Genomic DNA, 55,912 nt, shown 5'->3' on the forward strand with positions numbered 1-55,912 from the left:
CCGGTACTGTTCATTTTAACGAAAAAACACATTTTTACACTAAAAAGTCAATCATGATACTATTCACTTTATTGGTGTATGAGTATGAAGTTGACGTGGGACCATATTCTAAGAACAGTAAAGTTGCCAAAAGGACAAAATATGAATGAATGATTCCGTAATTTACGTTGCTGATCGACAAAGTTGTAGAGCTTTGGCTTTTTTCTTGCCTCCTCTCTCGCTAAAAACAGTGGAAAAACTACATCCAGAGCCAATCTGATTAATGCAAAGCAAGTCGAGCCAGTTTGTCAGAACAGTATGTTCGTTTATTTTATTCAAACATAGATGTCCCTTCCAACAAATTAAGTTAATTTAGGATAAAATACAAAGTACAAGCCAGTTGATCAGAACAGTATGTTCGTCTATTTTATTCAGGCACAAATCTTCCTTCCAACAAAATAAATTAGTTTAGAATATCACTTCGTAAAAGTTGGATGAAAAACGTTTGTAGGAGGCATCGATTAGCATGGAACGTGGTAGAACGTCAAGGAGAACTAGTCATCCAAGACAAGATCAAGTACTATGCTTTTCCAAATGTACCTAGCGGGCATGCAAAGCAACCTTGAAAAATATTCAAGCCAATTCCCCAAGCCATTCCTTACTTTATACAAACTTACTTGGCCACCAAGCTTAGAACCCCCCTCATGAATCACGATCATATATAAGTTGGTGGTGATGAACATTTATCATCAATTAGCAGCACTCATACAAATAATTAAGTTTAATCAGTTGAGAAGGTATGTCTAGAAAGCCAGGATTAGTATATTCGTCGGATTCTGATGACGATGGAGTAATCCATGGTGCAAAGCTCTTCGGACGTGAAAGGCCAATATATCATGTTCTAGGAGGTGGAAAAGGTATATGTAACGATGTATATCATCTTCATCCATGTGATCTGCTAATTAATAATCATGTTCTTGAATTAAATTTGATAGAGTAGTAATTAATCACATTTATTTTGCAGTGGCGGATGTGTTGTTGTGGAGGAATATATATGTATCAGCTGTCCTTTTAATTGCCATGACGGGAATCTGGTTTCTTTTCGAAGTTGTCGAGTACAATTTCGTGACGCTTCTCTGTCACATCTCGATTACCACATTGTTGGTAATCTTCATATGGCGCATGGCTGCAGAAATATTCAAATTGTAACATTCTCGATCTCATTTTTGCTAATTGATTAACTCTTATGATATCAGCTTAACAATTTAAATTAGTTTTATTTAGATTGAATAATTAACATATTTATCTATGCAGTCCGCCGCCTATGGTACCTCAAATGATATTACATGAAAACACATTCAAACAAGTAGCTTCCACTGCCCATAAAGGATTCAACCACTTCTTATCAAGAGTTCTTGATAGTGCATGCGGAAGAGACTTCCCATTCTTCTTCTTGGTAGATTGGAATTTTTTGAATAATTAAAAACCAAGTACCTGTTTTGGTTAATGACTAAACTTGGTACTAATTAACAGATTTAACAACTCATTCTCTTTACATTTTCAGACAATCATTTGTCTCTATATTTTGTCTGTGATCGGAAACTATTTCAGCTTTCTGAATCTTCTTTACTTGGGTAAGAAGTTTTGTCACCTTATTCTATTATATATATATATATATATATATATATGTATGTATATGTATATATACGTATATGTATATGGGCGGATCCGTGATTTATTCAATTAGGTTAACTAATTGGCACTTTGTTTGCTTGCAAATGAAGGGTTCATCTGCTTGGAAACGCTACCATTCCTCTACGAGCGATTTGAGGAAGATGTTGATCGTTTAGCTGGAAAAATCAGCCGAGAGATAAAGAGATCGTACAGAAAGTTTGATTCTCAGTTTCTCAACAAAATTCCTAGAGGTCCAGTGAAAGACAAGAAAATCAGATGAAACTATAATCCCATGGACTATTCATACCATGGAACACATGTATCACTCACTGTGTGCAGATTTGTATAAATAAAACACATTATATATGTGCATATATAAAACTGTATAATACACATATGTATATATATCAATATCACAGCATTGGTTCTATTTGATTAGTTGATCACTTTAGGCTTTGTGAAATGGCTCCCATTTTCTTGGCTGGCCCCGAACATGTTCCCGATCGAGTAAATGTCTATCAAATTCCATCCGTAAAAGGTCAAATTTACCATGAGCGGTCCCATTCTGTACATTATTGACACATGCATGCATGATATGCAGCAGAAGCAAAGCCCACCTGGATACACATAGTGTTGTTTAGAGGTTAAAAATCAACTCATTGCCTTGTTAATGGATATTCATTAAGATCCATTTAGTTGATTTTACTTTATATCATCATCACCACTACCAATCTCACGTCTATATTATGATGATATCAAATTAAATGGATCTTAACGAATATCGTTTAACAATCCAATGGATTAGTTTTCCATCCCTAGTGCTGCTTCCTCAAGCTCTCAAATATCTGCTCCACTAATAATTATAATATTACATGACTGCTGACTAGATATGGTTCACTCAGATGGATCTCAGGATAAAGGCAGATTAATTATTACAGTTTAAATCTCTAATGGGTCACCATTAACCTAGATAGATTTGGACTAGTTGTAGCCTTCTCCAGTCACAATCTCAGAAAGGATATATTCATCTTCTCTTAAATTATTGTACATATTGGAAAATGATGGCCATTTGGTGATGATAATTTTCACGGAAGTGCTGAGCGCATGCAGTCTAATAAAGTAGAAGTTATACAATGCATCAGTGTATGGATAAATTAGTATTACATTAGATAGTGGGACTTGTGTGCTTCAATTAAAACATTCCAATCTAGCTAGCAGTTCGTAAAAAACAAAGCATCACTCATCAGTTTACTGTAGAAGGCCTAGTGTAGAAAACTCGCCGTTGTACTAATGTATGGAGTGCATAGTACTACAGTGGATAGTTGGTTTCGATTCAAACATTCTAATTTAGTCGCCATCGCACACTACTAGTGTAGGAGATGCATTCATAATGATTGAATTTATGTTCAATTTAACCGTTCATAGAAAACACAAAACCAATTTGGCTGTCACTGTCTCTAGTGACAATTCAACTTCAATACGGAAAAGGCCAGAGTGGGATGTGAATGCAATCCCAAATCATAATTTTTAGTGTCAAACTCTGAGCTCTGTTGTTTTTGCCTGCCAATTCTACTACCTTAAACACCCCAATTAGGAAAATCACGTACCAAAGTCCAATAGTAAACACACACACACAGACACACAGATCCCACTAAGAACAAATAATAATTCTACTTGGAATGTCGACTTTAGAACAATATATTATTATTAATTCAAGAAGCCTATCTATAAAGAGAGGGATGTTTTTGCTAGGGATGTTTTTGCTAGGGCTTTTCATTCAGCAACCTGTAACACACACACACAATTATAGTTTAAAAGATTAGATGGTGAGAGTATCGAGAGAAAGAAGTATTAGTGATGGTGGTGGTGCTAACTGGTTAGTGTTATGGGCAGCTTTGTTCAGCCTGTGTGTTGTCTCCGCCGTAGTTTTTTCGTGTGCGGGTGGTGTGGCCAAAGAGAAAACCACAGCAACCGATACAGAGTATGACGGCGGTGAATGGGCCTGCTGCGGCGCAGCATGTGGTGCATGAAATATTTATCTCCTTACAATACGTAATCATTAAAATGTGAGAGGTATGCAACTTCGATAATTAATTTAGAGAAACAATATTAGATTTAATTTCCGTTCAAATATTGTATCAGTTGACATTGTAAACCTATCCAACAATTATAAAAGTGGAGCACCTTCATCTGATAACTTTGTTTCAGTGGTCATCATTTTCGTTGCTATTTGCCTCGGTCTTTCCTTATGATCTGGAATGCTGTAGAATACATTAATTATATATGCTTTGTAAAGGGAGAAAAATTATTTTGATGGTTGGGGAATATTGACGTCGCGAAAGATTGCAACTACAAGGCATATCTATAAGAGAAACGTTGGTTTAGTTTGAAGGGTGTTCAATTGAAAAGACTTCAAGTTTTGGTGGGGTTGTTGCGAGCCTGTTAGAGATTGCTTCTTGAAACGTTACAAACACTTTTTAACATTCAAAAGTGTTTTTAACTTCAATTTTTAGGTCATGGAAGTGATTTTTAGTTAAGTATGTTGATGCACAAAACCGGAGGTCTTGGAACAACGTAAATCCGACCGTGAATCTGCAAGTACAGTAAATAACACAAGATCTATCGTGGTTCACCCAAAGATTTGCGCTACATCTACACTGATTATGTATTTCTTTGTTTGTGAGGGAGAGAGATGGAGAGAGCCTCTGTAATGAGGGTGAGGCTTTGAGAGGGGTGAGAAGGCTTAAGAAATGACCTCCCCCTAATTGTGAGGGTGAGGAGTCCTTTTATAGAATAAGGGCTCCTCACTTATTACATATTTGCCCATTCCTTTATTACATAATTACATTTAAGTCCTCCGAGTATTTGTACGAGATCTAAATACGGAGGCCCTAAGTATAGTATAAACAGTAGTAATTCAAGTCTTCAGTTAAGAGAGTCTTTTGGCTGGAGACTTGAAATTCAGTCCATGTGTGGGCCGAAGTAACTAGATGTCGTCTAGAGCTGAATACTCGATATGAGGCGGCGCTTAATGTGAAATGAGGCTCAACTAGATGTAGCACATGTTGCGAGGATGCTCGGCTTGTGGCTTATGTTGCCTTAGTTGGCTTAGCTTGTAGCGTTGGAGGTGAGGGAGTCCCTTTTATAGAATAAGGGCTCCCTTCTCAATACATAAATGATGGGCTAGAGTCGATGCTCTTGGCGAGTCGGTTGCTCAGTAGGAGGCGATGCTCTCTAATGATGGTGAGGGAGTCCCTTTTATAGAATAAGGGCTCGCTCCTCAATACATGAATAATGGGCTAGAGTTGATGCTTTCTAATGATGGTGAGGGAATCCCTTTTATAAAATAAGGGTTCACTCCTCAATACATGAAGAATGGGTGCTCTCTAATGAAAGTGAGGGAGTCCCTTTTATAGAATAAGGGATCGTTCCTCAGTACATAAATGATGGGCTAGAGTCTCCCAAGTATTTTTCATGAGGCCCAGTTAAGGCCCAATATATGGTACATAATGTAGTCCCCCAAGTCTTCGGTCAATAGAGTATGTTGGCTGGAGATTTCAAATTGAATCCATGTATGGGCCGAAGTGACGGTTGTTCGGAGGCGGTATTTGTATATCCTGCACTGAAGCTTTGCAGCTGAAGCTCTGTAAATGAAGCTTTTGAAGCTAGAGCTTTTGTAAATGAAGCTTTTGAAGCTGTAACTCTGTAAATGAAGCTTTTGAAGCTAGAGCTTTTGTAAATGAAGCTTTTATAAATGAAGCTTTTGAAGCTAGAGCTCTGTAAATGAAGCTTTTGAAGCTGATTGATATAAGTGATGCTCATGAATGTTTATGTTGATTGACATGAGTGATGCTCATGGATGTTGACATGAGTGATGCTCATGAATGTTGACATGAGTGATGCTTATGAATGTTTATGCATGATTGATATGAGTAATGCTCATGAATGTTTATGTATGATTGATATGAGTAATGCTCATGTATGATTAATATGAGTAATGCTTATGAATGTTTATGTATGATTGACATGAGTAATGCTTATGTATAATTTGAAGTACTGGGCGTACTTTTGATCACCTGGTTGGTGATAATAATGGCAGGCTGCCGAATAATTTTGGAGTACTGGACGTACTTTTGATCACTTGGTTGGTGGTAATAGCGGCAGGTTGCCGAATAATTTTGGAGTACTGGGCGTACTTTTGATCACTTGGTTGGTGGTAATAGCGGCAGACTGCCGAATAATTTTGGAGTACTGGGCATACTTTTGATCACTTGGTTGGTGGTAATAGCGACAGGCTGCTGAATAATTTTTGTAGCACTGGACGTACTTTTGTTCACCTGGTTGGTGATAATAGAGGCGGGATGTCGAATAATTTTTTGTAGTACTGGGCATACTTTTGGTCATCTGGTTTGTGCTATTTTAGGCTTATGGGCATTCGCCTTCCACACAACATTCCAACCCATTTACTTTGGGCTTTGCCCTTTTTGTTTTTTTTTTGGTATTATTACCCTCTGATGGGGTTTATACAGATGTCTTCGAGAGATAAGAAAAATAAATTACATCATACATCTGTCAAAAAAGTAAATCACATCATTCTGGTGGGGTGTTTATTCCTTACTTTTGCTTTCTCTTTTGCCTTTTCTTTTCACTTTAACATCATGATGTCGTCTGTGAAGAGTGGGAACATGCACTCCTTCATGATGAGAGTCTTTATCTTTTTCAAAAGTTAATGCCTTTCTGAATGGCTCCTGCTTCGACCTGACCGCTCTTTATCCTTTTCCCGGTCCTTATCACCCTCGCGGTCACATTCTCTCCTGTCTCTATCACATTCTGAATGGCTCTTGATGCTTTTCTCTGTCTCTTAACTTTGCTGCAATCGAGTGTACAGTTGAGATCAGGAACCGAAGAACTGGCCTAAGATGGTAGCAACCGAGGCCGTGCTTGGCGCCATACTTGAGTTCCCCAACGTAGCAGCTGCCATTAGAGCAAGTCTGCACTCCGACGCCGTGGCTCTGCCTATTGTACCATTCCCCTGAAACTTGCACAACCAATAAGCTGGATGATAGATCCAAAGATGAGGAAAGTGCAGTTGAAGGCCAATCCAACGGCTTTCCAGTAAGGACCTAGCAAACCATCCAACACTTCGAACCATTGGATGACATGGTAGCAGCTGCCACCGAATACATCTTATGTTCCCCAACGTAGCAGTTGCCACCAGATACATCTTGTATTATTTACTTTACTTGCAGATTCACGGTCGGATTTACGTTGTTCTAAGACCTCCAGTTTTGTGCATCAACATTTGGCGCCGTCTGTGGGAATCGACACGAAAAGCTATGTCAGTTCTCTCTCAATTTTTCACCTCCGCCATGAATATGCAAAACCCAAGAGCCCAAAACCTCACTTTTGGATTTTTTCCAGAAAACCTTCCATCTCTCTCTCTGGGTTTTATTTATTGGTGTTGTACTTGGTGCATTTCTAAAAAAGTGGCAAGCAGCAGCTCTCTGATTCCCATCAAATTTGCCTTCCTCCAAGGCCAGTCTCTCTCTTTTTCCTGCTTCCACGACACCACCAACCCTTCACCCATTTAATCAATCAAACCCTAAACATTTTCAAGAAATCCAAGAATTAAAAAAAAAAAACACAGTTCCTTCCTTCCTGCGTGAAAAAGCCGACGCAGAGGAAAATCGTCTTCGGTTGCTGGAAATGCTCCTCTTTTTCTGCTTTCTTTTCATTCATTCAAAGACCAAAACAAGATAAATCACTATCTTTCTCCATCTCCCATCTCTTTCTATCTCTACTTTCTCTCTCTAGAGTGTGAGGAGTTAAAGAAGGTAACCGATTCTGCAGAGAGTCTCGCATTTTATTAAATCCCTAACAAACTCTCTTCCTCTTCACACATTTCCATCTCCTAAAAGAAAATCAAATTTTTTTTTTTTTGTTTGAGTTGAGATCATTTAATCTGTCAGCAATTGCAGCACAGAAGCAATCAGAAGAAGCCATAACCTTCAACCAGACTGTTGACAGGGAGGAAGAAGAAGAACACGCAGCAGATGATAACTCTGGTTTTAACCTCAGAAGCTTCCTCTGGCATGGCAGATCCATCTACGACGCTTGGTTCAGCTGCGCATCAAACCAGGTTGCTCAGGTTCTGCTGACTCTGCCCTACTCTTTCTCCCAATTGGGAATGCTCTCGGGAATCATATTCCAGGTCTTCTACGGAATCATGGGGAGATAGACCGCTTATCTGATCAGCATTCTCTACATCGAATATCGAAGCCGAAAAGAAAAGGAAAATGTCAGCTTTAAGAACCATGTCATCCAGTGGTTTGAAGTGTTGGATGGTTTGCTGGGTTCTTATTGGAAAGTCGTTGGATTGGCCTTTAACTGCACTTTCCTTCTCTTTGGATCTATCATCCAGCTTATTGGTTGTGCAAGTTTCAGGGGAGTGATGCAATGGGCAGAGCCACGGCGTCGGAGTGCAGACTTGCTCCGATGGCAGCTACTACATTGGGGAACTCAAGTATGGCACCAAGCACGGCCTCGGTTGCTACCATCTCAGGTCAGTTCTTCGGTTCTTGATCTCAACTGTGCACTCGACTGTACACTAGATTGCAGCAAAGTTAAGAGACAAAGAAAAGCATCAAGAGCCATTCAGAATGTGATAGAGACAGGAGAGAACGTGACCGCAAGGGTGACAGGGACCGGGAGAAGGATAAAGAGCGGTCACGTCGAAGCAAGAGCCATTTAGAAAGGCATTAACTTCTGAAAAAGATAAAGACTCTCATCATGAAGGAGTGCATGTTCCCACTCTTCACAGACGACACCATGATGTTAAAGTGAAAAGAAAAGGCAAAAGAGAAAGCAAAAGTAGAAAGCAAAAGTTAGGAATAAACACCCCACCAGAATGATGTGATTTACTTTTTTGACAGATGTATGATGTAATTTATTTTTTTTATCTCTCGGAGATATCTGTATAAACCTCATCAGAGGGTAATAATACCAAAAAAAAAAACGGCAAAGCCCAAAGTAAATGGGCTGGAATGTTGTGTGGAAGGCGAATGCCCATAAGCCCAAAATAGCACAAACCAGATGACCAAAAGTACACCCAGTACTACAAAAAATTATTCGGCACCCCGCCTCTATTATCAGCAACCAGGTGATCAAAAGTACGTCCAGTGCTACAAAAATTATTCGGTAGCCTGTCGCTATTACCACCAACCAGGTGATCAAAAGTACGCCCAGTACTCCAAAATTATTCGGCAACCTGCCGCTATTACCACCAACCAAGTGATCAAAAGTACGTCCGGTACTCTAAAATTATTCGGCAGCCTACCGCTATTATCACCAACTAGGTGATCAAAATTACGCCCAGTACTTCAAATTATACATGAGCATTACTCATGTCAATCATACATAAAAATTCATGAGCATTACTCATATCAATCATACATAAACATTCATGAGCATTACTCTTATCAATCATACATAAACATTCATGAGCATCACTCATGTCAACATTCATGAGCATCACTCATATCAACATCCATGAGCATCACTCATGTCAATCAACATAAACATTCATGAGCATCACTCATGTCAATCAGCTTCAAAAGCTTCATTTATAGAGCTCTAGCTTCAAAAGCTTCATTTACCAAAGCTTTAGCTTCAAAAGCTTCATTTACAAAAGCTCTAGCTTCAAAAGCTTCATTTATAGAGCTACAACTTCAAAAGCTTTATTTACAAAAGCTCTAGCTTAAAAAGCTCCATTTACAGAGCTCCAGCTGCAAAGCTTCACTTGCAAAGCTTCACCTACAAAGCTTCAGTGCAGGGTATACAAATACCGTCTCCGAACAACCGCCACTTCGACCCATACATGGATTCAATTTGAAGTCTCCAGCCAACATACTCTATTGACCGAAGACTTGGGGGACTACATTATGTACCATATATTGGGCCTCAACTGGGCCTCATGAAAAATACTTAGGGGACTCTAGCCCATCATTTATGTACTGAGGAGCGATCCCTTATTCTATAAAAGGGACTCCCTCACTTTCATTAGAGAGCACCCATTCTTCATGTATTGAGAAGCGAGCCCTTATTTTATAAAAAGGACTTCCTCACCATCATTAGAGAACATCAACTTTAGCCCATTATTCATGTATTAAGGAGAGAGCCCTTATTCTATAAAAGGGACTCCCTCACCATCATTAGAGAGCATCGCCTCCTACTGAGCAACCGCTTCGCCACGAGCATCGACTCTAGCTCATCATTTATGTATTGAGGAGCAAGCCCTTATTCTATAAAAGGGATTCCCTCACCTCCAACGCCACAAGCCGAGCCAACTAAGGCAACATCAGCCACAAGCTGAGCAGCCTTTTAACATGTGCTACATCTAGTTGAGCCTCATTTCACATTGAGCGCCGCCTCATATCGAGTATTCAGCTCTAGATGATATCTAGTTACTTCGGCCCACACATGGACTGAATTTCAAGTCTCCAGCCAAAAGACTATCTTGACTGAAGACTTGGGGGACTACTGTTTATACCATACTTAGGGGTGGTTTGGGAGTGAGGTGCTTAAAAAAAAAACATCCATGAAAAAAAGCTGTGAGGGTTTTAGGTGTTTGGTAAACTGAAAAAAAAAAGGCTTATTTTGGAAGTTGCTGTGAGAATAAGCTGAAATCAAAGGGAAAAGTTGAAGCTGCTATTTGTAGCTTTGGAAAACTGGCTTTTTTTCAAAGCACACAGAGCTACAGTGCTCCTTTAATGAAAAGACCCACTATCAGACTGTTTTTTTTTTTCAAAAGCACTTTTACAAAAAAGTTTACCAAACACTCTGCTGATTTTTTTCACAGCCGCTTATTCTCACAGCAGCTTTTTTTCAAAGCACAGCAATACCAAACCAGCCCTTAGGGTCTCCGTATTTAGATCTCGTACAAATACTCGGGGTACTTAAATGTAATTATGTAATAAAGGAATGGGCAAATATGTAATAAGTGAGAAGCCATTATTCTATAAAAGGACTCATCACCCTCACAATTAGGGGGAGGTCATTTCTTAAGCCTTCTCACCCCTCTCAGAGCCTCACCCTCATTACAGAGGCTCTCTTCATCTCTCTCCCTCACAAACAGAGAAATACATAATCAGTGTGGACGTAGCCCAAATCTTGGGGTGAACCACGATACATCTTATGTTATTTACTTTACTTGCAGATTCACGGTCGGATTTACGTTGTTCCAAGACCTCCGGTTTTGTGCATCAACAAAGTATGTCAGATGTTAAAAAGTATTTGAATTTTAAGAATGAAAATGATAAACATACACTGTTTTTAACTTCTCACACAACGCTTGTTCCTACCGCATGTTGTTTCTACTTGATTTGTTTAATTTAATGATTAGAAATAAAGAGAAGTGCATGAGAAGCTAAAAGAAACTGCTTACAATCCCAAATGAATGCGAATGAATCATTGAAAATTTAAATCGCCTAAATTATTTAAACGCCCAAACTCATCAGGAATGTCAAGATGGCCGAGTTGGTCTAAGGCGCCAGTTTCAGGTACTGGTCCGAAAGGGCATGGGTTCGAATCCCATTCTTGACAAAATAAAAATTTTCCATTTTTTTTTCTTTTTCGACTTTTTTTTCCTTTTTTTTTTCTTTTTCAACATTTTTTTCCAATTTTTTATGTTTGACATCAAGATGAAAATCAGAAGACCAAAAATATAATATAACTTTAAATTACTGATACAATAAGACCTAAGGCAAACAACTGCATTTAAATGTTTTAATATAAAGCTAAACAAATTTTAAAACTTTAATCAACGTTTTGTATGCTACAGTGCCGACTTTTTGAGTTGCCACGAGTTTTAGAGCATGTAGTTCCACTATGTGCCTTACCGGGCAGACTATCCAAATCAATGTCCGAAAACGAAGAGTAAGATGCGTACACTCTCTTCCCAGCTGATCCACAAGCGCAGCGCCTTACGTGCTGCGCCGCGTGCGATCCAACCTTGCACGGTACCTTGATGCAACACCAGACAACGGTTAAAGGGCAACAAATGCACAGTAAACAGGCATTGCAGAGAAACTGCGTGGCTTTTTCGCTCCATTTCGCCTTTCGTCCATGAGAAGAAGTGTAACTAGAAACAGATTGAGAATCCGAAGGCCTTGCAGTGTTCATCTTGCGTCGTTTGACATCGAAGGATTCGTTTAACGTAGCTTTCTTTTTGCTCTGTTACTCCTTATGTAAGGTTCTATCAAGTTGCTGTTCAGTGTCTTCTTTTTCTTCCTTTTTCCTCCTTTCTGTTTTACTTTCTGTGCAAGCTTTTCACTTTTTATCATCTCAGCAGAGCACTTGAAATATACTCCGGACGCCTTACGGGGTGCTTGATTCGTCAAGGACCAACTGCCTTGGAATATCGAAAGGCAAAGCAAAAGGGGGAACTGCGCGCCGTTGCAGGACGGGGAGGGAAGGGTGGAAAAAGAAAGACAGAAACCTTCTCAACCCTATGATGGATCAGGTTCCCTTAAACTTTTTCGAGTTTTAACGATGGATATTGTTGTTCATAAAGTAGCAGAATCTTATCTCAAACCTATCGTTATGCATCGATGCAGAAACCGTTCGCTCTGAAAGAATCCGATTCCAAATCGAGGATAATCTGTTGTCCTGGTGGAAGCAAAGCATATTTCAAGTAATAACAGACTGAGCAATATTAATGTTGTTGATGCACAAAACCGGATGGTCTTGGTACAACGTAAATCCGACCGTGAATCTGCATGAAATGTAAATGACACAAGAGTTATCGTGGTTCACCCCAAGGTTTGGGCTACGTCCACACTGATTATGTATTTATTTGAGGGAATAGAGAGGAAGAGGGTGAAAGCTTCTGAGAGCTTCTGAGGATGAGAGAGGGGATCTCAGGCCTAGGAATTGGCCTCCGAGAGTGAGAGTGAAGCCTCTCTCAATTGTTAGGGTGAGGAGTCCTTTTATAGAATAAGGGCTCCTCACTTATTACATATTTGCCCCTTCCTTTATCACATAATTACATTTAAGTCCCCCGAGTATTTGTACGAGATCTAAATACGAGGCCCTAAATATGGTATAAACAGTAGTCCCCCAAGTCTTCAGTCAAGAGAGTCTTTTGGCTGGAGACTTGAAATTCAGTCCATGTGTGGGCCGAAGTAACTAGATGTCGTCTAGAACTAATGCTTGATATGAGGCGGTGCCCAATCTGAAATGATGCTCAACTAGAAGTAGCACATGTTGCGAGGCCGCTTTGCTTGTAGCTTGTGTTGCCTTGGTTGGCTCGGCTTGTGGCGTTTGAAGGTGAGGGAGTCCCTTTTATAGAATAAGGGCTCGTTCCTCAATACATAAATGATGGGCTAGAGTTGATGCTCGCGGCGAGGCGGTTGCTCAGCTGGCGGCGTTTCTCTCTAATGAAGGTGAGGGAGTCCCTTTTATAAAATAAGGGTTCACTCCTCAGTACATGAATAATGGGTGCTCTCTAATGAAAGTGAGGGATTCCCTTTTATAGAATAAGGGCTCACTCCTCAATACATAAGTGATGGGCTAGAGTCTCCCAAGTATTTTTTATGAGGCCCAGTTGAGGCCCAATATATGGTACATAATGTAGTCCCCCAAGTCTTCGGTCAATAGAGTCTGTTGGCTGGAGACTTCAAATTGAATCCATGTATGGGCCGAAGTGGCGGTTGTTCGGATGTGGTATTTGTATACCCTGCACTGAAGCTTTGTAAGTGAAGCTTTGCAAGTGAAGCTTTGAAGCTAGAGCTCTGTAAATGAAGTTTTCGAAGCTGGAGCTTTTATAAATGAAGCTTTTGAAGCTAGAGCTCTGTAAATGAAGTCTTTGAAGCTAGAGCTCTGTAAATGAAGTCTTTGAAGCTAGAGCTCTTGTAAATGAAGCTTTTGAAGCTAGAGCTCTTGTGAATGAAGCTTTTGAAGCTAGAGCTCTTGTGAATGAAGCTTTTGAAGCTAGAGCTCTGTAAATGAAGTCTTTGAAGCTAGAGCTCTTGTAAATGAAGTCTTTGAAGCGGATTTGACATGAGTGATGCTCATGCATGTTTATGTTGATTGACATGAGTGATGCTTATGGATGTTTATATGAGTGATGCTTATGGATGTTTATGTTGATTGACATGGATGTTGACATGAGTGATGCTCATGAATGTTGATATGAGTGATGCTCATGAATGTTTATGTATGATTGGATGAGTGATGCTCATGAATGTTTATGTATGATTGACATGAGTAATGCTCATGTATGACTTGAAGTACTGGGCGTACTTTTGATCACCTGATTGGTGGTAATAGCGGCAGGTTGTCGAATAATTGTGGAGTATTGGGCGTACTTTTGATGACCTGGTTGGAGATAATAGTGGCAGGTTGCCGAATAATTGTTGAGTATGGGTCGTACTGTTGATCGCCTGGTTGGAGCTATTTTGAGCTTATGGGCCTTCGCTCTCCACACAACATTCCAGCCCATTTATTTTGGGCTTTGCCTCTTTTTTTTTTTTTTTTTTTTTTTTTTTTTTTTTTTTTTTTACCCTCTGATGGGGTTTATACAGATGTCTTCGAAAGATAAGAAAAATAAATTACATCACTTTAATGTAAGGAAACCTTTATCTTCCTTCTAGGTCTTTCCGTAGCTTTCTCAGAAAATAGGAACATGCATGATGAAAGTGTGAGCATCTTCTTTGGCTTTAGTAAGATCTCATTTTTTCTTTTTCTTTTGCGTTGTCCCCATGTGCTCTCGAGGAGAGCCTCCATTTTTTTTTTTTTTTCTACTTTTGCTTTCTTAGTGACATGATGGCTGGATTGCTTCATTGGTGTGCAATTGGCGCATGCCATCTCCACAAACTTCTTCAGACCCTTTCCTCCTTTTCCTTTTTCTTTTCTACTTTTGTTCCCACTGCATCTCTGTCCGTCTCTTGGCGAAAACTGTCTCTGTCTCTTGGCGAAACTGAAGGGTTAACTCCACTTGCTTTTCTTGGACATCTTGGTCGTGCCCATCCACTATCACGCCTCTTTTTTCTTTTTCTGCTGTTTGAAACACAAGCTGGTGTACTCCAGCTGTAAAAATCCCATCAAAGTACTTTTCTTTTCTGCTCTTCTGCTTTTGTTCCCCACTCTTCCATATTTTTTATTTATTTTTTTTTTTTTGAAAATCCCTGTAGAGCTTAATGGCCGGTGGGATTTCCTCGCTGTGGACGAACAGCCAGACGTTCATCCCCGTCATGCACAGCTTCAGCACCTCCCATGGTGTCCCCTCGCTTGCAACGGATTTCGGCTATGAGGTGGCAGTTCTCGAGGTTTTCCTTGATGGTCTCGACGGTCCTGCTTCGACGCGGTGGTGGAGCTGGGGAAGTCGAAGTTCGGCTGGGACTCTTGTCCTGCCTCTGCCTGGTCTGGTGGTGGATTTTACTATTTTCTCTAAATAATCGTACTCGTCAAAATCCATCAGACCTTTCTTCTAACCAAACAATAACCTCACGGGTAAACCTCAGTTCTGGCGATATCTCCAGTGGAGCTTGGATTGGAGGGCTTTGGTTTCCTTAACAACGAACTGAAGCAAAGAACCAAAAAATAATGGAAACATTTTTCTCGTCGTACTGCAGCTGAGCCGCCGCGGACCCGTAGGCTCGACGCTCCAGATTCTCTTCGCCACATATCCCAAAAGCTTCAATCTGGGGCTGCCACTCTCGGTAACCAGGATGCAGGGACTGGCAGTATGAATGATTTAGGGGGAGCCATGTGAGACTTCGGCGATGCTCTCTGAATGTTTGATCCCTTCAACTCAGACGGTGTTTTGGCGTCGTAGATGTCCTCGTAAACGACGAATGCGGTGGTAACCCTTAAGCATCTGCAACAGATCAGGAAAGGGTTAGATCTTGCTCTCGGTGTGGTTGTACTCGAAACTGGAGACGTTCTTGGTCTCTGCTTCTTTGTCGCACCGATCCCGGTCTCTTTCTTCGTCTTCCTCTGATTTCAAGCTCAGGCCGTGGACTTCCGTGTCGCTAGTTGGTTCCGGTGAAGGAGCTCCGGCGGCGCTGGTAAAAAAATGGCAGCAATTACCTCATCGAGGAGGAAGAAGGCGGTAATGATCACAACGAGGATTCACCTCAATGTTTCTAGACGCTCCTTCCCGATAACTTCCAGATCCGGTCTCAGTATTTTGGATCGGGGATTGCATGGCGTTGAACCTGTAGTAATTGCCCTGCGAAGAGGACGAGTAGGCATGAGACGCCGGCGTAGAGATACCACGACCCCGTCCCGAACGGGATGTCGTCCAACGTCGTCATCAGGTCTATGGCGCCATTCAACGACATCATTTTTACCGTCGTATTCAGCTGTTAGATTAGGATACGTGATTATGCGTGATAGACGGCAGAGATTGAAGCAGCAGAGAAGCTCATTGTGAAATAAACAACGATGAGTTGAGGTTTTCTTGAGTTGTGTTGAGTGGTGTTTGGAGGTTTGAAACGGATTTTGCAGATTTGCAGATTCTGCAGATTCACGATGGAAGTGAAAAAATGAAAGAGAACCGACATAGTTTTTTGTGTCGATTCCCACAGACGGCGCCAAATGTTGATGCACAAAACCGGATGGTCTTGGTACAACGTAAATCCGACCGTGAATCTGCATGAAATGTAAATGACACAAGAGTTATCGTGGTTCACCCCAAGGTTTGGGCTACGTCCACACTGATTATGTATTTATTTGAGGGAATAGAGAGGAAGATGGTGAAAGCTTCTGAGAGCTTCTGAGGATGAGAGAGGGGATCTCAGGCCTAGGAATTGGCCTCCGAGAGTGAGAGTGAGGCCTCTCTCAATTGTTAGGGTGAGGAGTCCTTTTATAGAATAAGGGCTCCTCACTTATTACATATTTGCCCCTTCCTTTATCACATAATTACATTTAAGTCCCCCGAGTATTTGTACGAGATCTAAATACGAGGCCCTAAATATGGTATAAACAAATGTAACACTAACCATCTCATTAGCTAAAAAAGCAACTCGTTGGTAGTACATTAAGCTAGCAGCGAAAAAACTCACCGAACCAAAAAGACCTTTAAAAGTATTGCACATAAACTTCAAAACAACACTGACCTTAACAAGTTATACATCCATGTGAACATTTCAAGGACTTGAAGGCAAAGCAATTGGCTTCCAACATTAGTAACTAGCAAAATGTACCGATCCGTGCACCAAATATCCATTTGGGAGTATAGACTCTATAGCAAAATAATAATCTTAGAGCGGGGGTCAACCAATCAAAACACTGAACGTCAAGAAAATGTCATCCCAGACCAAGAAACTTATATGAGCTGCTGGAAATCAAGATCTCAAGCAGGTACTGCGCTCTTTCCTTGCAATTTCATGGTCTTGTTCTGCAGCCTCTCCATGAATGCAGGATTTGCTCTTAATCTCTTCTTGACATACGAAAGTCGAGCATCCTCAGCCAGTTTGTTTGCTTTCCCAGCTTCCTCAATGAGGGAAAGAAGTGTCCTGAGGCAGTCCTTTCTATTTTCTTCTCGGTGTTCAAATCTTCACAAGAAATCACGGAAACACTGATTCAGCTTAACTAATAAAATACACAATCAACAATACCATGTTGGAACTTGGAAGTGTTAGGATACACGCACTGCAGTCTGAACAACAATCAACCACTAAGAACTCCATTTAATAATGCAAATGATAATAGAGAAAGAGGGCATGCAGTTGCCAGTTGACTTACCTCTCACTAGTAATTGTAAGCTCATCTTTCCCTGGATGGTACCGCTTTCCAACCAAGTCTCTGAGCCGACGGAATTGATGCTTTGAAAGCCCGAGTTCTTTCACTGTAACAGACAGTTTCACTTTTCTATTCTTGGGATGCCAGGAATCACCACCAGGAGCAAAGACTACCCGTGTCTGCCACCTAAGGATTGGCCCTTCGCCTGGTGGGTCAGCTAGATCCTTCTTGTCATACACATCAGCCTCATCAAATTGTGGGGGGCCGTTGGCTTCCATCTTCTGCAAATAGTCCATGACAATCTCATCCTCAAACTCCTTGAACAACTCATAAGCTTCTTCAGGTTGAAGCTCCCCTCTTTCACACTTATCCCCTAAGTCATTGAACTTCTCTTCTACCTTCCTTTTCATGTCATCTGGAGAAGACAAATTATATTACACGTTATTCAAAGGGAATTGTTATTGGCACTCCAAAAATCTCATTCTACAGTCCAAACTTTCGATATTTGGAAAGAAAAATACACTTGTGAGGAGTGTAGAATGAGATTTTTGGAGTGCCAATAACACTTCCCTATTCAAAACTAAGCAAAAAATTGCAAGTTTGAATCAAAAGATGCAGCTTTGGTGACATTTGAACAGTTTCGTACAATATTCATCTCTGTGATAAGCAAAGAAAATGCTTGACAGCTAACAATTGAATGCACGGAAAATTACCCTTTGACCAAGGTCTAGCCGTGTTATGAATAATGATACTAAGAAAACAACTATTGCAATCATGTCGAAACAGATCAAACAAATGAAATTTTTTTAACACTCTGTGGGCAGATGCCGAAATGTCATAAAGCTTAACACACAAACATCCAGCAACAATAAGTGTATACCTGGTAGGAGCTTATCCCAGCTAAGCATATCCTCGAGAATCTCCTCACACTCCTTCGTATTTTTCATGATCCCGTGCTTAATTGCATCCTCAACAATATCATCCCACTTCTTGGGATCCATGTTGAAGTACTCATCGTTTGACATCCTCTTCATGACTATATCCTTTGCGTTATACAAGTCATCAATCTCTTCATCCGTGTCATGCAATTCCTCAAAATCCGATTCAAACTCTTGGTCCTTAACATCATCCAACGGCTGCATTTGCAATTCATCCATCAGCTCATCATCCGTTTCCTCATGCTTCCCAGCCAATCTCCTCTGCAGAATCGCTTCGAGTATGGCCGGAAGCGCCTCCTCGTCACCCTTAAAATATTTATCTATCCGCTCCTTCAGCTCTATAAAACCAAAAACGACAATTACAACGCAAATTTCAAACCCAATCGTTCTTATCTCTATAAATTTACAAGGCAAAAGAATAATAGTTACAAATATCACTTAAATTCAATAAATTTGTCCCTCCTTGGCACTAAACCAGAAACCCAATTAGCCAAAACATCCAAATAATCCAATCTCCATCAAATTATTTCACACTTTCTTCCTATAGAAAGGAAAAAATTACAAGACCCAAAACCCAAAAAATCCAAAAGATCAAAACTTTAATCTTTGGTAATAAAAAACTTGAAAAAAATAAGAGTTGGGTCACCTTTGTTATTGACGTCCTTAACTTCGACGGAAGCATCTTTCTTTTTGGTTGGGATCAAGCTCGAATCAGCAGCCGGATTGGGGCTTTCGGCGGAGGAGTCGCCCTCCGAGGAGAAGAACCGGCTGAGCAGGGACTGAGTCGAACGGGCGAGTGGGACGTGTGAGGGGGTAGGATTTGGGTTGAATGTTTGAGGAGAGAGAAGGCGATTGCGAGTGTAGAGAGAGAGATTGCTCAGCAGAGTTCGTCTCATGGTTCCTTCCTTCTCTCTCTAGGGTTTATCAAAAGTGGGGTTTTGGGTATCCATTAAAATGCTTTGCTTTCCTTCTTTCATTTTCCTTTCTCCCCAAACTGGAAAACGTAATTTGAAAAATAAAATAATTTTCATCTTACTACCTTAAATTTCTCAAAAATGGCACTTTGGTTATACTTATTTTTCGTTTCACTTTCATACCTAAAATTATAGTAGTCCACCACTTTCATACTTCCGTTAGCATTGCCGTCAAGTGCTCCGTTAACCGGTGACGTAGCAAGATCCATGGATTTAAAGGTCAGTGAACCAAGTCTGCATCAATATAGCTAGCTATCTTCAATTTTACAAGTTAGTTCGTTTTGCAGTCTGTTTTTCGCTGCCTCTGTCGATTGTTTGTATGTCTGTCTGTTTTGCTGCTCGATGATAGAGTTGGTCTGCTCTACCGGATTTCATGCTTCCTTTCGTGCATTTCGAGCCATTTGCGATCAACTCAAGTTTCTGTTCTCTATCTGTCGAAACCGGTGCATCAGATCAATCAGTTAGCTAAACAGCAGACTGCATAAAAGTGAGTTTCGTTCCTTCTTTTCTTTTCTGTAAACACAATGATTTCGCCAATTTGCAAGTACACATTTAACTTAACCTAAGATCATCGACAACCAGAGACATCCGAGTCCGAAAACTAAAACAATTTGAAGAAACTAAACCATGGAGGTCTTGCTTCTTTTGTACAACATTTTTCTAAAGAAAACTAATGAAAATAACTTAAAAATTTTGAGTTTTAGTGTAAAAATGTATTTTTTCGTTAAAGTGAACAATATCGGGAGTTTTTCGTTAAAGTTGCATGCTGCACAATGCAATGTACTTAATCCATGTTCCTTCATCACATTGTCTTTAATCGTCATCAAATTTCCAAATCACTGCCTGACAATTCATCGGAATCAGCTTCAACATCATCGTCGACATCACTCAGCGGCTCCTGCCCGTGCCCGAGAATCTCTTCCATCAATTTCTCATCGGTCTCTTCGTCCTTCCCTGCCAACTTCCTCTTCAGAATTGCTTCAAAGATTGATGGCAATGCCTCCTGATTCCCACTATAGTAGGAATCAATTCGCATTTTCAGCTCTGAAACCACATCATCAAAACCAAAGATTGAAATATTAAATTTAACCTCCAAAAAAGTAAGCATCTTTCCTCCTACTAATCTTGCAAGATCGAATTTTTATTGGAAAAAAAAAAAAACACGAGACACAAAATTTATTTAAAATTTCGGATCAAATAAAAGTACTAACCCCCCCCCCCCCAAAAAAAACCCAGAAACTCAACAAATTCCAACTTTTTTTCCAAGCCATGAATACTGCAAACTGCAAGTGATTAAAACATAAAAATAAAAATAGCATCTTTAAATCAATCAAATTGCGATTGTAATTTCCAAAATTTTCACACGAAATAGCAAATAATTAAAAGCTAAAAATTTCCCAGAAAACCCAAAATTTATATTTCTCAGAAAATCTTAATTACCTTCATTACTGACACCATCATCCCCTGCATCATTGGAAGCCTCTTTCCTGGGTGAGGGTGACTCGGTGGAGTAGAAGCTGAGTCTGGGCCGAGTCGAAGCAGCGAGCGGAGGGCCGAGTTGGGCTTTAGGGATCGGATTGTAGCAGGGAGGAGAGAGAAGACGAGTGCGAGCGTAGAAACAGACATTTCTAAGCAGGGATCTTTTCATCGTTAGGGTTTTTTTCTCTGCTCTGAGTAGGGTTTAAACGGGAAAATACTGATAAAATGGAAGAGTTATCTGGACCTATCGGCGGATTTGAATCATCAGGCCCACATGAATTACGGGCTTTGAGTGGAAAAGTTGACATAATATTGGGCTTGTTTTTTTTTTTTTTTTAAACCTACCTTTTTAGGAATTTTTTTTGAAATGTCATATAAACTTGTACACCCTTTAATTTGTCATAGAAACTAAAATTCTAAGCAATTTATCATACCAACTTTCTGAAATCATCAATTTGTCATCTCATCCTAACTCCGTTAAGTTTTTCAAACCAAAATAATTCATGTGCGAGGCACATGACTTGTGTTCAGGGTTGTTTCTATCATTTTAAGGACTTTTTACAAATTCTTTATTTTTCTTTAGTAAAACCCTTAAATTTTGTGTTTGATGGTATTCATGCGGATCATTGTGTTCGAGTAATGTATGTGCATTTACAACTCCATTTCTGGCACCATACAAGTTCTCAACCAGTTTCTCGTATAAAGGAGCCCATATAAAATTTTATTTTGTGGCATTCCAACTAAACTCACCCACTTGTGTATCTTAGCATATTTTGAGCAACCATACGAGAATGCAATGCAAAATCATTTGATTGCTACCATATCAAAAATATTGTTCCATTGCTTGATTATGATCAAAATAAAAAACACCAAATACTGAGGAAACAATGCTTAAAGTTCACAACATTGTCTTCATCCGAAAAAATTTGACATTAACAAAATGTCTAAATGACAGAAACCCTAGAATTGAGGCTTTAGAAACCCTATAATTGTTTTGATCAAATGCAACTTAATAGAAGGAAGTGGGGTGTTAAAATGACAGAAATAATCTTGAACACAAGTCATGTGCCACACACATGACTTATTTTGGATGAAAAACTTAACGGCGTTATAGTAAGATGACAAATTGATGGTTTCAGAAAGTTGATATGACAAATTGCTTAAAATTTTAATTTATATGACAAATTGAAAACTGTGTACAAGTTCATATGATATTTCAAAAAAATCCCTTTTATAATGGAAATGATTCTCGAACATTTTTTCTTTCGCATGTTTCAATGTAAGGTAGTGTTATCCACACATTCATTTTTACTTCTCGCACGCTTGTCTCAAATTTTAGCCCTTGGATCGAATGAATTCGAGAAGATCAATGGCAAAAAAATTAACAAGAGTGTGTGGGAAGTAAAAATAGGTGTATGAATAACACTTTCCTTCTATGTATTTTTGCTCATGGATTCTATTTAAGTAATTAATTCAAAGATTAAATAAATAAAGGTGTACATAAGAAGAATAAAGTGTACAAAAAAAGAGCACGAAAATTATTTCCATTGTCGAGCCTGGAATGATGGTTTATAATTAAGTAAGACATTAAAGTAATTGATTGTATGATGTAAATATAGCCTAAACCTAAGTGGGTAAAGGATTTCTAATTTGGTTGACATTGCTTGATGTGCGAGATCACTTAAGCACATCCTATATTACTTGGATTAGTAGCGCACACTATCGGGGTGGGTAGCTATAATCATGATAAAGACTAGAAATTACTTTCTTTTGCTAAAATTGGATCACTTAAGCACATCCTAAACTACTCAAATTGGTTGTGCACACCATCAGGGTAAGGAGCTATAATCATGATAAGGACTAGAAATTACTTTCTTTCGGTAAAATTGGGCATGGATTTATCATCACTTAGCAAGAAAAAGAAAGGGAATCAACTATATGTTTTGATACATATTCACAACTATGTAGTTTAATGATACTTTACTTTCATGGTTAAAAGAAATCCAAGTTCAACATATCGCCCATTAATTAAAAGTTCTCAAATCTGTTTCGTTATGAAAAAAAAAATTAAAATAGTTAGAAATGACATCATGTTTTTTTTTAAATATCTTCATATTATGATATTTTTATTTAACGGATGAGTGATGTGACATTTTGAAAATTCTTTCTAATTAGAAACAAAAATAGAGATTTTAATATATAATCTTAAAAACTTTAGTTTTGTAGTTTTATACTCTTAATTTCAAATGTAATTTTGTCCTTCATGTTTGTTTTATTCTTGTAGTCAATTAAAAAAATTAAAATAGTTAGAAATGACATCATGTTCTTTTTTAAATATCTTCATATTATGATATTTTTATTTAACGGATGAGTGATGTGACATTTTGAAAATTCTTTCTAATTAGAAACAAAAATAGAGATTTTAATATATAATCTTAAAAACTTTAGTTTTGTAGTTTTATACTCTTAATTTCAAATGTAATTTTGTCCTTCATGTTTGTTTTATTCTTGTAGTCAATTATTTCTGTTGTAAGTGATTTAGATGGTTAGCACATTGTTTTCTATTATTAAAACCCCTTATTACATAAGAAATCAAATTTTTAACATGTGAATTGTAACCAGAAAGATGCTAAAATATCTCTACCAAAATTTTCCAACTTCTAAAAATGTTTTGTCGAAACTTGACCACCTGTTAGTCTTTTCTTTGTGAAAGGTTGAAAAATAAGCATGGCTACAGGCAGATCACATATGACACACCTCGACCTAAATCAGGGCGTGCTGGCCGTCACGTGGGAGTGACGTAATCATGTGCACAGTGCGGAAGTAATAAAGATATAAGGGAAATGCGAATGAATAAAAACCAAATTACTAGCAGTACTAGATAATATAGAGTGCGAGCGAGATTAAGTGTGAAATACACAACCAGAGCATAAATATCCTAGATGCAGTCAAGCAAGACAAGTACTAAATGTACAACACCCAAGGGTGATCCTAATTTTATGATTTTATGTCAGAATCCCCACCGAAATCCTCGTGATCCACCTAAGCACTTCTACCTAAAACCTAAAGGGGCGCAAAATAGAAAATATGAGCGGGCAAAAACAAAGTTTTTCAAAATCATTTCATTTCTCAAAAGTTCTAACCCCTTACCGTAAAACCTGTATAATTTTCCCAGAAAAAATATAATATATGCTATATCAGAATTCATGCTTAAGATGAAAATCCATTAGGGGTGGGTTCGGTTTAAATCGGTTCGGTTTTTTGCCAAAACCGAAACCAAACTGAAATTTCGGTTCGGTTCGGTTCGGTTCGGTTCAAATTTTTTTCGGTTTTTTTCGGTTCAGTTTTTTTTCGGTTCGGTTTCGGTTTTTTGTTTTTATTTTTTTTCAAAAAATGAAAAACATTGAAATTTTAAATTTTAACATATCCAACACAATCATAACATAAACATTCTAACTATAATCAAAGACAATGAAAATAAACATTTAAAGTTGAACTAAAATCATCAATAAAGTCTTTCAAAGTCCAAACTAACAACCTCACAACACAAAAAACGTACAAATGACTTAGAAAAGTTAAATTGTATGATGTTGTTCAAAGATCAGTGTTGTTTGCTTGTAACTGCATGTTGACAACTTGATTAGTAAAGGTAATGCGTGGGTGGATTTATTTAGTGTGTGTTGGATTCTTTTCCATCACAAATTACCCAAGTAATCTACCCGAAATAAATGTTTATAGATTATGTTACATGTTATATGAGAGTAGATTTGGAAAAGAAAGCTGGCACAGAAGTAGACAGTGCTATGGAGATGGATGTAGGTACTTCGGGAAGAGGTTTGGTTCTGGAACCTTATATGGGGGAGAAATAATAGGTTAGGGTTTAGAGTTTTTATAGGCCTTTTTTTAATATTTTGAGCTTAAAGTTTGGCAACACATTGGGTTAGCACATTTTAACTTACAAATTGGGTTTAGAAAATAATACCCAAAACAAATAATTAAATAAAAAAATTAATTTAATTAATTCGGTTCGGTTCGGTTTGGTTCGGTTTCTAGATCACTAAAACCGAACCGAACCAAAAGAATTCGGTTCGGTTCGGTTTTTTCAATTCGGTTCGGTTTTTTCGTTCGGTTTGGTTTTCGGTTTTTTTCGGTTTTCGGTTTTTTGAACCCACCCCTAAAATCCATAGAAGTATATCATGCCAAAGTAATCTAGTTAAATATATCAGTGCCATATATCATAACAGCCAGATCTACCTAACATGACCTGCACGGCTGAGTATATAGCTCATAACCAATCTCAATCATATCAAGTCAAATCCTGCACACGTGTCGGAACCACCTAAAGTGGTATGTACAACAGGACTAGGTGTAAAATAAATATGCTCTAGTGCTACGATCATGTGAAGACTGTGCGAATAATCACGGGTCACCTACGAGTCAGAACCACCTAAAGTGGTCTGTACGTCAAGTCTGTGCACCTAATTTGGATCCAAGGTGAGCATATGGTGAGGGAGGTGAACGTCACATGAAGGACTGTGCCATAACTCTGGGCGGGAGCTCTAACACTGGGATGCAGGTTTATGAGCTCTCAATACATCACAACATATCTCACATAATTGAAGCAATCTTATATCTTTAATTTATGAACTTACCTAGCACTTACATGTGCGTCCGCAGCACCAATCATAAGTATATGCAACTACTAATGCATAAATAAATAGACAGATACTTTGCATGGCATTTCAAAAACGCATAATCATTCAAATTCATTTTATGGGAAAAATCTCAAGTATATAAGTATATACGGAAAACCAAAAGCCCAATCACTGATATGTCGAAGGGTCGTAGCCCCCGAGCCTCGATTGATGGCGCTCGTCCTCCTGATAGGTCTCACTTATATGCGAAATAACTGAATAAACGTTATTTAAAGCACATACACAAAACTAGGAAATAACCTCTCAAACAATGCTCAAATGGGGTATTTGAATATACTACCATGACCTACTCAACCTTAGAAGCATCCCCAAATTTTAGAAAAAAATTTCATGACCCCACGCGCCTTCACGTGCCGGTTAAGGCGTGGCCAGACTCGCAGCTCACGTGCAGGCATGTGCCTGGCACACCCAATGGATTCCCTAACGGCGTTAAGGAATATTCCATTAAAAACTAGAATATGCCGTTAAAGTTACCTGACGGTGTCAGAATATTCCCTTAACTTTGACGGAATATTCTTTTCCTTCTTCCTTGGTTTGCCGGAGTCCGGCGCCGATCACCGCTGCGATCACCGGAAACTAGGAAATTTTAAAACTTCAATATCTTCTTCATTTCTTCACCAAAATTCATGAAATTTGAACCAAATTGAAGCTTAAGATGAGAAGAACATATTCATACCACTTTCAAGCCCTAAAATCCACGAAATCTCGCCGGAGAACCCTCGATAATCAGGCCAAAATTTGAAACTCATGAACTAGGACTTCCCGACGTCCAAAACATTTAAACTTTCTTCCCCGAGCTTCGTGAAGATGTTTTAAGGCTTCCTATAACCTTAAAACTCCATCAAAACTTCAAAATCACGAGTGCATGAATAGAACACAAAATCGAGGTTCTTGGGTTCTTGGGTTTTCGAGTTTTCGAGGGTTTCACGTCCAACCAAAGGTATAGAACAACTCCTAAGCATACTAGGAGTTCAAAGATGTCAACTACACCCTCGATCCATGATTGGAAGTGAAGGTTGAAGGTTGTCCGTACGTTGTACAGAAAATGGATAAAATCCGAGAGAATGAGAGAGAGAGAATGGTCAACAGGTTGCTTGGGTGTGTGTGAGTGGTCCTAATTTGGGTTACCAACTAAAACAACAAAAGCTTAAGTTCTAGTTGGGTCCAAAAATTTAGGAACTTAACATATTGGACACCTCTAAAAGCATGTCACACACAACAAACCGCAACGTCCATGGGCAAAATAGACATTTCATACTGACGATAAAATAATTCGGGACGGGCTATGACAACATAAGCTTATTTGTGCTTTTCCTTAAAAGTCGATTTCTGCTTTGACAATTAACTTTTCTTTGCGTCTACTATTGTCGTGTGCTTTACACTTATTCATATAAATATTAAGGGTAAATTACATAAAACTACCTCAACTATTGGGTCAGTCAAAGTTTCATACCCCTTCTTTAAAAAATTTCAATATCATACCTTATCTTCAAATTTGTTGCAATGCCATACCTTCCGTCAGTTGTCTGTCAATTCCTCTATTAAATGCTGACGTGGCTTAAGACGGAGCCCACTTTCTATTAAAAATTTAATTAAATATTTTTATAAAAAGAAGGTGGGACCTACCCACATTCTTCCTATCTCACCCGTCCCCCCTACCTTCTTTATATCTCATTCCCCATTCATCAGTCGTTGGACGGCACCAATCCCATCAGACCTCAAACAAAAAATCAAACCTAATCCAAAATCAAATTTCATCATCCCACCCCCAGAACCCCCAAAAATCAAATCCAAAACCAAAATTTCATCACCTCAAAACCCATTAAGAATCAATTCGCATCCCACCTTCCCGAGTCATTGTCATTCTGGGTTGTCAATAGAACAAATTGCATTCTGGGTCGTCACCGCCGACACCGTCTGCATCCCTTTCGTACGACTTGATCCTGAACTGTCTGCATCTTCTCCATCACCTTCCTGGCGTATGCGTTTTTCCCTACGTGGGCCTCGAACCATGACCTGGTCGCATCTGCATTGGCCTCTCGCTTTTCCATTTTTTTCTCTGGGTGTGGAGATTTGAAGAGAACGGAGAAGACCGGAAGAGACGGGGGAAAGATCGAGAGAGAAAGGAGGAGAGGTGTGGGGAGGTTAGTGGAGGTAGAGGAGGAGGAAGAGGAGGAAGAGGATGAGGGGGATGGGGAATGGGAGGAGTGCCATGGAAGGGAGGAGGAGATGGAGGAAGAGAGGGTGCGCGGCGGTGGGGTTTTGAAGTTAAGGGAGGAAGGGTTGGGGGGGGGGGACATAGGTGGGATAGGAAAAAGGTGGGTGGGTCCCACCTTCTTTTTATAAAAATATTTAAATAATTGTATTTTAAAATTTTTAATTATTTAATTAAATTTTTAATAGAAATGGGGCATTGTCTCAAGCCACGTCAGCATTTAACAAAGGAATTGATAGACAATTGATTGAAAGTATGACATTGCAACAAATTCGAATATAAGGTATGACATTGAAATTTTTTAAAGATGGGGTATGAAACTGTGACTAACCAAATAGTTAAGGTAGTTTTATGTAATTTACTCAAATATTAACCTGCTGCTGAGAAGAGCACACCATTTCCCCCTAATATAATAAAAGATACCCTCTTTTTACAGCATAAAACAAAGCTTATTTTGAAGGGTCCAATCCGAATGCATTAACCATGAGACTAATTGTAAATCTAGACATTAAAAAAAAATCAACGAAAAGTCCTAAAAAACTTTAGTTTTAATGAAAATTGACAAATAAATGTGTAAGTACATAGTATTAGGAAAGGTAAAAATGTGGGTTTTCGTTAAAAGTAAACAGTACCGGAAGTATTTCGTTAAAACTTCCTTTAAAATGCTTAATTATGCTTAATGGGCATGGTTTACATTTTGTTCAACCATACATGATTGACTCTCGAAACTACCAAGTACTTGCTAGTTGTTAAAGAATATTGTTGAAGCACCACATATACCCGGAAGAATCCTTTCGAAGCACATAAGTCAACCTAACTTCCTTATTATGCTGCATGTTAATTTAACAAACCAGAACAATGGTACATCTGTTTCTTTGCATTTGAGTTAAAATCTTATTTTGTAAATTAGAGTGTTTTCTTTTAAAAACTAAAGCATATTAATGTATAATCATGACTAAATATTTGATGATGAAAAAATTTAGCTACTCTCACACCAGCACTAGAGTATATCCACAACCTCAAGTTGGAAAGACTTACGCATGACACCTAACTGTCAACTCCCACTAGTATGGATTGACGTAGAACTTTACATATCGTACACCAACTAAAATGCTGGCAGCAAAGATCAAACTTGAATTCAAGATTAACTACAAGCATGATGTTACCAACTTAACGGCGTTAGGGTAAGATGACAAAATGATATGACAAATTGCTTAAAATTTTAGTTTATATGACAAATTGATGATTTTGGAAAGTTGAAATGACAAATTTACAATTTTTGGACATTTTTTCTTTCGCATGTTTCATTGTAGGGTAGTGTTATTCACACATTCATTTTTACTTCTCACACGCCTGTCTCAATATTTGGCCCTCAGATCGAATGAAATCGAGAAGATCAATGGCAAAAAAATTAATAAGAGTGTGTGGGAAGTGAAAATAAGTGTATCAATAGCACTATCCTTCTATGTATTTTTGCTCATGGATTCCATTTAAGTAATTAATTCAAAGATTAAATAAATAAAGGTGTACATAAGAAGAACAAAGTGTATGAAAAAAGAGCACAAAAATTATTTCCATTGTCGAGCCTGGTATGAAGGTTAGTAATTGAGTAAGACATTAAAGTAATTGATTGTATAATGTAAATAGAGCCTAAACCTAAGTGGGTAAAAGATTTCTAATTTGGTCGACATTGCTTGATGTGCGAGATCACTTAAGCACATCCTATATTACTCGGATTAGCAGAGCACGCTATAAGGGTGGGTAGCTATAATCATGCTAAAGACTAGAAATTACTTTCTTTTGGTAAAATTGGATCACTTAAGCACATCCTAAACTACTTAGATTAGTAGTGCACGCCATCAGGGCGGGTAGCTATAATCATGATATTACTTTCTTTGGGTAAAATTGGGCATGGATTTATAGTCACTTTGCAAGAAAAAGAAAAGGAGTTGTATCAACTATATGTTTTGATACATATTCACAACCATGCAGTTTAACGATACTTTATTTTCAAGGTTAAAAGAAATCCGACTTCAAATCATATTGCTCATTAATTAAAAGTTCTCAAATCTACTCCGTTATGGAAAAAAATAATAATAATTAAAAAAAATAGTTAGAAATGACATCATGTTCTTTTTTAAATTATCTTCATATTTTTATATTTTTATTTAACAGATGAGTGATGTGATATTTTGAAAATTCTTTCGAATTAGAAACAAAAATAGAGATTTTAATATATAATCTTAAAAACTTTAGCTTGTAGTTTTATACTCTTACTTTCAAATGTAATTTTGTCCTTCATGTTTGTTTTATTCTTGTAGTCAATTATTCTATTGTCAGTGATTTAGATAGTTAGCACATTATTTTTTATTATTTAAACCCCTTATTACATAAGAAATCAAATTTTTAACATGTGAATTGTAACCAGAAAAATGCTAAAATATCTCTATAAATTTTTCCAACTTCTAAAAATGTTTTGTCGAGACTTGACCACCCGTTAGTCTTTTTTTTTTTCTTTCTTCAAAATAAATGTTTCGTGCACCTGAGTGCCAAAAATGCTATTTTAAAAACTATTTTTGAAAACAACGAAAGGTTGAAAAATAAGCATGGCCAGAGACAGATCAGAGAAGCCGATTTGTGCTTTTCCTTAAAAGCCGATTTCTGCTTTGACAATTGACTTTTCTTTGCGTCTACTCTTGTCCTGTGCTTTACACTTACTCATATAAATATTAACCTGCTGCTGAGAGGAGCACACCATTTTTTCCTAATATAATAAAAGATACCCTCTTTTTACACCATAAAACATAGCTTATTCCGAATGGTCCAATCCTAATGTACTAACCATGAGACTAATGTAAATCTAGACATTAAAAAAATGCTTAATTATGCTTAATGGGCATGGTTTACATTTCGTTCAACCATACATGATCGACTCTCGAAACTACTAAATACTTGCTAGTTGTTAAAAGAATATTGTCGAAGCACCACATATACCGGAAGAATCCTTTTGAAGCACATAAGTCAACCCGATCTCCTTATTATGCCGCGTGTTAATTTAACAAACCAAAACAACAGTACATTCGTTTCTTTGCAATTGAGTTAAAATCTTATTTTGTAAATTAGAGTATTTTCTTTTAAAAACTATAGCAGATTAATGTATAATCATGACTAAATATTTGATGATGAAAAAGTTTAACTACTCTCACCATTAGCGTCTAAGTATACTCACAACCTCAAGTTGAAAAGACTTACGCGTGAAACCTAACTGTCAGCTCCCACTAGTATGAATTGACGTAGAACCTTACATATCGTACACCAACTAGAATGCTGATCAGGGCCGGTCCAGAGATTTTTGAGGCCCAGGGCAACGCCGAAAAAAGTGCCCTAACTTCATATAAGAAAATTATTTATTTTCACACGTAAGACATTGATAAAATTATACTTAGAAAAGCACTTCAAACTCAATAATTTAGAAACACAAAAAGACTAATTTATTTTGTATTGAGAGAAGAAAACCAAACAACTCTGGGCTTATAAGTTGATAGATGATGAATTTTGTTTTCCATTTGAACTTTGAAAGTGTTTTTGTATAAATCATGAGGTGTTTTTTCTTATTTACTAACCTTGTCAATATGGGACTAAAAAAATAATGATGTTTTCGAGTCTTTAATTGATATGTATTAGTAATGAATGGGCATTAAATTAAATATTTTGATAACACGTCATATAATTTACAAATTTGCGCTAAAAATTTGGTCTACGTATTACTCATTGTTGAAGATTAGACTTGAATTGAAACGAATATTTAAAAATAACAACCCACATAGCTACTAGCTAGTAACTAAAAATAAATTAACAACCAAACAAAAAATAAATTAACAACCAAACAAAAATTTGTAAAAATTCAAAAAAAATAAACATGCACATAGCGTTTCGAACTTAGGACCTCTTGTTAATTTTAAACAACAAAAACCATTGCTTCTAATTAAACTTCTTGATCCTTTAACCAAATTTTATAAATTTATACTCTTACGAAAAGAAATTTGTAAAAATTAGAAAGTAAATAAGCACATGTGGTGTTTTGAACTCAAGACCACTCATTATTTTCAAATGACCAAACCACCTCTTCTACTTAAATTTATGTCTCACAAGTTTTATAAATTTATACTCTTATGAAAACATATATAAATATATCACCCTAATAATTTTGATGCCCCCAATATTTTTGGACCCCGGACAGTTGCCCTGCTTGCACTGGACCTGGGCCGGCCCTGATGCTGATAGCGAAGATCAAACTTGAATTTAAGATTAACTACAAACATGCTATTACCAACTGAACCAACCCGGCTCATCATGACTAAATTTAAAGACAAACTAATAAATTTTTTTCCCTCGTTAGACAAGATAATGAAATCAAAACCTTTTTAATCCGTAAATTGTGGTGAAATGGTCGAGAAATGGCGAGCCTCTTTCTTTTTGCCACTATATTGTCTGTTTGGAATTGGACCCATGCATGCACTCAGACATAGTTAGAATCTTCGACAACAATTTTAGTTGAATTAGGTAATTAATCCCCTGCTTTTTAGTTGTATAAATAAAATAATATAAGCGGCAAGCTGTTGAACGTTGATGAATCGTGCAAACTGAAAAAATTAAGTTGCTATAATACATATTTCTATTCGAGCGATGTTATAATTTAATTTAAATGTCATTTTTTTATTATCTAAATTTAAATTGAATCGTCACGGATTTTGACAAAAATAAGAGAAGCTAAATACACGACGACATTGAGTAAGTGGCGGGGAAAGGTCTGGGATTCAGGCAATCGTCCAGTAGTGTCGTACGTAGTGAGTTTAGTGCACTTAGCTAAAGTGGCTTGGATTTCACATCCATAAAATAAGATGCATAAAGTCTTTAATATGGTTAGAAATCGTTATACAAAAAGAGATTCAAAGTTAAATATAAAAGAAACACTACTCTTAGCAACCTTATAATTTCGTTTCAATGTCTTTATAATAGGAAATAGAGCAACTTCCTTTCTCAAATGGCACTCAACTAGTGGAGTCACGGGGTGGGCTTCTAAAGATGCCTTGGAAATTCTCAAGATTTAAAAAAGTAAAGAAAAGTGGGTTTTTTTATAATAATTGCCTTAAATTGTGATTATAAAGCTTTGCTTAGGGATCCCTCCACGTTCTTTATAGTCAAAACTATATTGTCCCCTAAGTGGACATTGGAATGAACAAACAAGTCATAACTATATGATGTTTCTGAATTTGGATCATCTCTATAACTTAATGTTCAGAGCATGGATCAGAAAATTGGGGGAGATTTGGTTTGTGTGAGGTGGGTTAGCAGATGAGTGAGTTAATAAGAACCGTCAGTTTTAATTTAAATGGTCCAAATTGCCTAGTCTAGCTTTCGGCTCCAGACAATGAGGTCCGTAGTAGATCTCTGTTCAATACTTATATATAGGTTTACATTGCAATATGTTAGCCTATGAGGGTTTTATTCTTAATTTTCCCTCATATGGAGCAATTAAATCACTTGAGAATGTTCTACTTCTAGGTTAGATAGTTTGAAAAAGCTTGAGGAAAATTGGAAGTTTGAAATTTTCTCATGGAAGAGCCATTTTAACGAAAAGGATTTACATACAACCCTTCTAGATTTAGATGTAACATGTCATAGTAACATCTAGAGCAATATACTTGTCACTCCACTTGTACACGAAATATTGTATTCTATTTTGCTTGGTTCATCATGGTTATCATAACAATGTCTTCACATTTTTTAAATGAAATAGATAATATAAATATTGAATAAGAAGGATTATACCTAAAAGGGAAAAAGTTAGTCAATGTCATAAGAGATTATGCGACTCAAATTACACATTATAACTCAGACTGCAGATGCCAAGGCAACCTACTTCTTTACCCCTCTTAGAAATTAGAAGAAGTCAGATTCCGATAGAACGGTCCCACTGTCCCTACGGACACAAGCTAAGAAAACCTAATTACTAAATAGCAAGGTGAAACCCATAAATGGAAAAGGAAAAGAAGTTGAAGAGAAAAGAAAACAAAAAATTGAGGAGATTGCAAGGGTGAGTTTGGTAATGTGGGGGTTGCGTTTCTCATGTGATACATTGCTTTCTGGTCAATTATCATGTGATGCGTGCATGGTAAAAATAGACATTTGGGTTTCTCATGTGATACATTTGCACCTTATGTTTTGACACAATGCTTTATAATATTGACACGAAAATTAACGTTAAACTGTAAGATGACAGAGAATTCATAGAGACTTCCACTTTTGAGAGAATCCCCCTTAACATTTCTTGTCAAGTCAATTCTCAGATGAAGGTGACTAAACATATCCTCATTTATAGCACATACATATTCACCAAGTAATTGGGTGAATGCAATTACATATTCACCAAGTATGTGGGTAGTCTTAAATTTCAGGTAGACGGCCATGGACCCACTCCAACAACACTGATACTGTACCCACTTGGCCATCTGCTCAATCCATCAGGTGTGAGATTTTAATACAAAATGCCTTGGTGTTAGTTAGATTGGAGTAATTCTATTTAAAAGGCTTGTTCTCAAGCTTTGTGGCCGTTGTGGGACAAATGAATTCTAATACTCCCCCGTAGGTGAGACCCTATTTTATGGGTCACACATGGAGTTTCACACATCGGCAACCAAGTGGAGCCAAGATGGGGCTCACCCGTTCGCGCTGGACCAATGCACGTGACATCTTTTGGCCTACGTGGAGCCATATCAGGGCTCACCTATTTGTGCGGGGCCATAGGAGACCCACTCGTTCACGTGGATGTATGAACCCATCCCCTAGCTCTGATACCATCTTAAATTTCAGGTAGACGGGTCATGGGCCCACTCCAACAACACCGATACTATCCCCACTTGGCCACCTGCTCAATCTATTAGGTGTGAGGTTTTAATACAAAATACCTTGGTGTTAGTTAGAGTGAGGTAATTCTATTTAAAGGACTTGTTCTCAAGCTTTGTGGCTGATGTGGGACAAATGAATTCTAACAGGTAGGGAGGGTGTATGCAATGAACTTGGAGTCGGAAGTGTACGAAGAATTTCATGTAACGAAAAATTATTGTGATATTATGTAAATACATGATATTATGTGATATGATTTAAGATACTAGTACAATATATGATATTGCGAGATTGAACTGAAATACCGTTGAAATAATATATAATAATTAGGTTTTTTTTTTTCTTTTTTCTTTTTTCTTTTTTCACATTAAGTCTTACCTACTTGAACATATATAGAGACCCATCAGCCAGCATTTCCATGGACCCCATCACACTGGATGCTTGACTCTGAAAATTGACAACACCCCTTCAACTTCAGGCTTTCAGTCAAAGTTAGGTCCTCTCTCACATGAGATTGCATCTAATTTGATCTAACCAGAAAAAAAAAAAGAAAAAAAAAGACTTCTCGAAATAGAAACTCTAATTACAACTATTTTAAGTCTATCATATCTTGTTATATTTTTTAACTTTCATAAATCGCGATGCATGTCTAATTCAAAATACAACTGTAGTGACGTAATTCAGTGAAAAATATGTAAATTCTTGTACAAAAGTGATGAATTTCGACGGATTTGGATCCTATCCTAATCTTGGGAGGCGGAGCCTCCTAAGCAACTCACATGTGCCATTAGATTTTGATTTAACGGCTACAATTATTATAATTTTTAAAATGACCTTCTATTTGTAGCCGTTGGATTTTGAATCTAACGATCCGTGTGATTTGCTCAGAAGGCTCCGCCTCCCAAGCTCAGGAAAGGATCCAAATCCGAATTTCGACCTTGTGATTTGGCAGTGGGACCATTACAAATGCTGACCACAGTAACACACACATCTGTACATACGCAGACGACATTTTTTCTGTTGTCTATATACTAGACCTGTGTCTGTCTCCAAAGCCTCAAACCACCGTAGAAAGAGACATACAGAAAAATACGTTAAAATTCAAAAACCAATTAAGTCTTTGGGTTTGGGTTCGATGATAAGAAAGCATCAACTGACTTTTTTGAGAAGCAGCTGGCTTTAAAGAAAAAAGAAAGCAAAAGTCGAAAATTTTACTCTGGTACCAGAGGCTCCCTTGTCTGCAGTGCTTGATGGCATAGGAATTGGATCATCTCCGATCTATTCACTGGGATCCAGAGGATCAATTAACACCAATTGTTCGTCAAAAGTTGTACAGTTGTAATTGAATGCTTTTTATATTTTCAGAAGTAAAATAGTTTTGTTTTGCATGAAAAATATAAAAATAAAAAATTATGATCACACGATTTTTTATGAACGATTGTTATTAATTAATCTTCGGAATTCCTTATGAAGAGATCCGAAGAGGATCTAATTCGATGGCATATACCCTCAAAATCCAACAAGAAGACAAACCATAACCCACCTAAAGAAGCCATTCCCACAATTAAAATTAAAAACTCATATCTTAAAAAAAAAAAAAAAACTTAAAAAGCATTTCTGAATTGTAAAAATGCTATTTAAATAAATGTTTTTTTAAAGAAGTACGTGCTAAGTGCTACTTCTTCGTGAAGTACTTCTATGTTCCTACTTTCGAGCACGATTGTCAAATGAAAGTACTTCTAATATAAGCATTTTAGGACAAAAGTACTTCCTAGCACAACAATCTAAATACTTAATCTCAAGTCAACAAATACAAATAAAAAACAGATATAAAAAATTTAAAATCAAATTCTATCCTATATTTTTTTCTATATTGTCTCCACTTAAATTCACCACCCCATTATTCTTCTCTCCTCTCAAACCAAACCAGTTTACTCCTTCTCTCTCCTCCCTCCCTCTCTGTCTAGGCAACCATGCCTCTCACAGAGAGCTCAACTGCAGGAGCAGAGCACATGAAATGGAGAAGACCCAGAACCCAATTCAACCAACCCATTTCAGAAACGGATCCAGCCACCTCCCCCCTCCAATCCACCCGCTGCAAATCCACCATCTCCTCCCTCCTCCTCTCCAGCTTCACTACCTCCACCACCAACAACAACGAAGCCTTACCCACAAGCCTTACCATCAAGAAAAAGACAAACTTTCCCTCGTCGTCGTTCAGAGGCCTGGGCTGCGCCGCCTCCGCCTCGCAGCAAGTCTCGGTGCCGGAGGAGATTCGGAACTCCGCCGATTGGAAGGGAAAGAAGGTGAAGAAGAAAAAGGAGAAGAAGAGCGCCGCCGCCAAGGGCAGCGCTAGCAACGAGAAGAATGAATACCGGGATGTCGGTGATGGCGGGCCCACCATTGGTATAAATTCTGCAACTTGTGTGGATTTTCAGGATGTTTGGTGCGGCCCCGGAATTGGGTTCTCGCCGGAAACTGCGGGCTCGGTGGATTGCGTGGTGGCGAGGAGGAATGTCTCCGGCAGAGGCAAGATTTATGGGGATAATAATAAGATGAGCAGCCACATGAGCAGCCACAGGGAGGTAAAAACTGATAAGTTTTTATTTTTGCAGTCAATATCTTCATTTAATGCTTCTAATTTGTGCCATTCTATTTTTTATGAGTTGGGATTACTATTTTTTATTTATTTGTTTTTTATTCAAGCGATATTGTAATCTAATAAAAAAAACATAATCAAAACTATGACGGGATTTGAACTTGAGTAATTTTTTTTACGAGGCGATATTCTAAATTACTCTGATTTACAAAGAGGCAATATTCTAAATTACTCTCATTTACGAAAAGAGAAGGGAGGGGGATTCGAATTGGGTGTTTGAAGGGACGTACAAACTGTCGTAGCCAACTAGCCTGACCCTCGACTGACAGCTTTTATGGCTATTTGGTGCTTGATGAGGATATGCTGCATTGATGGTGGTCTTTGATCATTTATACATTAGGATTTGTATTTAAAGCTGATTTTCTGTAAATCTTGTGCTTCACGGGATTATTATCTCATTAATTTTTCCCTTAATTATTTTGGTAAAGCTAGGCTCTTGATCTGTTTGGTTTTATGATTTTTCTTGGGCACTTAAGAGTTGCCTTGAATTTACACCTTTTGATTTTCTCCTAACAAGTGCACGTATTAATTTGCGTAGTTTAGGAGAGATTTGTCAGTGTACCACGCCGTGTTCTCGAAAATTTTCTCATAGTTTGGGACCCGGCCTAGTTTGTAATCCCACACTAAACGGGATATATATTTATGATTAGATTGTGTTAGTCTTCTCGGATTTCGTTTAGTGTAGGATTTTTCCTTGTTTTTCTCTAAATACTGAAGTGAATATCAACTTAATTTTCTGCTTCTGTGATGTGTAAATTCTTGTTACATATCTAATTTGTTTGTTTGATTAAACTTGATGGCAGCGTCCTTGTTTCGCAAGGCGAAACGTGAGCCCCGAAACCATCTCGTTTCTGGATTCTGAACCGGATTTTGTCTCGAGCCGCCCTGAATCAGAGGTATTTGGAAGTAGGTGTTTTCGGCATGTCCGGCATCCATCCCCTGAAGGCCTTGCAGAGGTGAGTGTTTCTATTTGCTTTACTTTTGCTTTTGCCTGTTCCGTCTCTCACTTGGTTTGGCACTAAAATCTGTTTCATGTAGCAATATTAGTATAAGGTCTCTGATATCCTTGCTCTGGTTTGGCAAGAAATCTAAATAATATGCATCTTTGACGGTGGAAACAAATTCGATAAAGAACATATTAACATTACGTATGTTTGACGGTTTGGTGATTGCAGATTATGCTGTTTCAAAGTAGTCTTATGATGGGTGGAAGAATGGATAGATTCCGTGACTGGAGACTCGATGTTGATAGCATGTCATATGAGGTACCTTTTCGCAAACTTCATCTTTGTTCCAAACGTTTTTACATTTCGGTTACCTAAAGTCGGTAATGTATGCATTTCTGTTTCTACATTCTCTCATAGTTTTTTGCTTCCTTTCTTTGCCGATAACAGCAACTGCTCGAGTTAGGCGAGAGAATTGGCAACGTGAGTACTGGATTAAAAGAAGATGAAATAAACCACTGCCTTCGAAAGATTAAGCTTCCAACGTCGAGTGATGCGACATCACACTCATCTGCGAAAGTAGAAAGCAAATGCATCATTTGTCAGGTGAGTTTGTAAAAACTCTAGAGATTATTTCTTAGAAATCATTATCCTTTTTCGGTTTTTCATTTCTTAATCTGTAATTACTCGATCCTTATAGGAGGAGTACGAAGCAGATGACGAGATGGGCAAACTGCACTGCGGACATAACTTCCACTTACAATGTGTAAAACAGTGGCTCACACAAAAGAATACGTGCCCTTTCTGCAAGGTCGAAGCAATATCTAGATGCTAGGGTTGGTGAAATCTTCGTATCCCTTTCGGTACTGGCGTTTTTCGGGTCGCTGTTATTCCCGGCGTTCGTCTCCAATACACGGGCAAGTATTCATTCTTTGGTTTGAAGGTTCCAACTTTATTTGCTTACTTTGAAGTTGGAGTTTCAGTGTCATGAAATTGAACAGTGGTCATAACACTCAAAATATATTACAGTCTGTTAATGTGGCTTTCCCTGCCCAATATGAATTTATTGATTGCTTGAATTTTCAAATGATGGTTTCTGTTGAGTGAACGCTGGTGTTTATACGATTTGTTCGGTCGGGGCGGAATATTCGACGCCGTGAAGGCGTTTCTCGGAAGAAAAATAATTTGGGAAGAATGATGTTTGGTTGCAGAAAGAAGAACCGCAAGTCGTGCTGAAATGGACAAGTGCCCAATCGCAAAGGCATACGTGGCCAAACATTTAAAGAAACGAAAACTTGAGCCAACGTCGCTTACTGCTCTTTTTTCAGCAGCCAAACATTATTCATCTGGGAATTGGTTATATACAATAAGAATGGCGAGTTTAATTTGGCGGGTTAGTTCGTGCTTTCTTCTTCATATCAATGTGCAAAATATTTCGTTAGTCTAGTATTAGTTTAACGGCCTATTTGGAATTGTTCGTAAAACGGTTGAAGTGGTTTCATATAGCCAAAAGCGTTTCTAACTACGTTTGTTAGAAAATCGAAAAGCATATTTAGGTTGTAAGAGCGTTTTCAATGGACAGAAACCATATTTATATCACTTTATATCTTCGAGAGATAAATGTGAGTTAATACTCCAATGGAAGATGTAAATTTGAAATCTCACTGATTTCTCACACACAATTGTCACCTTCAATTAGTGGATTCCCTGGCGCCCTTCTGGCAAGGGTTCGAAACCAATTGAGAGCACTTTGTGGCCAGAGGCATGCCGAACCTCGAGCGGAGATTAGCGCCACACCCCCGGGGGTGTGGGGATACTTCGTGGTCTTTACCCAAAAAAAAAAAAGAAAATCACTTGGAATATTTATTAAAAATCCAGAAGATAAAACCAACAAAACCGCTTGTAGTAGAAATGACCTCGAAAGGAAGCTTGCTTAGAAGTTCTCGTTGCCAAAGGATACATTTGTAATACAAGTATATTCTTATGGTCAAATTGCAAGCATTCTAAGTTCTAACATTTACTCATAACTTACAATCTTTCTGAACTTTGAAGTTTCTGTTGTCATATACATCTTTTCCTTTACAACTTTGTGTAAATCGTAACACGATCCGTCTACAACATACTCGTATACGTGAAGGCCTGTTCGGAGGGTACCTCGCTCGCCATGCTTATCGGCTATGAATTCCTTCTGGGGTTATCTTCATCTGGTTGCATGGCTTTAAGGTTCACGGGTTTCGGGCCACAGAGGGAAACTAAAATGAAGAAATCAGGTCCTGTCATGACGATTGAGAAATTTGAAAATGTGCGGATATACTGTATCTGCTGCCTGCATTTAAACATGACAATGGAGAAAGGAAAGGGAACAGCGGTCAAATAACACATCGATAATCCAATGTTAACTAATCGTGCTAGTAGAAATGTATAGCTCATACCAAGCGACCTCCTACTAAATCATAGTGAGCAAAATGAGGACCGCTGGCTTCTCCGAGAACTTTGAAAGTAACCATTTCTTCGGGAATCAGCTTCACTGTTTCTACTCCATGTGCATAGTCAAGCCCATGGACGAAAGGGAGGGGTTAGAAAAGAGGAAATTAGTTCGCTGGACAGATTATATTAAAGACAGACAGTTCAGATGAATTAACATTGTACCATAAACAGCTTCGAGAGGACATATTAGGTCTTGATCGCCTCCAAGAGCTAAGATTGGGACATTGCTTTTGCAAAGGTGATCCTTGTAAAAGAAAGTTCCACTCCTGTCACATAAACCCCCATCCGCAAAAAGTGTTGATAGCTGCAAGAGAACCTTAGCGGGCACGGTACCTGCAGATTATGATCAGATATCGGTCCAAAATTATAAGCTTCGCATAGCTCCTGAAGGTCGTTTCTAACCAGCCAAACAGCAATAATGCTATTCTTACCATATTTTTGTACCACAATAGTATACCACCTTAGGTGGCATCTGATGTGGACAACAACATCATTTAAATTAATTAGCATTTAATTTCAAAATGTTTATCAATAATTAATAAAAAGATTGTTAATTAAATGATGATTGTGGTATACGAGAAGTCTTCTTCTTCCACCTAAGATTATTTAAGTGTTTTAATTAATAAAAAATTGAAATTAAATGATGTAGCTTGTCCAACTCATTTGCCACCTAAGATGGTAAAGAAATGTGGTATAAAATTGTGGTAAGAATAGCATTACTCGCCAAACAGTTATACAAATCACTAAACAGTTATAAGCAGTTTTTACAATGCAGTTCTGAATGCTTGGAACAATATATGCAGCAATATGGCAGTGTGTATGTTGACTTACAAAAGTTGTTTAAAACAAGCTTTTCGAACAAATCTGGCTGCATCATGCCTTGAGCAGAAACTTGAAGCTTAAGCCAAGACGAAATTGGAGTGCGAGTACCAAGATTATGCACAGCAGTGGCAAATAGACCAAGTGGAACGGCAGGAACGTTTAGAACCTGTGCTGGGTCTGCCTAAGCACCACAGCAAGATTAAAGTTTCCTCATTATATTTTTGGTCCACGAGAATAAAGTTATTGTAGCAAACAGAAAAGAGATTTTTCTTTTTTATAACTTGCCAGAGGTAAAAATAACTTGCACGAAGATCTTGACTGCGTGTAGTCGAGCGATGATGCCAAAGTAGCAACTGATGCCAACCCAGAATCTCGCCCTTGGTAAGCTATAGAAAAAAGTAGTCATTTTAGTGTACAAGAAAGACATCGATCTTCTATAGTTGCTACATAAACAATAATAAAAGGATAATGACACGATAATTAAAACGACAAGTTTAGCCTGGCAACTTACAGCAGCGTGAGAGCATTGCATATAGCAAGATACCGCCCATCGAGTGACCAACAGCAAGGAGCTTGCCATCCCTTGGTTTGCATTGAGTTCTTATATACTCCATCTAAGATGACATGAAGTTTAAGATAACCACTCTATCAAAGTATTAAAATTTCATGTTATCGCACACAGACAAACACACACACGCCATCAGTGATGAAAACTTAAATCTGTGGTTCCTATTAAGAAAACTAAACTGTTCCAAACAACACACAACAAAATTTCGATGTCAGTCATATTAAGGGAATGTCACCTCACCGCAACAGGCACATCCTCTTCCAAGTAGTGATCAAAGTCCCAGTCACACTTTACAATTAAGTCGAGCTGTTTCTGGAAATCTTCTAAGGCAGTAGAAAAACGTTCTTGGAAGTCTGCAAACCTTGATAATCTTTCAGATAATTGCATAAAGGTCTCCATAAAGTTTCTCACTAGTTGCAATTCATCCGATTGAGACACCAAATTATATGTCCCATTCGAAGAAATTGTCTGCTTGGACATGGCATGGGGAGGCCGCTTCACTGCCCCTAAGTCCATACCATATGTGCTCAACCCTGCACCTCTCATCTCAAGAATCCATGTATCATATCCTTCAGCAGACATGGAGCGCGCAAACGAGGACTAAACAACAAACAATTATGTATCAGTAGTCTTATATACGACTCGCGAATTACAAACAAAGAAAGCTAAGCGACTGTTTGGGATTGATTCTGGAACGGCTAAAAGTGTTTTATGACAATCAAAAGCCCTCAAGTTTGGCAAAGAACTTAAAAAATGCGTATGGGTCCTACAAGTGCTTTCTAGAGAAGCACCTGCTACGTACTTCTTCAGGAAGCATTTCCTGATGCTTTCCTAAATTTTAAGAATTTTTTTGACATGTTTATACTAAAAGCACTTCCTACAGAAGCAATCCTAAACGAGCCGAAATTACTAGCATGAATTCTGTAATTTATACATCGCAAAGTATTTACCTTTCAGATTTCAAATTTCAAAGATATTAACTTTTTAATTAAGTTTTCAGTTTTCACAAAAATAATTTGATTAACATAATAATGCTGCTGTTTAATCTTCACCTCGGGAGAAAGATCGTATCCAATCGCATTCGTCGCAAGTCCTGACAGCAGCAGCAGCGGATGATTCCTTGGCTCCGCCTGGATATCAATCAATCAATCATCCATACATACATACATACATACATACATACATACATGCAGAGAGAGAGAGGTAGGGAGAGAGAGGACCTGAGGAGAGGGAAGGTAGCGCCAGAGAGCGAGGCTCCAATCGGATTTTGGAACAGAGACATAGTGAAGCTCGTCGGCGGTACAAACCGACCACCGCGGGTCCTTTCTCTTCTTCAAATCCAAAGCGATGCCATTTGCCGCCGGACTCTGACGAGCAGAGACCCGGAACAGCTGGGGTTTCGGGTCGGGCCATGTGATTTGGCTGAAACACCAACGGTCAGTACCACGATTCGCCGTCAGGGAACGAAGATCCGAATGCGGAGCGAGAAACGACATGTTGTTTTTCTTTCTGGTGGTGTTTGGTTGCTGTTTTTTTGGAGGAGAAGAAATGGTCGTTTCGCGGGAGGGAGGAGAGAAAGTGTATAATATATTAATATTTGGTTAATTTCCTTTATTTGGAGAGATTTTTTGGTGTGACCGGTACACAATATAGTATTCTATATGTCATTATACAAATGATGTGATTGTGTGTTAAAAAGATAATAATTTAAAAAATAAAATTTTCTACCACTTCTATAAAAACACGTAGTGTACCATATGTGTTCTCGTCACACAGAAAAATTTCCTTAGTTGGGAGGAGGCATGACCTGCCGGACAATAAAACGCCTAATAAATTTGGAGAAAATTTTCAATTTGATAGGTACACGAGATGGTACAATACATGTTACTATATAAATGATAAGATATATATATTAAAAACTTAATAATTTTAAAAATAAAATTTCCTACCACTTGTATAAAAACACGTAATGTATCCCCGTGTTCCGATCATAATGAAAAATATCTCCTAAATTTGTTGTTTGGTTGGAACTTGGAAGCATTCTACTTTTGTTGACTTATGTTGAATTAAAATGAGCTTTTTACCATTGTATAGGGTGTGCTATCCACACACTCCATTTTACTTTTCACACATCATTTGATAATTTTTGTGCGTTGATCTTTTTCAATTCATCTGATATGACGGCCGAAAATTAAAAAAAATAGAGTGTGTGGATATCACACCCCTTGTGGATTACCAAAAATCAACATCAATTTAACAAAATTGCATAGTATTTTAAATTATTGAGATTAAAGTCAAGTTAGTTAGTTGAGATAATGCGAGCTTTATAAGTTATACTCAAATTTATGTACTTCTATATATTTTTTTTCGCTAACGTACATGGTTTGTAACTTTATATTATTTAACAAAGTTGTATAAATTGAAGTAAAGTTTGTTTATAAGGGGTTAGACGTAAGAGAATTGTTATTTTTACTCTAAAAAGGTCATCGTGTGCTTCAATTTCATCAGAAACACAAGGAAAATTTTGTACACATATGAGTTCATAATGATGTTTTTAGGGTGTTAATCGCAACTTCCAGACACAATTAGACATTAAACTCACAACAAATATATGTCATCGCGTCGAACTTAAAAGTGGCCAAATGATCATTATACAAATCCCAATTGCTAAAATAATCAAATTTCAGTATATCGTCAATATTTGATCGTCATGTCATCAAAATTTGATCAATCAATTACTGATATTTAATTTTGACCAGTCCACCGTTTAAAGAATTTGGATTATTTTAGCTAATTTTCCAAATATTGAAGTGAAGATAACAACACTAACTCAAAAACTAGTTTGGTTTCAAATGGGGAAAGAAAGATATCACCCTTTTGGATCTTGAGGATTGGGATGCCATTCATCATGTAGGTTTTTGAGTGTTCACTGTATTTGACATGGACCATCGACCAACCAATCGTGGCTTGTTCAGCAACTTCAACTACTTCATTTGCTGTTGTTTTTTATATCTTTGAACAAAAATTTAAGGATTTAAATACCGGATACTTCACAGTACTCAAGAAAGTTCTTATGGATCCTAGGGATCTCCACATCTTAATCATTCATCGTGTATCATACAGTAAAAAATCATTTGACATTTTTTTTATTTAAAATTAAACATAAATAATATCTAACGAAAACTGACCGCACAATGTACGATGAACGATTAAGATGTAAAGATGCCTGGAATCCTAACAAAGTGAATCCGAAGAGAATCATTTTCCATCTTTGTCTATCTTCCTCCACAAACAAAACATTAATTGAAACAAACAATTTGGTTCATCAACTTTGACTTTGTGGGGACTAAAACATTAATTGAAACAAACAATTTGCTTTGTGGGGACTTTGTCGATGGGGTGTGCTATCCATACATCCTATTTTACTTCTTACACGTCCTTTGATAATTTATGTCCGTTGATATTCTTCAATTCATCTAATCTGACGGTTAAAAATTAAAAAGGTGTGTGAGAAGTAAAATAAGATGTGTGGATATCATACCCCTTGTCGAATCCCTCTCTTTTTTGACATGTGCGATATTAGGGGGAGGGAATCAAACACGAGAGGTGTAGTAATGAATACTCTTAATCAGCTAAGATACAAACCTCCTTGAAATTCCTGCTCTTGAATTATAGGGGAAAAAGAAGGGTTTATTAAAATTGTGGAGAGAAAGTACACTCACGTTATTAGTTACAGAACTAGAGTAGCTACAACCATCGAAATCTCTTTCGTGTGGGATTACTCTTTCTAATTTGGCATGAAAATGGAGTGCCTAACAATGTAAGGAACAACTTGGCAACTCATTTAGGTAAAAGCTAAAGCAGTAAGTGAAAAACAAACTCTAGGAACCTAGCCTGCCTACTACATTCATCGACAATTTCACGACCTCAAGTTCTACCTACGAAACACTCAAAGCTTCCGCATATAACAAACAAACTCATCTTCCGTCGACTGCAACAATTTGAAACGGAGGAACCAGCTTTCAGGCCTTGTCCTGCCAAGCACTGAGTACAAATTCTACTTCTCTTTTTTTGTTGACAAGTTGACTAGAGAAAGAACACGCTGTACAATCTCTGTAGAGGCATTCGAATTTGCAGCTTTCAGAGCCCTCTCGGACAACTCTGCCATTTTACTCTCGTCCCCTGTAAAAAAGAAATGATGGTAAAAATACGGATATCTACTTTTTCATAACAAAATGACGTTACTCATCTTTAATCTATCATATCTAGTAAATTTTTCATTACAAGTGGTGAAATACATGCACTTCCTGGTTGATGTAGTTCTAATAACTTCATCTTCCATTACAAAACGATATACGCAAACTGTAAGGGAAAAACACTTGGTGTGAGTAAGTGTTTCAAAGTTCTGACCCTCAATAGGAACACTTCCACACGTAAGGATCTTAATTATTTCCGCAGACTAATTTTTCCATGACTCTAAATTATCTTTTGTATCAGCATGACGAATAAAAACGATACTTATCCCTGATTCCCACACTAGGAGAAACTGCTACTCTGTGGCAAGAAAATGAACATACCTAATATCTCTTCAATTGCACTCCAAAGAGTTGTTGAATCAAGTTCATCTTCTGTTATAACCCTTGTACCTGCTAAGTCCGCCATTAAAGAAGCATTTCTGAACTGATGACCTTCAGCAACATTTGGTGATGGTATCTAAAAATTCAAAAAGCAATTCTCAATTTTCCCCTTAAGCAATACAATCAACGTAATTACAGTTATTAAGAACACGATCAAAACTGATAAAAAGGAAAAAACAATGACTGTTAATTTGCTCTTATATCATGAAGGTCAGACAATCAAGCAATAAAGGTCATCCGACGCCAATGTTTTATTAGAGAACTTTAAAAAAGTACCAGAATGGAAGGCTTCCCAGTTGCCAAAATCTCATAGCAAGTCATTGCACCAGCTCTAGAAACAATAAGGTCTGCTGCTGCATATGCCAAATCCATTGAATGCAGGAACCTTCATTATACAGAGATACATCAGCTTCAATGAAAATACGTAAACATACATCACAACCAAAGGTGGAAGATAAACAAAATCCACTACCACTATTAAAGTTGAACCCTCTCGGGATAACGAGAAAGTTATTGACAGGATTCTTGAATATGAATGCCACATAAAAGTAAGCATTCTTAGCTAGAACATTATCTGAAGTTCGATACAGAACCCTTATGAAATTCTTCCCCAATCTTTCCAAATACGAATGAGTTCTAAAATTTCAGCATTTCATCGTACAGAAGTAACTTTTATTAGAAGTTCATAACCGAAAAGCAGAAGCACTTACGGCGTCAATAGCAAGTGCGGATGATTCTTAACAAGGCTCTCCATTTCATTGTGAACCTCCACTCCTGTTTGCCAAATGATAAACAAGTTATCATTCTCCAGCAGCATCTGATAATACAAATTCAGCAAAGCAATGTTAATAGCATTAGCCCCCAAAGACCCGCCAAGAACCAAAAGAACCTTAGCCTTCTCCAACTCCCCAACTCCGCCGGCCTTGGGAAAAAACCGCCCTGTTGCCGCCGCCTTAGGCACTTGCTTCTTCAAGGACAACCTCACCGGATTCCCACAAACCACACACTTAGTCCTACCACTCGGGAAACAATCAATGGTGCAATTGTAAGCTACAAACACAACATCTGCAAAAAATGACAGAACCCAATTGGCGATTCCCGGAACGCCGTTCTGTTCTTGGATCACAAGCTTGGCGCCAATCAGCTTCGCCGCCAAGCCTAAAGAGAAGGAGACATACCCGCCGGTGCCGATGACGACATGGGGGCCGAAGTCGCGCAATTTTGAGTAGCTGTGGACGACGGACCTGATCAAATTGTAGGGGAGGAGGAGGTTCCGGGGGGAGAATATTGGGCGGTGTAATTTGGTGGTGGGCACGGTGTCGAAGTCGTAGCCGGCGGAGGGTATTGCGGTGCTTTCCATGCTGTTTGGTGAACCCAAAAAGAGGATTTTGGAGGAGGGTTTTGTGAGTTGGAGCTCGTCGGCTATGGCTACGGCCGGGTATATGTGGCCTCCGGTGCCGCCTGCGGCGAAGACCACGCGGAGGTTGTCGACGGCGGCGTTTTGGGTTGCGAGAGCTTGGTCATTGGATTGCTGTAGAGACAAACAGAAGGTGATCTTCAGCTTCAAGGTCCTGCAATGGAAAAACAGAGTTGTTAGATAGAGAGAGAGAGAGAGAGAGAGAGAGAGAGAGAGAGAGAGAGAGAGAGAGAGAGAGAGAAGGAATTCGGTTACCTGGGTTTTGCTAAGGGGGTTGCGGGGAGTAGGAAAGTTGGGAGCTTGGGAGTGAGAGAGAGGTGGTGGAAGGCGGCAGTGGTGGCGACGGCGGCCATTAAAGGTGAGGTCTTTGGAGGTCTGGGGAATGCATTGGTGGAGAAGGAGTTGCAGAGAGGTTCAGAGTGGTGTGGGTATTGGGTCCTTTGTGACCGCCGTATTCAAAGCCATTGAGGGGGTTTATTTAACCAAATGGGGGAGTTTGAGTGCGACCGTTTGAAGTCAGAGTTGCACATCATGAGCTCGAGTAAAAACAGGCCACCGGTGACCGATGGGCCGGTGGCGACCTTTATTTGTCTTTAAGCTTGCTGATTTGAATGCACACACCACTTTCACTAGAAAAGTTGGACAAGAATCCGGTTCTCATAAAAACATGAGATTTTTAGTATAAAAGAGATATAATGCGACACACCCGACTTTGATATTCTCCAAACATCAGGCTATACACGTGTTGGCTGACACCCGAAGGTGACGAAGTCATATTAGGGTGCATGAGAAATAATAAATATTAGGGCTGGGTTCGGTTGGCAAACCGTGACAAATTCCTTGTGCTACCTACCAGCCACATATATATAATTACCGAAAATCAATTACTGCTCGCCAACCGTCTTCTTGCGGTTGCCAAAAATCGGTTTAGCCAAAATTATTGGCTGGTTCGGTTGGTAAATGGCATAACCCGTGGTTTCCACTTCTTCCTCGCTATCTCCCAGTTCCAGGGGCTCATTTTGATTTTTAGATTGGGGTGCTTGTTTGGTTGCATTGTGTGGTTCATTTTGGGTTAATCCATGTTGTGCACTAGCGGTTGATTAGCTAGACTCCATCATCCTAAACATAAGCAACGCATATACATTCAAAATCATATATATGTACCTGTATATATAGTATCAGTAACCATCGTGCTATCAATTTTTTTAACAATATTTTCTAGATTTATTATGGCATGAATCATATACATATATATATATTTTTTAAACCCTAAAACTAAGGAGTCAACAGTCAAGCATGTAAAAAATACCTAAAATATCTAAATAGAAAAAAAAATTTATATATATATATATATATTGGTAGGTATGGCATACCACCATCATACAAAATCAATTACCAAAGCTATGCCATTAATTGTTGGTTCGGTAAAATGTCAACCGATTATGAAAAAATACCAAAACTATACCATACCATTATGAGCCGACCGATATGGTTCGATCGGTAAATCGGTTTATGGTAAAATTTTCCACCCCTAATAAATATAAACAAAATATTGTAAATTTAAATATAATGAATATGCAATTAAGGAACGTGTTCAAAGCATACAACTAATCCTAGACACTAAAAAGGAAATAAGATAAAATTGAATGAACAAAGAAGTGGGTCCTGCACCGAGAGGACTCGAAGATGTCGATGCGGGAGTGTCTTGACGCCAGGATTGTACGCCTCGATTCTAAATCATGAGGAGATGTAAAACAAACATGAGTGGACCAAGTTGATATATAAGTAGTACAAACATAGTTATTCAATAATGTACTAACCCCCAAAGTTTATGAAAACTAATAGCATAATATATAATAGGTTTTCCGAAAACCATAGCATGCCATCAAACCTTTCATGAAACATATATCGTATAACGTGCTAAATAGTGGTATCATGTATCAGTATCTCACGGCCGAAGCCACCAACCTATGCCCGACCGAAGCTAATATAAGTATCTCACCCGTAGGCAGAACAGTGACCACTAGATAAGCACAAAAACATTGAATATACTCTTTCCAAACATATGTACATATATCTCAAACTATCTTCATAGTATGTAGTCATCCATCATATATACTACAAAGAGTGTAAAAACATGTTCATAAATAGTATATAGTCATCCATCATATATACTACAAAGAACATAAATTCGATAAAGTATGATATTTCAAAATATTCTCAGTAAAGCATGATAATCATAAAGTGTAAATCTAATTTACTCACAAAACGTTTCATAACACGTAACCATTAAATCATAGTTTTCATGTATGCATTTGTACTATTAAAACATGCATTTTCGAAGGGATCCACTCACAGTTACTTCGACATGAAGAGCCATGCAAACTAGCGAAGTCGGAAATGCCATAATAAATGCACCTAAGCACATAAAGGGTTCAATTAATAAAACTTTATTAAAACGATTGAATTTGGGAAAACGGATTCAGGACGTTGAATTATCCTAAGATAGGTCCTAGGTAAATTTCAGAAAAGTCAACAAAAAGTGGACACGAGAATATTCCACATAATATTCCCCTTATTTGGATTGGGTTGGTCAGCCGGTTCTGGGCCTAGACTTTGTGCTAGGTTCTGTGGCCTAAGGCCTGGTTCCATTTGGGTTGGTATTTGGGCCTAGGTCTTTAAGTTGGGCCCATAGTGGGGCCAAAGGATTTAAAGTTTGGGCTTGGAAGCCTGGCCCAAGGACAATGGGTTTTGGGTCTTGGGTTAGCACGGCCCAAGGGCCTGGTTTCAATGAAAAATGGACGTCGGAGCTTCCCCAGCTCCGGTTAACTCAATTCTCAACCAAACGTTGCAACACTATACATCAAAATGAAGCCTGGGAGACAAGGAAGAAGTTCGTACCACTTTCATGACGTATGGTGCGGAGTTGGCCGGAAAATGCTTTGAAACCCACGGGTTCTCATGCGAAGACTGGGTCTAGCCTTCCCGTGATGTTTTCACTATAAACCTTCACCAAGCACCTAAAATGAGTCCCAACTAGAGTTTGTTCAATCTACAAGGAAGGTTAGAGAGAGTCCTAAAGCTTACCAATGTCAGGAACAGCGAAACTTGACGGATTTTCCCCATTGTTTTGCACCGGCTTTCATGGGGTTACCGTCCCAATTGCAGAGGGAGAAGAGAAACGAGGGAGGAAATGAGGTATGAGGGAGAGAAGGTTGGTGTGTGGGTGTGGAGCCGTGTGTGTGCTACTCGGGAAGGAGAAAAGGAGAAGGAAAGTGAGTTGCGAGAGAGACCATCAGAGAGATGGCTCACAGGGTCCGAGAAGAAGAGAAGGAAAAAGGGTCGGAGGACAACCAAAAGGAATTGGGCCCCATGTGGCACACACTTTAAGACCCAAAAGCACAAATAAAATATCTAGCCTAATTTCCAAATAAAATTACCACAATACCCTCCTGATTCAAAATCCGTTTAAATAATCGGGACAAGTTGTTACATAATGTGAGTAGGGGACCGAAATATGGGCAAAAAAACAAAATGTCTTTAGATGAAATGCTAGGGTTTTGTTGCCTTAAAGTTTTGAAGTCATCCACACCCAAGCTTAGAGGACTGAGACGACACTTCAAAGCCAGAAAAACTTCATTCCTAATGAAAAGGTCAAGCACTTTGTGAATTAATATTTGAGAAATTATACGTACAAGCCTTGAAAAGAACGAACATGAATACACTCTTTGACAATGTGCAACGTCAACTCTGAAAAGGAATTAACAACGAACCAACTAGTGTTCATGCCAACATGAATTTTGTGTGCAACCATCAGCGAAGATATATCTATTCCAACAAAGTAGACCCAGAAGGAGTCAATGACACACCAACACAAAATTAAAATACTCGCGAAGAAAGACTCACAAAAAACCTCACCAATGGGGCACATATTGACAAAGAATAAACAAGCAACAATCTATAAGAAGATAAAGGAAGGAGGATAGAAACATGAGGAAAGGGCTTGCCACTGGCCCCAAGTTGGATCAAGTGGTTGGTGGCTACGGAGTTTGTAGATTTAGGGTTTGGTTTACATCTACCTCTCGTATGTTTTTAATATTGGGCCGAGTGCCGTTGCGACATTCCAGAGTGCATGTAAGTTTCTCTCTATGTTAAAGGTTGTTAAATTTGAACTACATAGAATGAAAGCCCTAGCATGTTTATTACATGACTCATGACATCATTCACAAAAAAAAGTAAAATATATTTAATATTGCAAGAAAAATGTTATTTACACACTTATTTTTACTTCTCACATGTCCTTATTAATTTTTTGACAATGAACCGATTGTCAAAAATGAAGAATTTGTAAATAATAATACTCTGTTATAAACGACCTATCATTTTAAATATCTCCTAAACTGTTTATACTAGACACCATCCACAAGACGTGCAAAAAGAGAAAAACATGTCGTGGTCGTCACCTTTCCACAACATTAAAAAGTGACCTTACATAATGTCATGATCATGGCTCTAACTTTCCTTTGGTGCTTCACAGCACTGATAAGGGCAAACACTTGTTGAACAATAATTGTGTTTGTGCTTGAAGTGGTAGTTTGTGCACTTCGAGTGGAGGGTTTGCACACCGAGCGATAATATCCGAGCCCGGGTGAAAACTATCCGGCGTTTAGTAAGTTCAGATACTATACACTATCGGAAGAGTACTGACCTTAATCATTGAAATGGTACCCGAGCTGACAAAGGTTATCGACACTTACATTATAAGTAAACCCTAGCCATGATACTTTACACTATCGAAATAGTACTTAACTTTCCACGATCAAAACTTCGATTAGATTAGTACTAAACTATTCGGATCATTCAATTATATCCGTTCATCGTACATCGTACGGTCAGAAATTATTGTAAATTTTTTTATTTAAAATTGAATAGAAACAGTACTTGACAAAAATTGATCGTCCAATATACGATAAACGAATATGATTTAAAGATTTTCGAAATCCACGTAAAAAAGATCCGGTAAAGATCCTCTCTCCTAAATTATTTGACATTGAGCCAGCTCTGCATCTGACATTTCAGAAAATATGGTAGAAAAGGTCAGAAAATGCGGATTCCCCAAGATGCCCCTATAAAATATTTCAAGTTTTATGTTATTTACGATATGCCAACGCCACCAACCTCCATGGATCAGTCCTATATTATTGTACGCACACACATATATGAAGGGAGCCTTAGAAGGGATTTCTATTTTTTTTTTTTAATAAAAATGAAGATTAGTTGTGAGGCTTACATCAGATGAAATTTAACAATCTGAACTATCTATTTTCAAGTTGCACATCATAGATCATTCTTGCAAAGAATTAGCCAAATTAGAAATATTTGAAACATGTAATTGAGTTCAAAAAAATCGACAATACTTTGTTCTCTAAGAAATATTAAAATTTTATTGTGATAATTAAATAGGCAAATGGTTTCGAATTGAATTGAAATTTCCCTTAAAGGCTTGTGTATATGAATATATATGTATGCATGTATGCGCCCATGCCGGAGACCATGTGACTATATATATATATATATGGCTAAGTTGTCAATTTGACTTCTGAACTATCACTTAACTTTCGATTTCCCTCATGAACTTTTTAATTGGAAAATTAAGGACTTAAACTAATTTTATTGGCCGATTTCCCCATACCGTTATTTTTCATAGATTTCATCCAAATTAACGTTAACTCTTATCATATTCACACCACGTGACTCTCCTTTATGGACAAAAGTGTCACTACGCTAGACCTTCAGACATAAAAGCTATAGAATCACATATATTTGCATAGGCTTATATTTTAGAAATCTAAGGTTTTCAATTATTTTAAAAAATGAAGCGATCGAACTACCCCTACATGTTGTGCACATGCTTCTATTTAACAAAATTTTGGATGGAATGAATGAAAAATTAACAGCATAAGGCAAATCGGCCAAAAAAATAGTTTAAGTCCTTAATTTTCCAATTAAAACGTTCAGGGGGAAATCGAAAGTTGAGTGATAGTTTGGGGGACAAATCGTCAATTTACTCTATATGTCTACATGTTCTGCATACAAATTCATAAATGAAGCCCCAAAGTGATCATCTTCTTTGCCAATTGCTAGGAGAGGGACTTACATACATTCCAAGCCATTCATACTGAATCACTCGTACACGTCTGTAGACATCGAAATTTCGGTAAATAAATGTTGACCGATAAATCAAAGTGTCAACGCTCATGTATTACATAAATTTTACACGTAGCGTGTGACTCAACGAAAATTGAAATGAGTTGGAAAAGTCATCAAATAGGACACGTGTCAACACCTGGCAGAAACGACTTATTTCATTTGGAATATTATATTCAAAATTAGGCCTTGGGAAATTCTATAAATACAAGCCCAATTTCATTCATTTGGGGACCAATTCATATTACACCTTGAAGCTCTGAAGCTCTGAAACTCCGAAGCTCTCAAGCATCCAAGTTCCCGAAGAATCAAGAAAGCCTTTTTCGTTCTTCGTTCATCGTTCTTCCAAGATCAAGCCCCGACGGCCCTTGGATCAACAATCACCAACTCAAGATCAAGCCCCGACGGCCCTTGAAGAAAGTGTTCATCATTCATCACCCGTTCATCCTAAGATCAAGCCCCAACGGCCCTTTGGATCAACAATAGCAACAAATCCACACATCCAACTGTTCTTCAAGATTAAGCCCAAAAGCCCTTGAAGATCCGTTCATCCATCAACCTTCAAGATCAAGCCCAAAAGCCCTTGAAGAAACGCTCATCCTCAAGATCAAGCCCCAACGGCTCCTTGAAGACCCGCTCAAAATCCACCTTCAAAGATCAAGCCCACGACCCTTGAAGAACGTTCATCCTTAGATCAAGCCCAACGGCCCTTTGGATCAATCACACATCCACAAATCAACACCTTACGGAGATCGAATCAGAGGACAAATTAGAGAGAGATTGTAACCCAAAATCATCAAATACAAATATTTGTTTGTGCGCGTTCGTTCTTGTCTCTTTCGTTTCAGGAATTTTCCGTGTTCACAAATTGGCACGCCCAGTGGGACAATCTCTACCTCTCATCTCTTTCTCCGTTCAAGAAATTCGAGCACACTTCCAAAATTAATGGCTTCAAGGAAGGCTCAAACTGTTCCCGCAACTGGCGCAAAGAACAAGAGCGCCCTCGTCGCAAGAGGTGTCACTTTAGGCATCACGACTCGAAGCATGGCAAGAGCTACTTCTGCCGCCTCTTCCACCTCTGCATCAACTCTGTCAAGGGAACAAAAGCACCCAAGGCATGAGCCTTTGATCACCTTAGCCTCACTAAGGGCACCAAGGGGGGAAAGCCCAAGGAAATACTCCGAATCCATGCTCTCCGATGCCGATTCAAGCGACAGTTCAGCCATGCAAGTCATGACCATTGGAGCAACTTCAATCGATGAGCAGCTGGCTCAAATGAATGAAGCAATCGCAAGGCTAACCCGAACTGTGGAAGAAAAAGACTTGCAAATTGCAGCACTAGTCAACCGACTGGAGGCGCAGGACGGCGATAAACCCGACCCAGATGATGATCCACTAAAGGGAGGAGCTGGCGGAGACGAAGAACCCCCGGTGAAGAAAATCGATGGGAAGCCGGAGCCAGACCAAGCAGCGGCACTCATGGGATCTCTTTCTATCCAGCAGCTGCAGGAGATGATCACCAACACCATCAAGGCACAGTATGAAGG

General features: G+C 38.3%; 6 protein-coding genes, 1 long non-coding RNA gene and 1 other non-coding gene across 10 annotated transcripts; 3 read left to right on the forward strand and 5 right to left on the reverse strand.

The window, feature by feature from the left end:
- Positions 1 to 682: 682 nt before the first annotated feature.
- LOC103438024 (reticulon-like protein B9) lies at positions 683 to 2,083 on the forward strand. Its single transcript, XM_008376562.4, has 5 exons — positions 683 to 896; positions 1,004 to 1,184; positions 1,294 to 1,435; positions 1,544 to 1,613; positions 1,764 to 2,083. Exons 1-5 carry the CDS (start codon positions 779 to 781, stop codon positions 1,931 to 1,933), a joined length of 681 nt encoding a protein of 226 aa, XP_008374784.1. The 5' UTR covers positions 683 to 778; the 3' UTR covers positions 1,934 to 2,083.
- A 9,089-nt stretch (positions 2,084 to 11,172) lies between these two features.
- TRNAL-CAG (transfer RNA leucine (anticodon CAG)) lies at positions 11,173 to 11,253 on the forward strand. Its single transcript has one exon. It is a non-coding gene; the product is annotated as a tRNA-Leu (tRNA).
- Positions 11,254 to 11,351: 98 nt separating this feature from the next.
- LOC103438026 (uncharacterized) lies at positions 11,352 to 19,647 on the reverse strand. 2 transcript variants are annotated; one of them, XR_011582446.1, is made up of 6 exons: positions 19,433 to 19,574; positions 18,982 to 19,329; positions 18,278 to 18,673; positions 17,401 to 17,812; positions 16,773 to 17,210; positions 11,352 to 12,318 (listed from the first exon to the last, which is right to left on the reverse strand). XR_011582446.1 is itself a non-coding variant. In XM_029104075.2 (5 exons), the coding sequence occupies exons 2-5, from the start codon at positions 19,229 to 19,231 to the stop codon at positions 17,009 to 17,011; spliced, it is 1,260 nt and encodes a 419-aa protein (XP_028959908.1). In that variant the 5' UTR covers positions 19,232 to 19,329; positions 19,433 to 19,647; the 3' UTR covers positions 16,642 to 17,008. The 2 variants fall into 2 exon arrangements, 1 of the variants encoding a protein (XP_028959908.1); XM_029104075.2 differs by lacking the exon at positions 11,352 to 12,318 and having other exon boundaries at positions 16,642 to 17,210; positions 19,433 to 19,647.
- A 140-nt stretch (positions 19,648 to 19,787) lies between these two features.
- Positions 19,788 to 21,043, reverse strand: LOC114825414 (uncharacterized). The gene is made up of 2 exons (XM_029104077.2): positions 20,750 to 21,043; positions 19,788 to 20,353 (listed from the first exon to the last, which is right to left on the reverse strand). The coding sequence occupies exons 1-2, from the start codon at positions 20,955 to 20,957 to the stop codon at positions 20,133 to 20,135; spliced, it is 429 nt and encodes a 142-aa protein (XP_028959910.1). The 5' UTR covers positions 20,958 to 21,043; the 3' UTR covers positions 19,788 to 20,132.
- Positions 21,044 to 36,291: 15,248 nt separating this feature from the next.
- On the forward strand, positions 36,292 to 39,314 carry LOC103438030 (uncharacterized). Its single transcript, XM_008376567.4, has 5 exons — positions 36,292 to 37,209; positions 38,087 to 38,239; positions 38,459 to 38,548; positions 38,678 to 38,833; positions 38,928 to 39,314. The coding sequence occupies exons 1-5, from the start codon at positions 36,598 to 36,600 to the stop codon at positions 39,060 to 39,062; spliced, it is 1,146 nt and encodes a 381-aa protein (XP_008374789.1). The 5' UTR covers positions 36,292 to 36,597; the 3' UTR covers positions 39,063 to 39,314.
- An 813-nt stretch (positions 39,315 to 40,127) lies between these two features.
- LOC103438029 (uncharacterized) lies at positions 40,128 to 43,677 on the reverse strand. Of its 2 annotated transcripts, none has more exons than XM_008376566.4 (9): positions 43,325 to 43,677; positions 43,157 to 43,234; positions 42,345 to 42,704; positions 42,048 to 42,150; positions 41,822 to 41,922; positions 41,546 to 41,717; positions 40,877 to 41,047; positions 40,660 to 40,760; positions 40,128 to 40,553 (listed from the first exon to the last, which is right to left on the reverse strand). In XM_008376566.4, exons 1-9 carry the CDS (start codon positions 43,598 to 43,600, stop codon positions 40,494 to 40,496), a joined length of 1,422 nt encoding a protein of 473 aa, XP_008374788.1. In that variant the 5' UTR covers positions 43,601 to 43,677; the 3' UTR covers positions 40,128 to 40,493. The 2 variants fall into 2 exon arrangements, with proteins under 2 accessions (XP_008374788.1, XP_070680308.1); XM_070824207.1 differs by having other exon boundaries at positions 41,546 to 41,713; positions 41,818 to 41,922.
- Positions 43,678 to 45,773: 2,096 nt separating this feature from the next.
- LOC103438028 (uncharacterized) lies at positions 45,774 to 48,737 on the reverse strand. Its single transcript, XM_008376565.4, has 5 exons — positions 48,414 to 48,737; positions 47,452 to 48,312; positions 47,018 to 47,126; positions 46,682 to 46,817; positions 45,774 to 46,286 (listed from the first exon to the last, which is right to left on the reverse strand). The coding sequence occupies exons 1-5, from the start codon at positions 48,509 to 48,511 to the stop codon at positions 46,162 to 46,164; spliced, it is 1,329 nt and encodes a 442-aa protein (XP_008374787.1). The 5' UTR covers positions 48,512 to 48,737; the 3' UTR covers positions 45,774 to 46,161.
- Positions 48,738 to 49,756: 1,019 nt separating this feature from the next.
- On the reverse strand, positions 49,757 to 51,432 carry LOC139197236 (uncharacterized). The gene is made up of 3 exons (XR_011582447.1): positions 51,246 to 51,432; positions 51,060 to 51,165; positions 49,757 to 49,890 (listed from the first exon to the last, which is right to left on the reverse strand). It is a non-coding gene; the product is annotated as an uncharacterized lncRNA (long non-coding RNA).
- Between the last annotated feature and the right edge of the window lie 4,480 nt (positions 51,433 to 55,912).

Source organism: Malus domestica, chromosome 06 (genome assembly GCF_042453785.1).
Source record: "Malus domestica chromosome 06, GDT2T_hap1".
NCBI lineage: Eukaryota > Viridiplantae > Streptophyta > Magnoliopsida > Rosales > Rosaceae > Malus > Malus domestica.

Bases quoted from the DNA above. Each gene is read 5' to 3' on its own strand.
- LOC103438024 (XM_008376562.4), top strand. From the start codon at position 779: ATGTCTAGAAAGCCAGGATTAGTATATTCGTCGGATTCTGATGACGAT. The intron at 1,185-1,293 runs GTAACATTCTCG...TTATCTATGCAG, and splicing joins GCTGCAGAAATATTCAAATT to TCCGCCGCCTATGGTACCTC. The intron at 1,614-1,763 runs GTAAGAAGTTTT...TTGCAAATGAAG, and splicing joins TCTGAATCTTCTTTACTTGG to GGTTCATCTGCTTGGAAACG.
- LOC103438026 (XM_029104075.2), bottom strand. From the start codon at position 19,231: ATGAGACGAACTCTGCTGAGCAATCTCTCTCTCTACACTCGCAATCGC. The intron at 18,674-18,981 runs GTGACCCAACTC...TTGGTTTTATAG, and splicing joins TAAGGACGTCAATAACAAAG to AGCTGAAGGAGCGGATAGAT. The intron at 17,211-17,400 runs GTAAGTCAACTG...TTTCTTGTGAAG, and splicing joins CTTACAATTACTAGTGAGAG to ATTTGAACACCGAGAAGAAA.
- LOC114825414 (XM_029104077.2), bottom strand. From the start codon at position 20,957: ATGAAAAGATCCCTGCTTAGAAATGTCTGTTTCTACGCTCGCACTCGT. The intron at 20,354-20,749 runs GTAATTAAGATT...ATGTGGTTTCAG, and splicing joins TGATGGTGTCAGTAATGAAG to AGCTGAAAATGCGAATTGAT.
- LOC103438030 (XM_008376567.4), top strand. From the start codon at position 36,598: ATGCCTCTCACAGAGAGCTCAACTGCAGGAGCAGAGCACATGAAATGG. The intron at 37,210-38,086 runs GTAAAAACTGAT...ACTTGATGGCAG, and splicing joins ACATGAGCAGCCACAGGGAG to CGTCCTTGTTTCGCAAGGCG. The intron at 38,240-38,458 runs GTGAGTGTTTCT...TGGTGATTGCAG, and splicing joins CCCCTGAAGGCCTTGCAGAG to ATTATGCTGTTTCAAAGTAG.
- LOC103438029 (XM_008376566.4), bottom strand. From the start codon at position 43,600: ATGTCGTTTCTCGCTCCGCATTCGGATCTTCGTTCCCTGACGGCGAAT. The intron at 41,923-42,047 runs GTAAGTTGCCAG...TTTTTTCTATAG, and splicing joins TGCAATGCTCTCACGCTGCT to CTTACCAAGGGCGAGATTCT. The intron at 40,761-40,876 runs GTACAATGTTAA...CACATGGAGTAG, and splicing joins TCCTCTCGAAGCTGTTTATG to AAACAGTGAAGCTGATTCCC.
- LOC103438028 (XM_008376565.4), bottom strand. From the start codon at position 48,511: ATGGCCGCCGTCGCCACCACTGCCGCCTTCCACCACCTCTCTCTCACT. The intron at 47,127-47,451 runs GTAAGTGCTTCT...TGTATAATGAAG, and splicing joins CCGCACTTGCTATTGACGCC to GTTCCTGCATTCAATGGATT. The intron at 46,818-47,017 runs GTACTTTTTTAA...TTGAATTTTTAG, and splicing joins CTGGGAAGCCTTCCATTCTG to ATACCATCACCAAATGTTGC.